The 72,089-nt window shown below is 42.0% G+C and overlaps 2 protein-coding genes across 2 annotated transcripts; both read right to left on the reverse strand.

Moving 5' to 3' along the window:
- Positions 1-16,005: 16,005 nt before the first annotated feature.
- On the reverse strand, positions 16,006-24,309 carry LOC139434521 (zinc finger and SCAN domain-containing protein 5B-like). Its single transcript, XM_071204469.1, has 2 exons — positions 23,833-24,309; positions 16,006-17,729 (listed from the first exon to the last, which is right to left on the reverse strand). Exons 1-2 carry the CDS (start codon positions 24,080-24,082, stop codon positions 16,684-16,686), a joined length of 1,296 nt encoding a protein of 431 aa, XP_071060570.1. The 5' UTR covers positions 24,083-24,309; the 3' UTR covers positions 16,006-16,683.
- Positions 24,310-61,490: 37,181 nt separating this feature from the next.
- On the reverse strand, positions 61,491-71,066 carry LOC139434519 (zinc finger protein 771-like). Its single transcript, XM_071204467.1, has 3 exons — positions 70,570-71,066; positions 62,580-63,647; positions 61,491-62,507 (listed from the first exon to the last, which is right to left on the reverse strand). Exons 1-3 carry the CDS (start codon positions 70,817-70,819, stop codon positions 62,491-62,493), a joined length of 1,335 nt encoding a protein of 444 aa, XP_071060568.1. The 5' UTR covers positions 70,820-71,066; the 3' UTR covers positions 61,491-62,490.
- Positions 71,067-72,089: the final 1,023 nt, after the last annotated feature.

Here is a 72,089-nt window from a genome sequence, read left to right on the forward strand (position 1 = left end):
TGTATTCCAAGCCACACGGGCGATTATGTAAAGTGATGATGGTTGGCAATTCCTTTATGAGAAGATATCCAAACGGTGAATGCTCAGAAATGTCGGTTTCAGTCAAAAAAGTGTACAGTTGGTCGCCACTGTTGACAACATCATCAAGCAGTTGTGTGTTCCAAGTCATTACACTCTGCCTCTTGTGCCAAACCATAGCTGCCAAGGACATGGCAACACATTGAGTTCCCGCATTTGCACCAAATTTGCTATGGGCTTGATGAAAAGTCCCTTGAACATATCTAAAATGTTTATGTCTTTCCTTAGAAACGAGTACTTCAGGCACTGCGGATTCCTGTTTCAATCGTTTAAGGGGGACAGAGCACTTTTTCAACGCAACACCTTCTGGTACAGACAATCTGCGTTTCAAATTGGGAGCCGAACCACTGCTTTTGACTTCAGAAGATGAAGCCTGCTCCATTTTCTCAGCAATATCACTGTTGTGTGCATCACCTGCCACACAATGTAGCACCTTCTTCACCCTCACAGTCCTGACACTGAACTTCTTTGCATTTAAAGCCTGTGACAAAGCAGTGATATACAGCATGAGTTCAGGGAAGCTGCTGTGGAAAAGCACTACCGACCTGCCATAGTCAAGGGGCATTCCTGTGGAATTACAAGGATTAAGATGCACAACAAAAAAGTTGTGATTGTGCTGTACAATCGCACAGTAAAATCCATCCATGTCCAGCAAACAAGATGCATCGTCCATCAAGGGTAGCTGCAATGCTTCATACAGTTGAGCACACACACCGTCACTCTTAGTCCCAGAACAAACACCATAACTCTCAGTACCTGTGGACATACTCCAGCGTGAGTCAAACATCTCAAACTGACTTTCAACGCCTTTGCCCAGTTGTTCAATATTCAGCTTCCTTCCTTCCTCCTGAATGGAGTCCAGCACAGAAGCCTTCCATGTGCACACACAGGAACGCTTGTGCCTTATCAAAGCTGCAACCGTACACAACTTGGCACTCTGATCTCCCTTTCTAGCCAACCTCAAATGCTTGCTACCAACTATCTTTGGCTGGACAGTAGTGGAAGTAGCGTGAATGCGTTGATCATGCAGCCTACCTTTGGCGTCAGGGAGAACTGCCTTCGGAGGGAACCGCCTCATTTTGAAGGACCTCTTCCGTGGCATCCTAACCTTTATATAAAACCAAAAGAAAAATACAGTTAAACATAATGCACAGTGGTCATAGAAAATATTTATAATCCATTATGATATAAACAATTTAGCTTTACCTTGTATATAAAACACTGGTTATTAACTAAGATGGCATTAAATGTGTTTAAAATAATTCAGTAAATGATGAAGGTTACGTCAAATAATACTAAATAGTAATAAACAATACTGAAGCTTTACAATATTAAAGAGCAATTTATGTTTGACACGTACTGTTTAACTTCCCCACGGCCTGAACCCAGACAGCCCTGGCTCACACAGCATAGTACCCACAGAACACACGTGTTGCAATACATAAACTAAACTTGAATAAACGTGTGTATATTGTGTTTTGAACGGTGCAAACAACCATATTCAAACATATAGACCGAATTCTGTCGACATTAGTTAATGTAACACTGTATAACGCCGTGTCTATATTGATGATAGTGTTAGCTACGAGTGAGCTCCGTTAGCATTAGTGACTCAAAGTAATAAATATCATAAAGAAGATCAATAAATATGTTGAGGTGCACTTCCACAACCTATTAAACAGATATAAATATGCTCAAAGCCACATATTGTTTAACTTCTTCACGGCTTGCGCCCAGACAACCCCTGCTCACACACACACACGCACATAGCATAGTTAGCATGTATGCACAGAACACACGTGTTGCAATACATAAACTAAACTTGAATAAACGTGTGTATATTGTGTTTTGAACGGTGCAAACAACCATATTCAAACATATAGACCGAATTCTGTCGACATTAGTTAATGTAACACTGTATAACGCCGTGTCTATATTGACGATAGTGTTAGCTACGAGTGTGCTCCGTTAGCATGCTAGGGACTGTGTTAGCAGAGCGAAGCTAGCAAATCCACAAACTACAATACAATGCCTATGGAGTGACTCACGTTTTTTCACAGCAAATTCAGTCCAGAGCACGAATCCGGTGGTCTCTGGTGGTCGTCGTTGTTGTTTTTTGTGGATATAATATGTAAGCTTTTAAATCGGTTCTCAGTGCACCAAAAGTATGCAAGAGAATGAGCAAGTGATGTGTCGGTCGCTCTTTTAAGTGAACGACGGGAGCCGGCTCGCGAACGAGCCATTCTTGCGGAGGGATCTAGATCGGCATGAAGGCACATTATGCAATGTGCACATTATCCCGCTTATTACACATGGCCACATTGTCAACAAAGTAACGACATGACTCCTAATATTAATGGAAATGCTTTTATGGATTTAGAAAATGATTTTATTGATTTAAAAAATAGTTGTATGTATTGATTTAAATTGACATGCATCCGCTAAGAAAAGTAGTCCGTTGTTACTTTTTGAACCATAGGCTGCAGTCGGATAGTTTAAAAATCAGCTCCTAAATGCTAACCCTATCGTCTATTCCTTGACCTCTGAGTGAAACGGCACGGGGTTAAGGGATAGTGGATAGGAGAATTCAAAAGGACTTAGGAGAAGAGACTGCGGTGCTTTAGAGAATCCGAATGCACTTTCACTATCCGACGTGTTTATGATGCGCCAGCAGACGCCATTAATGTGCGTCTGCTGAACTACAACTTACTATAAGCGCATCATTAATAAACGCTGTTATTGTGTTGTTTTATGGGTTATGAACGTGTGCAACAGCGAACAATATGTTGTACATTAAGGTTGAAATTAAAACAAATAACTAAAGTGAAAGAAAATCGTTGTGACATTGATAATTGTTGCTCACACTCACCTCACCCTCCTGGCAACATACACAACAATTGATGGAAACCGTGTTAGACCTACACATGTATTGCTGTACATATTACCATTCTTAAGTTTATAACATGTTGAATTAAAATATGGCCAAAAGTGTCAATTACAATTATGTCCGCAATTCCATGACGAATAACTGTGCCAAAATTCGTGAAGTTCTGAGAAACTATATGTGACTACCACACAACAGGGGGCGCTAGTGAGCAGTTTTTTTGAAAAACAACGTTTTTTTTTTTACATTCTCGAAAATGGCGTGTGTCCCAAGTTTTGCTATCATTTTATGCTATCGCAATTAAAAAAAATGTATAGGCCACACCCATATTCTGAATTTGTTGCGACACTTTAAATCTGAGTTCATAGTCAGCCCGAGAGTATGTGTAAAAAAAAAAAAAAAAGATTAGTCGATCCGCTCTTGAGTTATAAAGTGTTGTTTTTGGCGCCCCCTATAGTCCAAAATGAAAATGCTTTGGTGTTCCTATTTCCCAAGACAGACTGAACCTATCTACCAAAATCTGTGATGTTTGGATTAGGGCTGTCAGTCGATTAAAATATTTAATCGCGATTAATCGCATGATTGTCCATAGTTAATCGCGATTAATCGCAAATTAATCGCACATTTTTTATCTGTTCTAAATGTACCTTAGAGGAATATTTTTCAAGTTTTTAATACTCTTATCAACATATGAGTGGACAAATATGCTTTATGCAAATGTTTATTATGATTTGAACAATGACAAATATGCTCATGAATATTAAACACAACAACCTCTGAACATTACAAATATTCGCCTCAATTCAACCTGGAACCTCTCTCATACAATAATACAATACAAAGTGTGTGTGTGTGTGTGTGTGTGTGTGTGTGTGTGTGTGTGTGTGTGTGTGTGTGTGTGTGTGTGTGTGTGTGTGTGTGTTGTGTGTGTGTGTGTGTGTGTGTGTGTGTGTGTGTGTGTGTGTGTGTGTGTGTGTGTGTGTGTGTGTGTGGGATTGTTGGAGCTATGTGCAACTCAAGGCATATGCTCGAACGGGAGCTGCCTGGACGCTGTGATCATGTTGCGCGCACTATCCGTGCTGAGTGTGCTGACTGTGCGTACAATGTCCCACTGTCTGGCTGCCTGCATAAAGTCAAGTGCTCGGCGCAGTTGTCGGCGAAATGTCGCAGCTCCTTATATCCGTTAGCGCAGCTAGCTAGCACCAGATGCTAACAATAATAATAATAATTCCTTGCATTTATTATAGCGCTTTTCCAGTGCTCAAAGCGCTTTACAGATATACACATTACATATATTTTGTATACATGCAATGGTCACTGTGGACAATACCCACAGGAGCAAGTTCAGGTGAAGTGTCTTGCCCAAGGACAACAACAATACACGTAAGGTCTCTCTCTCACTCGCTCGCGCCACACATACACACCCTCCCGGTCCTCCCGATGGCCAGTCGGTGCCTGCCGGTGAGCGGGGAAGTGTGGTCTGCAGCAAGCGGACGGCAGGAGCGTGCTGTCAGCATCAGCTTGTAGATGGTATTTTAAACTCGATGCGCTCTGAAACTACGGGGCGGCCGAGGACAAAAGATACACATGAGTTAATCGCGTTAAAATAATTAGTGGCGTTAATTTTCCTTTGTGTTAACGCGTTATTAACTTGACAGCATTTCTTTCTAAGCCCCGTACATTTTGATTGACGGCGGCAATATTTATCGTCATAACATGCTCATTTCCGTTGGTAATGCGTGTAACCCTCCACCGATGCTGTATATAAAGTTTGGTGTTGAATAACTGAAAATTGAAATGTAAGTGAATATTTCACTGTTTTGAACATTATGCTAATTTAAAAGGTAGGCGGAGCTTAACGATCAAAGAGGATAATTTGTAGAGCAGTTCAAGATGGATAAGTGTGCAAAATGTCAGGTTATTCTGAGTTACGGTGCGACTTTGTACATTTTTCCGAAATGGGATTTTCATAGGTGGCGCTAGCAAGCAGGTTGAATAGTTTGAACCCTTTGACTCCAGAATATTGAATTTTTCACCGGTCCTGGCGTCCGTGCAAAATTATACAACTTTTGAAGCATCCTAAAGACCTCAAGAAGAGGAAACGCCAGTACTATAATATGAAGAAGAATTCCTCCAATAACAATAGGTTTCCTCGCAATTCGTGCTAGGACGCCGTAGGGTCCTAGCACATCCGTGCTCGGGCCCTAACAATAACTTGGATTTATATAGCGCCTTTCATGAGACCCAAGGTCGCTTTACAAGGAAAAACAGGATTAGAAACAAACATAACAAAAACAAAACAGGCAGTCAGACAAACAGTTAGACAGACAAAACAACACATATATTTGGGGCCAAAGGCCTTTCAGACAGATGGGACTTGAAGGCCCATTTGAAGGCGTCAAGCGTGGGGATGTTGTCAATCTCCCAGTGGGGGCTGCCATACTGAAGGCTCTATCCCCGAAGGTTCACAGGTTGGTGTGGGGGGCCAGAGTCTGAAGACCGCAGGTTCCGGGGTGGGGCATGTGGGAAAAACAGCGAGCCAGCTAGCAGCTAGCACCATTAGCCTGGTAGAAAGTAGAAACCGGACCTCGAACCTCAGCAGCGGTGATGGAAAACAGTCCAGTTGAGATGGCAGGACTGAGGAAGGGTTCGTGGATAGTCCTGGAAGCGTGGCAGAGAGGAGCCCAGTCAGGGTATTCCTTATGTTGAGCTTGTGTTGCTAATGGCAGGACGGCAGAGGCTAGGAGCTAAACAGCAGCCAAACATAATTGGCTGAGCAACGGAGTATGGCAGAAACACAAACCAGAGCAAAACAATCTTTTCGCTGTGTATGCAAAAAATAATTGAAGGCAGGGGGTGATAGACACGAGGAATAAGCGTCGGCAAGAAGAGCGGCGAAAAAAACGCCAGCGTCCCCTCTTGCCAACTTCCGGTTATCTATACAGGGAGGAGATCATCATCACTAGACTCAGACTGGATCATACAGGATTAAAACACAATGTTTATAATGGGAAAAAGCAAAGTTGAAGAATGCATGGGGTGTGGAGTGAAAGAGAATGTGGAAGACATCATATTACACTGCAACAACGTAAACACAGTGGTATAATTCCACAGGTGGTGATAGGATGTTATGGTTATACACACTCTTGTACAGTAGGTGGCGGTATGCCCCTTATAGTTGTTTGAAATCCGCCAAAAACTGAGAGAAGAAGAAGAATAACCTGGATTGAGGAGGTGTCTCATCGCTACGGTTCTCTCTCTCTGTGTTCCCGATGAAGTGTGTGTGAGCTCCAGCAGTACTGATCCATCATCTGTGTGTCTGGATAAATCTCCAAATGGACTGTGTGCTCATTTTTCGAGAGGGGTCTGCCTGCAGACCTCCACTCTCAGGACAGTTCTGGTGCAGACCTCCACTCTCAGGACAGTTCTGGTGCAGACCTCCACTCTCAGGACACCTCCACTGTCAGTACAGCAAGTGACGATTCTGACGTGTGCTAGCTAATAGTGATGCTAATGATAGCTAATTCCTAATAGTAGTATGTGTGTCGTGTGTACAGTGTTACTTATATGTTATGTAAAGCCTGCATAACATTTACAAAGTAAAAGAAGAACAGTAAAGTCAAGAAAGAAAACCTTGCATCTTTATTGGAGGACTTTTAAATGTTAGCTAACTGTCTAGCTACGCATAGGGATACGCGCTGTAAGGGCAGAACAGTTCAATCAATCTAAGTGATGAAAAGTGATACTGTACTGATATTAACTACAATACAAGGTGTCCCTATATAAATATTAGGGCTGTGCATCTTCACTGGTCTCACGATTCGATTCGATTACGATTATCCTGTCAACGATTCGATTCGGTTCGATATCCCGGTGCATCACGGTGCATCACGATTCATACCAATGCGTTGCATCCTCAATTTTCTATATTACTGCACATGGCTTATTTTTCATCAATGCATACATGCAGTAAATACATATGAACTCTCTTTTTATTATTTAGAAAGTGCTTCAGAAATCAATAACATAAATGTCTTGACATTAATTTATAAACCAAAATAAATGAATTGTATAGGTCTAGCCTCCGTGTGTGAAGTTGTTCCATCCTCAAAAACAAAAAGCTAATGCTTCTGCAGTCTAGCTGCAGCTTCTAGCCACGGTCTTCTGTTAAGAAAGGACACTGAATGTCCTGAATGAGGCATCACATACAGGACTTGAGTCTGAACACAGCAGACAACAGGAGTATTTACAACAGCATATACAAACAAAAATAGTGCATGTGGGTGCACACTTACATTCTCTGTCTTACTGTTACATAAATCCCATGAATGTATGAGATTAAATTAGCTTCATTATATCTCAGTGATTAAGTGAATAATAAAGTTTCTATCGGGTCACTATCAGCATGTCACTCATTATTTTCAGGGAGGGGGCGGGGCTTGGAGGAACGGAGAGGAGACGGTGATCGCGGAAGCTTTTTTCCTCCTGCCTTCACAAACTTTACACACGTATATATCGTCTGAAAATTGCTAGAGGACATTCATACTTTGCAATCCAAGACTTAATTAAATCCACCAAAAACCTGACATGATTGTAACGCGATTATTTTTGAAAAACATACATCCCTGTCACACTCCGTGTCGCTGCGGCTCAGAGACACAGGGACCCTGTGTCTCTGACACGGAGTGATTGAGAGCGGGTCCTTCTGCTGTCGGTTCTGGACTGGTGTTCTTGTGTTGGTGGATAAAGCAGACTGCTCCGTGTTGCTGTGCCGCTGTCACGTCTGTTCCCTGATCTCTGCGTCACCGACCGATTTGATATTAAAGTGACAGAAAAAATGTTATAGTAAAGCCGCGGCCGGAAAATCAGGAAGCAACGTTACTACTCTATAACCGATTATCTTCCGTCACTGCATCGAGACCGAATCGTCCACGTCCGCATCGCAATGCATAGTAGAAACGATTATTTTCAACACCCCTAATAAATATATACGCGGCATAGGTGGGGAGGTTCCAGCTGGGAACCTCCACCCTGCTGCGGGACCCGTGGGACCCCTGGACGGTGCGTCTTGGTCACGCTTCATATCGGCCGGCCCAGGAAGGAAGAGACACGCAGAGTGGGGGAAGTCCCCCACCCCAACGCAGCACACCCTCACCATCAGAGTCGAACCCGCAGTTCGGAGGAACCGACCGCCAGAGCACCGGCACCAGGCCGGGCCGGCGCGGAGGCCCTCCGACAGTGGGTTGCGTTTGCCATTCGATCAGTGAGAGGAGAAAAATGCAACAAAAATGGTCAAAATCCGTAAATATATGGATGGGGGGGGACGGCTGGACACAGGCCGTGGGGGGACACTCGAGACCGGGCAATGTCCCCGGTAGAAACCGGGAAAATAGGGGGGAAAGTGAAAAAAAGTGTCCGAAAATAGGCACTTGTGAGGCGGGCAGAGTCCCCTGTTAACTCCCGTTACATTCCTCCATGGTGTCATTTGAGCTAAAAACTTTTACGAGAACCAGACTGGGGGGATCAAAAGGGCTTGACCAAGGCCGACCCAAAGTGCACGGTGGGCGGACTCAACGTGTTCGTCAGAATCGTCACTTCCTGTACTGACAGCGGAAGTGTCCTGAGAGTGCAGCCTGCACCGGAATTGTCCTGAGAGTGGAGGTCTGCAGGCAGGCTACCATGCTTTTTTCTGGAGCGTTTACCTCGGACTATAGCAGCTAGCTTAGCATGCTAGCTGGAAACACGTTAGCAACACTCGTCAGATTGAGAGTTTGATGGAGAGAGAAACGGTGTGTTTAACGGAGTTTGCAGGAAAAGGTGATCTAGTAAACATGAGTAAAGTCCAAATGATGTTGTGGTTGAAGAAGCAGCGATTCACTGCTGCTGCTGAAGAGATATTTGCTCTGTTTGAAAAAAAGATAGCAGAGTACGAGGAGGAGCTTGTTACAGATATGGGCATCTGTTAATGCCTGTTATATCAACACGTTCTCACTCCCAACCCGTCACATGTTGACGGTCGGTCAGGGCCCCTCCCCGTCACCCTATTACACGCAGGGTACCCCTTGAGAGTTAGTTTTCAACGAGCAGGGCGTCCCATTGACTTGCATAGAGCTCCCTGAACGTTGGTAATAGACGAGTTGGGATCGCGGCGAAATGCTCTCTCCGCAGACCCATTCTCAGCGTTTATCAACCTTTTTCCTACTCAATATCAATTAAGTATTAAGTAAGTATTTCCCATAATGAGAAGTTGCCAGTATTAAACTGTATACATCACTGGAGGTTTAGGGGATAGGAACACTCAAATTTAAAACATATAATTAATAAATGGGTGAAAATTGCTTGTGTCCATAATGGGCAGCATTAAGAAGAGGGCACCGTGTTGATTTAAGATGGCATAACGGGTGCCATAAAACAAACAGATCTTCTTTGAATAGTGGCATTAATAATCTTTTTGAACTTACTGGAATGTATTCAACAGCAGTAAGAAAGCTTTCTGCAGCATCAGTGTTACATCTCAGGAGCTGCAGCGCTCTCTAGTGGACAGTTGTGACACCAGAGAGAGAAATGGCAGTACAGAGCTGCAGGGATATGACCTTAAAATAGAGATAGAATATATCTATAAATGCTGAGACACCAGTCCTAAACATATCATTTCTGGAGGCAATGCTTTAATTACAGATACAGTGGAACAGCCTAAAAAACACCCAACTGCTCTGAAGTCACAGCAAGAACAAAAAGACAGACAAAGACTTTGCTGCTATCTCCATCTCTCCTATATGGCAATCATTTAAATATTCCTCTAACCAAAAATACTGAAGAACACCGTTTAATTATTTTACCATGTTTATGTGCAAATGAAGAACTCTCACTGGTTCAGAACCTTTTTCCTTAAGTGAGTCTCTTTTCTTTCTGACTATTTCACTTTATATTAAATACATAATAACAGTGCAGCACATCTAATAGACTTCACTATGAATCCAGAACAAAACAACTGCAGGAGTATGGATACATCGAGATGTTTGCATTCATTTAGAGCAGATTTAAGCAGAACCAGAGTGGATCGTGCTGTTCATTCTATGTAGTATGTTCAGAACAAAGTCTTTTTTTCAATTGGAATAAAATGATACACGTTGAGATTGGAAGTTCTAATATCTTAAGAGAAGGACTTGAGTATTAGTAAATAAAAAATACAAACTCTTTTGGCTCCTTCCTGTCTGGGTCTTTCTTGGCTTTGTACTGGCTATCTTTTAGCTCTATCACTGATAATTTTCAGAACCCGAAGGCTCTATACCAGGGGTCTCCAACCTTTCTCCACCTGAGAGCTACTTTGAAAAAATGAAAGTGGCCAAGAGCTACTTGCATCACATCGCTTACATTTATTCACATAGCACTCATCAGTTGAATTAAGCTACTTTTGTACACGTGTGAAATTGCAATACCTAAAGCTTATCTAAAATCTTAACTTCACATCAAGGTCCAAGAAAACGACAATTTCTCAGATATTAATATGGCCGTCATAGTAAGTACATCGCCTTAATCACCACCTTGCAAGTATGCTTATGGCACATGTGTGTAAAATAAGTGCATTCACTCTTTTTTACAGTCAGTGAGATGAATGGCGCTGCATGGAGTCCACCATAGAGGGGTCTGCTGGAGTGTACCCACTTAGGTTCACTCTAATAGAGTAATTTACATGTTCATCAGTCTTGTTCTGTATTTAGATTTCATTCATGTCAGAAAAAGCTGCTTCACAAAGGTCTGTAGAACAGAACCAAATAAAGCAGACATTTTCAGTGCTGCTTGGTGAATGTTCTTATAGTTGTCTGGGTCTACAAGGCTCCAGAAATGTTGTGAGTTTTCTGAGACTTCAGCTGAACATGATTTTGGAGATTTATAACCTCCATCTCCACAGACACTGAACAGTTCAGGCATCTTTTCTTCTTCTTCGTCTTGACATTACATTATAAACCATAATAAATAAATTGTATAGGTCTAGCCTCCCTATATCTGTGTGTGACATTTTTCTATCCTCAAAAACAAAAAACTAATGCTTCTGCAGTCGAGCAGCAGCTTCTTGCAACGGTCTTCTGTTAAAAAAAGGATAGCATTATAAAAACAAAAATAGGGCATGTGGGTGCATTCTCTGTCTTACTGTTGCATAAATCCCATGAATGTATGAGATTAAGTTAGCTTCATCATATCTCAATCAGTGATTAAGTAAATAATAAAGTTTCTATCGGGTCACTGTCAGCCGTTAGGGGAGGGGGCGGGGTTTGGAGGAACGGAGAGGAGACGGTGATTTCCTCCTGCCTTCACAAACTTTACACACGTATTTTGCAACTGAAAATAGCAGGACATTCATACTCTGCAATCCAAGACTTGATTGAATCCACCAAAAACCTGACATGACGATAACGAGTGTTTTTCAAAAACACAAATCCCTCCCTGTGTGTCTCTGAGCCGCAGCGACTCGGCCTGATTCAGAGCGGGTCATTCTGCCGTTGGTTTGACTGGTGCTGCTGGAGAAAGCAGACTGCTCCATGTGTGGTGTCGCTGTGCGGCTGTCACGTCTGTTCCTTGATCTCTGCGTCACGGACCAATTTTATATTTGTGTGCCAGAAACAATTCTAAAATAAAAACACTTTATTGTCCGGCCGCGGCCGAAAAATCAAGAAGCAACGTTACTACGCTATAATCGATAATCGAGCGGCGAGCTACTGAAAAGCTGCCCGCGTTGGAGACCCCTGCTCTATACGGACTATCTTCTGGTTCTCCTCTGGATCCATCCACTATCACTTGTCTCTGTCCAGTGAATTACACTTGTGTTAATGGAGCAGGTAAAACATACAACAGATACTTTCAGCATTATCGGAGCACAAAGTGGAAGCTTGGATGAAACACAGCAGACTTCTAAACAATGAACAACTTAGAAGAAATAAAGTTGGGTTTTATGCGTTCTAATATTGCAATGCAACCCCATGATGTAATGACAGTAATTAAGAATAATTTAGTCATTGAATGCATTAGGTCATCAGGATAAAAAATAGACAAATGTATTCCCTTACAGTTCCATCCATCCATCCATCCATCTTCTCCCGCTTATCCGTGGTCGGGTCGCTGGGGTAGCAGTTCCAGCAGAGAGCCCCAAACTTTCTTTTCCCTGGCGACATCAACCAGCTCTGACTGGGGGGTCCCAAGGCGCTCCCAGGCCAGCGAAGAGATATAATCCCTCCACCTGGTCCTAGGTCTACCCCATGGTCTATTCCCAGCTTGACGTGCCTGGAACACCTCCCTAGGGAGGCGCCCAGGTGGCATCCTAACTAGGTGCCCGAACCACCTCAACTGGCTCCTTTCGACGCGAAGGAGGAGCGGCTCAACTCCGAGTCCCTCCCTGATGACCGAACTTCTCACCTTATCCCTAAGGGAGACACCAGCCACCCTGCGGAGAAAACCCATCTCGGCCGCTTGTATCCGCGATCTCGTTCTTTCGGTCATGACCCATCCTTCATGACCACAGGTGAGGGTAGGAACGAAAATGGCCCGGTAGACAGAGAGCTTTGCCTTCTGGCTCAGCTCCCTTTTCATCACAACGGTGCGGTAAAACGACTGCAGTACCGCTCCCGCTGCTCCGATTCTCCGGCCCATCTCACGCTCCATTGTTCCCTCACTGGAGAACAAGACCCGGAGATACTTGAACTCCTTCACTTGGGGTAAGGACTCATTCCCTACTTGGAGTGGACAGTCCATCGGTTTCCTGCTGAGAACCATGGCCTCAGATTTGGAGGTGCTGATACTCATCCCAGCCGCTTCACACTCGGTTGCGAACCGATCCAGTGAGTGCTGAAGGTCGCAGACCGATGAAGTCATTAGAACCACATCATCTGCAAAAAGCAGTGGTGCAATCCTTAGTCCACCGAACTGCAGACCCCCTCCCCCATGACTACGCCTCGAAATCCAATCCATGTATATTACAAACAGGATTGGTGACAAAGCGCAGCCCTGGCGGAGGCCAACCCTCACCGGAAATGGGTCCGACTTACTGCAGAGGACCCGGACACAGCTCTCGCTTTGGGAGTACAGAGATTGGATGGCCCTGAGTAGAGACCCCCTCACCCCATACTCCCGCAGCACCTCCCACAGTAACTCCCTGGGAACTCGGTCATACGCCTTCTCCAAGTCTACAAAACACATGTAGACCGGATAAGCGTACTCCCAGGCCCCCTCCAGGATCCTTGCGAGAGTAAAAAGCTGATCCGTCGTTCCACGACCAGGACGGAATCCGCATTGTTCCTCCTCAATCTGAGGTTCGACAATCGGCCTGACCCTCCTTTCGAGTACCTTGGAGTAAACTTTCCCGGGGAGGCTGAGTAGTGTGATGCCTCTGTAATTGGCACACACCCTCTGATCCCCCTTTTTAAAAAGGGGAACCACCACCTCGGTCTGCCACTCCTTCGGTACTGTTTCCGACTTCCACGCAACGTTGATGAGACGTGTCAACCATGACAGTCCCTCAACACCCAGAGCCTTCAGCATTTCCGGGCGGATCTCATCCACCCCCGGGGCTTTGCCACCGTGGAGTTATTTGACGACCTCAGTGACCTCCCCCCGGGAGATTGGTGCTGATCCCCCTCATCCTCCAGCTCTGCCTCTAACATAGAGGGCGGAGTTGTCGGGTTCAGGAGTTCCTCAAAGTGTTCCTTCCAACGCCCTAACACTCCATCAGTTGAGGTCAACACCGTCCCATCTTTACTGTACACAGCTTGGATGGTTCCCTGCTTCCCCCTCCTGAGGTGTCGGACAGTTTTCCAGAACAACTTTGGTTCTCCATGTCTTCTCCGAACTTCACCCACACCCGCTGCTTTGCCTCGGCCACGGATGAGGCTGCTGCCCTTCGGGCCTGTCGGTACCTTGCAACTGCCTCGGGTGTTGTAGTGGACATTTTTATTATATCCTTATATGCTTAAACCAAATGCTTCTCATTTCCTGAGATGTGCTTTTTTCTTCTATCTACTCTACTTTGGGTTTATTCCCAAGCGCTTCAAGACCACAGAGCTGATTTGGCTACTGGGTTGAGACTCACACAAAGTCATACAAGAACTTCCCTACTCTGGGAACCGTTATGCTATCTACCGCTCAAGGACAGGTGTCTAATAACAATATGTGACTGTGTGAAGACAGATTTCTGAACTTCCCACTCTTTATTGTATATAAGCTTTGCTACCATATTGTATGGCGCACACTCACGCAGACTATTCTATTCTCTGTGAGACCTGTATCTATTTTTATTGTATCTTATGTATTTGAAGCTTTAAATAAATAACCAGAAAGACAACTCTGTCTGATTCACCATTTATTTGTTTTGATCACTTTGACTTGTACTCTCCACAGTGTTGGGTCTCAGATCTCCATAACAGAGTCCCCCGGGATAACACATTTCTGAAGGCCTCCTTCTTCAGTCGGACGGCTTCCCTGACCACCGGTGTCCACCAGGAGGTTCGAGGGTTACCGCCCCTTGAGGCACCTAGGACCTTGAGACCACAGCTCCCCGCCGCGGCTTCGGCAATAGAGGCTTTGAACACCGACCACTCTGGTTCAATGTCCCCAACCTCCACAGGAATGCCCGAAAAGCTCCGCCGGAGGTGTGAGTTGAAGGCCTCCTGAACTTGGGCTTCCTCCAGACGTTCCCAGTTCACCCGAACTACACGTTTGGGCTTACCAGGTCTATCCAGAGGCTTCCCCCACCACTCGACCCCAACTCACCACCAGATGGTGATCAGTTGACAACTCCGCCCCTCTCTTTACCCAAGTGTCCAAGACATACGGCCTCAGGTCCGATGATACGATAACGAAATCGATCATGGACCTTCTGCCTAGGGTGCTCTGGTACCACGTACACCTATGAGCATCCTTATGTTCGAACATGGTGTTTGTTATGGCCAATCCATGACTAGCACAGAAGTCTAGTAACAAACCACCACTCCGGTTCAGATCAGGGGGGCCGTTCCTCCCAATCACGCCCCTCCAAGTGTCTCCATCATTGCCCACATGTGCGTTGAAGTCTCCCAGCAAGATTAAAGAGTCCCCTTCAGGAGCCCCATACAGGACTCTTTCCAGGGTCTCCAAGAAGGTCGTATACTCTGAACTGCTGTTGGGTTCATAATCACACACAACAGTCAGAGTATTCCCCCCCATAACCTGCAGGCGTAGGGAGGCGACCCTCTCGTCCACTGGGGTAAACTCCAACAACGAAACACCTAACCGGGGACTTGTGAGTATCCCCACACCCGCCCAGCGCCTCACACCTTGAGCAACCCCGGAGAAGAATAGAGTCCAACCCCTATCCAGAAGTCCCTTATCCCTTACAGTTACAGAAGCAAAAAAAATCAGATAACATGTAACCCAGGTTCAATCCTAGCAGGCTTCCGTAGCTCAGTATAAATGGCAGCCAGGTCACTTCAGTATCCTTTACTGGTCTGTTGTGATGCTGGTTGCTACATTGATGCTACATACTACACACAGGGATTCCTCCACGATTCCTAAACAGATTAACGTTTTGGTGACAATTGCTGCAATCAGCGGTGAGTCTTGTATTGGTAGAATGTATTTAAAATGTGTAATGTTATTGAAAAATGCCCGGAATGTGCCCGCTAGCTTAGCGGTTAGCATTTTCAATAGGAAATCTACATTGAGATAGCTCTCGTTAGCTGCTAAGCTAGCGGTTAGCATGCTAATAGTATTGCTAGTAGAAATACCTTATGCATGGGTCTTGATGATCCCAATTACTTTAAGTGTAACCTTGTGGGCTTTTGGCTATCAGCCCTGAGGTATTGCTTTGTTGTTTACTGGCTGAATGTAAACAGATTAATGTTTTGTATAGAAATGGATATAGAAATGTTGTACAACCAGAAATTAATTTATTTTATTTAAGAGATTTATTAAACCAGGAATGTATTTATGAGATGTATTATACAAGAGATGTATTTATTTTATTTAAGAGATTTATTTGTATTTAAATGCGCAAAGGGAAGATACTAATTATTCCTTGTGACCTTTTACAGGTCAGGTTTTTTGTTTGGATATATTTGCTTTTGCCAGGTGCTTGCCGCACCTGATGACCTTTCATGGACCTTGATGGCGAGCTAAGATTATAAACCTATCCTCCCTGCCACATGGTGAAGTAGGATTAAACGGAAATTAATGAACTTTACCCCGGAAGCTTTTCTTTTGTTGTCTTTTGCCTTTACTGGGCCCCTGAAAAATAATCATGTGAATTTGAATGAACTTGTTATCTTGAATACAACTATTTTGTAACGCATACCTGGTTTCAGTTGTATTTTTCACACACATTCAGCTCCATAGTCGTTCCTAGTTCTTCTGAATATCACTCATTTAATTACAGCTGATACACTTGCTACAAACAGGTACATTTATGTAAAACAGGAATCATTAACAGGATAGCAATGATACAACACATTTAGAAATAAAGAACAAAACATCAAATCATCCTTTATCTCTATATAGAAACTTGGAGCACTCAATCCAAAATAAAATGGTCAGTCAGTGGTTAACATATAAATCAGAAAATCAGTATGACAAAAACATTAAACATATTGTCCACTGATGTTGATAAAGATGGAGATCATTTAAGTCTTATATGAATGTTGTGCAACAATGTTAATCCAGTCAGACAGATTGTTCTCATGTGTGAACTGTCATAAGACTTATTCATTGTCCTCTCCATCTGCTTCTGTTTCCATGTGTTCAGCTGAGCTGCTGATTGGAGGCTCTGCCTCTCCGTTATCCTCTGTTTGAATATCATTAAGATGTGAGGACTGACGACCAACACACTTGTGTCTTTTGAAAAGACTACACCATTTAAATCTTTTGTCACAGACATTGCAGCTGTATAGTTCCTCTCCTGTGTGGATTCTCATGTGTGTCTTTACATTTCCATTAAATGCAAAAGATTTGGTACAAACTGAGCAGCTAAAGGGTTTATCTCCTGTGTGGACTCTCATATGTCGATTTACATCTCTATATTCTGCAAAAGCTTTCTTACAGACTGAGCAGCTAAAGGGTTTCTCTCCTGTGTGGATTTTCATGTGTGCCTTTAAATTTCCACTCCGTAAAAAAGCTTTCACACAAACTGAGCAGCTAAAGGGTTTCTCTCCTGTGTGTATTCTCATGTGTTCCTTTAAATGTCCACTCTGTGAAAAAGCTTTCTTACAGACTGAGCAGCTGAATGGTTTATTTTCAGCACTATGTCGTGGATCACTGACAGATTCATGTCTATTTTTCAATGAGTTTGAGCTTGATGCAGGTTCTCTGGTCTCTTTCCAATCAGCACTGTGTTCAGTGTCAGGTTCAGAAGAGTCTCCAGTGTCAGGTTCAGAAGAGTCTCCAGTGTTGTCCTCAGTCTTTGGTTGTAAACTGCTCTCTGGATCTGAGTTTCTGGCTGGTTCTGGTCCTCGACAGTCATCTCCATCAGCTTCTGTTTCCATGTGTTCAGTTTGTCTTTGATGAGGCTGTGAGGACTGAGGTTTCTCTTTATCATCTTCACTCTTCACAGGGTCAGGAGTGAAAGTGGACTTGGTGATATCAGCCTCCTCCAGCTCCTGAAGCTGCTCTCCCTCCTGACTGATCCTGAGTTCATCCTGTTCCTGCTTAATGTGTTGGGGGGGCTCTGGCTCCTCCTGGTTCAGACTGGTGCTCCACTCCTGCTGGTCAGGGAGAACCTGTTTTTTAACCACCACCGACAGCTGGACATCTGCAGGAAATGGGAAACACACAGTTGGAAAAACTGTTAAGTGTTAGCATTTAAAAATCTAATCACCATTCCAACGGGAGACATTTTGCAGCCCTAATTAATGCCTTTGTTTTTATACTTTCATATTATCTTTCTTAGTCCCATCTATTGTGTGTTTGTGTTGGCTCAATCCACCTTCTGTAGCCCAGCCCCTTTTCACTTCCAGTTAGAAATTAAAAAGGTATTTTTTTTTCTTCTGGCGTAGCACTAGCTGCAATGTAAACAATAAATTGTATTTGGCATTGTTCACTGATACACTACGCCTACAATATAGAATGAAAATACTCTGTTACAAATAAAAATCCTGCATTCTAACCTTATTTAAGTAAAAGTATGCAAGTATCATCAGAACATTTTACAGCACCTTCTTATGTAATAGTAATGATGGTGCAGTAAAATGTTCCCCATCAGTGTTTCATTTATGATGTTTCTTGATTATTTAGTATGTTGCATTTTACTGCTGTACATTCAAAGTTGCACTTGTATAAATGATTATAGATGAGGGAACCTGCTACATAGTAACATTTGTGTTTTTTTATATACAGTACCAGTCAAAAGTTTGGACACACCTTCTCATTCAATGGTTTTTGTTTATTTTAATTTGTTTCTACTTTGTAGATTAATACTGAAGACATCACAACTATGTAAGAACATATATGGAATTATCTAGTTAACAAAAAAGTAAAAAAAAAAAATCAAGAATGTGATTTTTATTTTAGATTCTTCAAAGTAGCCACCTTTTGCCTTGATGGCAGCTTTGCACCCTCTTGGTTTCTCTCAGTCAGCTTCATGAGGTAGACACCTGGAAAGGTTTTCAATTAACACGTGTGCCTTGCTAAGAGTCAATTTGTGGAATGAATTGCCTTCTTAAGGTGTTTGAGACCATCAGTTGTGTTGTGCAGAGGTAGGGTTAGTGCACGGTGGAAAGCCCTATTTGACTGCTGTTGTAATCCATATTATGGCAAGAACCACTCAACCCAGTAAAGAGAAACGACCATCCATCATCACTTTAAGAAATTAAGGCTAGTCGATCCGGAAAATGTCAAGAACTTTGAATGTATCCTAAGTATGAACCGTTGGGGGGGTTCCCCGAAACTTCTTTTTGAATTTTTTATTTTTTTTATCCTCTGGATCAGAGAGAGGAGCTGTGGATTATTGTTATTGATATCATACATTAACAAAGTATTTGTACATTTGTATTACTTTTATTCAAACTGTATTCCCTTCTTATCATGTAGCCTACACTTCTTCCTTTCATTGATACATTTAAATCACCTGACTACAGCATATAACATACCTGCTGCAACCCTGTGCTGCTGCTGCTGCTGCTTCTCTCTGCCTCATCCTCTATTGCTGGAGGCAGCTCCACCTCATCTGATCTCTGATATAAAAGCAATCGTGTTATGATCATATTGAGCTATTGGTGTGAGTCTAACATTAAACAAGCAGTCTGCTTGTCATACATTGCTGACGATACATTTTAAGAGGCAATTTGTTGAGTCATTGCCGCTAAATGCCGGTAGCATCAAGCTAGCAAATCCTGCATTAGCCTCACATCAACAGGTGTAGACAGAACATCCAATTATCCTGAGCTAATTTACTGAATAAACCAACTCACATCTCCTGTCTTTTTTTTCACCCAACTCATTAGACTATTCTTCTGCTGGCGTTTCTTTGTTGTTTTCTGTCAAATTCAATACTGTAGTTCAAAACCGCGGTACCTGCTCACCATCTGTGAGCTATTTTTTAGAATGCGCACGCTACGTTCGATGTCGCGTTCGAGGTCATCTTTTTTGGAGCCCAACCAACAGTCTCCCCGGTTGATATTCTGGGCTCCCTCAATACAAATATTCTCCCCTCTGTCATGAACCTTGGTGTGACCTTCAACAGCGCCTTTACATTTAATAAGCAGGTTAGCACTGTAGTCAAGACCTGCTTTTTCAAAATACGACTATTGGCTAAGACCAAGTCGTTTTTATCTTTTAAAGACCTAGAAAGGGTTATTAACGCCTTTGTTACCGCGAGATTGGATTACTGCAATGCGCTGTATGTGGGTATTAGTGCTGTAGCGACGCGTCGACTTCAAAATATCGTCGACGACATATTTCCACGTCGACGCGTCGCTACACACACGTGGGTGTGTAAACAAAGCAACAAGCAGTTCGCAATCGCACTTCAAACACAATGGAGACTGAAATGGCTACCACCTCCTCCTCACAGGATTGCGCACGAAGCCCTCAAACGAAAACATCTCGCCCTAGGTCTTCAAAAGCATGGGAATATTTTAAAGTTAGTCCAAAACGCAAAGATATTGTCATTTGCAGTCTTTGCCAAATGGAGTTGGCATATCACACAAGCACAACGGCTATGTTGGAACATTTAAAGCGGCAGCTAGCTGTGGTGGCTACCATTAGCAGCTAGCATTTGCTCTCCGATTTTTACATAAAAATGGAATTATGGATTATAAATTCAATCATTTTTTTATACATAGACGTTAAAAACCTATGGATTAACCGATTCAGCCGCGTTTTTTCTCATTTTAATGCCATTGAACACGTCTTTTGATCAGATTGACAGGTACGGTGGTGAGACGATCTCCCTAGAAGCTCTGTAAAGGTACGTGTTGTGATGACTGTATTTGCTTCCCCTGTCTCGACTCCGGATCACTCAGTGATGATACTATATACCTACATAATCTGTGGAGTCTCAGCTTTAATCGGATATCTTGTATGTGCAGCTACGATAAGTAATAAGGGTACTTTTATCTTGAGTTCTGTGCCAATGTCCGTTAGCATTTTTCGCTCATGGGTCATTTAGATGCTTCTTATGAGACTTGTGTTTTGTTTTGGTAAACATGGTTTGTATCGTCAGTTAGCTGAGATTATTTCCGTTAATCTGGTATAAAACATTAATAGTTTGTTAAATATTAAGATCCCCTGAGACACAGTATCGTGAAATAAATGTTTTTTACATTTTTTTTTACATTACGTTTTTTATGAATTGAACAACAGAAAAAATCATCGTTAGATTAGTCGACTAATCGATCAAATAATCGCCCGATTAATCGTTTTCGAAATAATCGTTTCCCCCCAGCACTAGTGGGTATGGACCAGGCCTCAATTAGACGCCTCCAGCTAGTTCAGAATGCAGCTGCACGTCTTCTCACTGGCCATAAAAAGCGTGACCCCAATTCTGTCCTCATTGCACTGGCTTCCAGTTCGGTTCAGAATAGATTTTAAACTCCTTTTATTTGTTTTTAAAGCCCTAAATGGGCTGGCTCCTGCCTATATAGCCAAACTCCTCCATCGCTACACCCCAGGCAGAGCCTTAAGGTCGGCTGATCAGCTGTTGTTGATAGTGCCTAAGACCAGGCTCAAAACCCGAGGGCATCGAGCTTTCGCAGCGGCTGGCCCTAGGCTCTAGAATACTTTGCCCCTCCATGTGAGGTCGGCCCAGACCCTGGGGTTTTTTGAATCAACACTTAAAACTCACTTTTTCTCTCTGGCTTTTGTTTAATTATCTATTATCACCTCCGTGATGAGTCTCCATTGTGATTTGAAAACTCCCATCAAACGAGCCCTTCGGTGGGCGGGAAAAAAAACTTGTTCGTCAGAATCGTCACTTCCTGTACTGACAGTGGAGGTGTCCTGAGAGTGCAGCCTGCACCGGAACTGTCCTGAGAGTGGAGGTCTGCAGGCAGGCTCCCATGGAATTAGGAGGGAATTCCGTCTCGTAGCGTGTGTGCACTGTTTTGAAATGCCGCTCCTAAATTACCCTTCTTCGATAAAGCCACGCTCGCATTGCAGATGAGACAGATGGACTTTGAATTCGAATAGATACAAAAATAATCATCCTCCCACTCGGAGTGAAAATTATATATTTTGGGCTTTTTTGCTTCTGCCATAATTGCGGTCTTGTGTGTGTGCGGACCGTCACTCCTGTTGACACGTAAAACGTCAATGAAATAGTGCCCACTGCCCACCAACCACGCCCGACACATGGAGTCACGCCGGCCAATCACAAAGTGTTGATGCGTTCAAGTGCATTATTCTGGCACAGGAAGATTATGTTATAGGACATTAACATTAAAACAGAATATTGTTGTTCTATTTTTAGACACATCTTGCGATCGACTGGTTGGGCAGCCCTGATCTAAACACTCAGAGAGTCCTTTAGCTCACCTGAGTCTCTCAGTATGAGAGGAGAGGACCCTCCTCCAGCTTGTTGTGGAACAAACAGCTCCTTATGTCCGTTAGTGCAGCTAGCTAACCAGATGCTAACAACACGGTCCCTGCTGGCACCGGTCCCTCTCTCTCCTCTCTCTCTCAATCACACTAAATGCGCTATTGCCACACACACACAGAGCCGAGCTTGAATGACACAAGCAAACGTTTATTTCCATGCAACTCTCTGATTGGTCTGGTGTCATGCCTCTGTTGCATTCACCGAACATGGGAAATTACAGTTCTGCCATCCTCTCTTGTGTCATTATGAAGTTCACGTAAAGCACGGTTAATGTATTATATTATTGAGGGAGAATTGTCCGGGGCTACAGAAAAAACATTGCCCACGCCAGGCGACGCCACTGGTGTTTCCATAGATCTAGTCTCTTTATTTCACCCTCAAAGTGCATCCGATTGATGCATTTAACTCCAACATTAAAAAATAATAATCTTACCGGGGGAGCACGCCCCCGGACCCCCCTAGAGGATTTGAGGTCCAAATAGTAACCCATGTCCATATGTTTATTTGTGGGTAGTGGATTTAAACTATACGGCTATCACTATGGGCAGCAACGCTGTAAATATTCACCAGTAAATCAGGGTTGCCAACTCTCACGCATCTGGCGTGTGACACACGCTTTCACTCTCAATCTCACGCTGCCCAAACTATTCTCACGCCAAAAACAAAGAAAAACAAGATGAACCTGCGATCGTTTTTGGTTGGTTATTTACAATGTTGAGTTGACAGCTGCTCAAGCTGTCGATCCGCTCCCTCCCCGCCCCCACCACTCTTAACAACGTTAACAGACAGCAGAGCAGTGGGAGCCGGTTGGTCAATCCCCGACCGGTATTGCACAGATATAAGATCCAGTAGAAATGATAAAAAGTAAAAGTCTGCTGCTTATTGTTCTACTAGGCCAAAATAGAGTCAAAGAGTATATGAGAGTGAGAGTGCGTTAATTAATATATTTGACAGTTTGGAGTAAGTCTGTAGATTTGTTTGTGTCTGTGTGTTTCACATAGGCCTCTCACGATAATTAATTTTGTTGGATACATTTTCCCGGAAATTATTGCGATAAATGATGATATTGTCGGCACCGTTGTATGACCATTTTAGACCACTGACATAATGATAATATATAATAATAATTCAAGTACATCCTTTCAAACTGCTAGTCACATCCTCATGTAAATGGCAATTTATCGAGGTCAGAAAAGTTATGGAGTTCATTTTTATTTATCGTACGATAAGTCAATTAATTACTTATCGCGACAGGCCTATGCACACAATAAAACAGTGGAAACAAACACGTGTTTGACTTTCATTAGTGAATGAAACGTTGTGTCCTTTATAGTCTGTGTCCAATATTGTGTATTTGTATTGTATATCATATGCTAAGGTCCCGCTACTGACACAATAGCAGTCATTTAGTGCGCTGGCATGTGTAATTAAACCCATGATATCAAAATCTCACTCCAGCCAGGTACCCAAAGTTGGCAACCCTGCAGTAAAAAAAGCAAAATGGCACAAAAGAAGTGTATAATTCCCGGCCTGACTTATTGTCCCGGTCTTGTGTGTGTGTGTGTGTGTGTGTGTGTGTGTGTGTGTGTGTGTGTGTGTGTGTGTGTGTGTGTGTGTGTGTGTGTGTGTGTGTGTGTGTGTGTGTGTGTGTGTGTGTGTGTGTGTGTGTGTGTGTGTGTGTGTGTGTGTTCGTTTTAGACCCCCATATAGCTCAGTTTATAACTCAAACCCTGGTCTGAAGTGCTATGAAAGAGTCTAAAGTGTTATTGATGTGATAATAAAATGTTTAAAGTGTTAATTAAGAGTAAAGGGTACAGACCTGCTCTGTGTATCCGAAGCTGAGGCTGTAAAACAGCGTCCAGTAGTTTATGGAGTCTCTCGTTCTCCTCTTTGGAAAGAGACAGCTCCTCCTCGAGCTCTGCTATCGTTTTTTCAAATAGAGCAAATATCTCTTCAGCAGCAGCAGTGAGTCGCTGCTTCTTCAACGACAGCAGCATTTGGACTTTACTCATGTTTACTAGATCACCTTTTCCTGCAAACTCCGTTAAACACACCGTTTCTCTCTCCATCAAACTCTCAATCTGACTAGTGTTGCTAACATGCTAGCATGCTAAGCTAGCTCCTATAGTCCGAGGTAAACGCTCCAGAAAAAAGAGCACAGAGTCCATCCAGAGGTCTATCCAGACACACGGATGATGGATCAGTACTGCTGGAGCTCACACACACTTTATCTGGAACACAGAGAGAGAGAACCGTAGCGACGAGACGCCACATGGATCCAGGGTCTCCTTCTTCTTCTCTTGGTTTTTGGCGGACTGCAAACAACTTGAATGTGCATACCGCCACCTACTGTACAAGAGTGTGTATCACCATATCATCCTATCATCACTTGTTGTGGAATTATACCACTGTATTTACGTTGTTTCACTCAAATAGCATTTCAATCGCCGGAGCTGTATTAAATTCATGCCTATTGTAGCTGTAAGTTAGGGTGACCAGACGTCCACGTTTTCCGGGAACAGTCCCCGTTTGTATTGGCCTGTCACCGGTTGAATCTGTCCACGGAAATATCCCCGTTTTTTAATATACATTAAAAACACATAGCAAGGTGAAATAAACCGTTTCATGTCAGGAAACACTGGGTAAACAGACTGTGGTCAAGCCAGCCCCCACTTCGGAAAACACAGTCAAGCCAGCCCGCACGTTGTATTGCGGTGCGCGAATATCCTATGCATTACGGTAGAGGCCTGTAAAAACTGCCTTCAAAATAAAAGCGTTTACTCGGTCAATAACAAATATACCTAAAAAACACACCAAACATATTCATATACTGGAGCTTAAATTAAGAAATATGTGAATGTAAAATGTAAGTATACAGTCATGAAGACATATCTGACATTTCCACTGAGTGACTATTTAAAATGTATGCTGTTTAAAATCTCAAATTAGATCTATTGTCCATCTATATATCTATATACGTCCCCAGCTGACCCAGAAAGCCACGCAAGTTCTGGTCCAGGCTCTCGTCAGCTCACGCCTAGACTACTGCAACTGCCTCCTGGCTGGTCTACCTGCATGTGCCATCCGACCTCTGCAGCTCATCCAGAATGCAGCTGCTCGTCTGGTCTTCAACCTTCCTAAATTCTCCCACACCACGCCGCTCCTCTGCTCCCTCCACTGGCTTCCAGTAACTGCTAGAATTCACTTCAAGACACTGGTACTTGTGTACCATGCTGCGAATGGATCTGGCCCTTCCTACATCCAGGACATGGTTAAACCGTACACCCCAGCACGTGCACTCCGCTCTGCATCAACCAAACGGCTCGCTACACCCTCACTGCGAAGGGGACCCAAGTTCCCATCAGCAGAAACACGTGGGTTTGCTATCCTGGCTCCAAGATGGTAGAATGAGCTCCCCATTGACATCAGGACAGCAGACAGCTTACACACCTTCCGGCGCAGACTGAAAACTCATCTATTTCGACTCCACTTCGAGCGATAGAACTATTAACAAAGCACTTATATACTAATAAAGGACTGGCTTACCTAAAGCCAGTTGAGTAGCACTTGAAATGTTTTTGCTCTATGAAACCTGATGTACTTATATGATTCTGTTTTCTTCAAGTTTGTATTTTGTTGGTCGAACGCACTTATTGTACGTCGCTTTGGATAAAAGCGTCAGCTAAATGCAAAGTAATGTAATATATTTTGATTATTATTTAATGGAAACCGTCCATAATCAAAGAGTCATTCGAAGTCAATCAAATACTTATTTTACTTCAGGGTGATAGCAGGAGACCCCATCTTGTCAATCAAAGACAATAAGGACAATCTGATGTAGAATTTCAAAATAAAATACTTTTGAAATCTCATATATGGGCTATGGTCCTTCTGTTTTTATACAAGAATAAATAAAAAACTGTCAAATCATCAAAGACTTATTTCACTCCAGGGTGATAGCAGGACACCCCATCTAGTCACTCAGAGCAACCCTGTCTCCTAAAAATTACGTTCCCACAGAACTAAACTGCATTCTCAATTACGTTTAGCTAGAAACGTATTTTCTCCCACGTTACGTTAGTTATGAACGTATCTCAAATACGTTTATTTTCTACATATCTTCTAGAAACGTATTTTCTCCCACGTTACGTTTGTTATGAACGTATCTCAAATACGTTTATTTTCTACATATCTTTGCCATTTATTGTCTTGCTTATAATAATGATAATTCGTTATTTATAAATATCATTTTAGAGCACACCTTTGAAATCGACAATCGGGCTCGATATATAGTTACATTAAAATCAGTAGGCGAGGCTGTAATTTCGCCAGCTGTTACTCTCATGAGCGAGGCAGAACATAATAGTTTTAACATGCCAAAAAGCTGCTGTGTCGTTTATTGCACCTCAAACATTAAAACAAATCCAGAGTTACGTGTTTCTGTACTTCCTCTAAGAAGAAAGGACAGTAACAGAAGAGCTCTGTGACTTCAGGCTTGATCGCCGTTCAAATGACAGCGCTGGTTTCCCCAAAAGTGGGCGGGGCTGTAAAGTGAAGTAGATTTACTCTCATCTATTATTCAAAACCATTCTATTTATTCTAACGTAAATTACATGCCAGTGTTTTATCTTTTATTTATTTGTTTTTATTTTAAATCGTATAATGTCTGATTTTTTTTCCGTCTGTGAGGAAAAGAAATGGGGCTCAGAGCCTCAAAATACTGAAATCTGTATTTTTTAAAATCTTTTCCTTCTCATTTATTATTCTTTTCTAAATAACACACTGTTATTTACTCAACAATAACACACAATTATCCTTGTTTTTATTTATTCATTTAATTCTATAATCTTGGGCTTTTTAGCCGTAAATAAAGTCACCGGAAACAGACGGGACATTTTGAGCGATACACACCACAAACCCACTAAACTGATTACCCAAGATCCTCAGCTTGAAGCTTGTTGATTGGATGTTTTAGCCGCAATGCACGCTGGGATATGGTGTTGATATTATATGGAGATATGATATCCGACAACGAAAAATAAAATAATACCTAATTCAGAGTGTGCTTGCTTTTCTCTTTGGAAGTCATCACATAACGGCATTGTAATACACGGTTCGGCTGCATTAAATATTACACATCTGCCGTAATTCTTTATTTATAGAGAGAGACAAACAGGAGAACTGCTGCCAAAACTGAATACTTGACGTGGATCATAAATATATCAACAATTAAACAACATCTTCAATTTCTTTTCACAAAATACGTCTCCTTGCAGTATCAATAGTAATTCGGCTGACTTTTATATTTGATCCAATTGGTATATTGGTTATATTTACACCATAACGGTGCACAGCTGATAAAAAAGGACTTGTAGTTTTTAAAGATATTACTGATTTTCTTTGAATATAAGAATCTAAATACTGAGTTGAGAGAATAGTCAGGGGATTTGGGTGATGGGAGACACATCTATGGAATCACAATTTCAATAGCTTACTATTAAATGAAGGATAGCCTATGCCTTTCTGTCTGTGATGTTTTACAAATCAGATATTAATGTGAAGAAGTAAAACAAGAGAAATAGTATAGCAATATCCTGTAACATTATGTAAAATCATGAATAAAATTACACATCTTCAGATGTTATACATAAGTGTCTACACTAATAATACAAAGTTATTATTAGTATGCTGTGTGTACCTTGTGTGCACCGCCTAGTGGTTAAAGCATGTTATTGAATTATTTTTGTTGAATAATCTTATTTGATCAAAACAATATTAAGAGTACATACTTTCATAGGGGGAAAGTAGAAGGTCAATAATAGAAATATAGAATATAAAAAGTCAAGAAGATACTAAGTGATCTCTACAATAAAACAGTTTAGTGCTGGATGTTCAAAGATATTAATAGGAGGATGTGCAAAACAGAAAAACGAATTAACCTTTATTAACACATTAAAAAATACTTTAGGTTAAGGTCTTCTTTTAAACAAGAAAAAAGCTCTGGGGGTATCTATCTACAGATGAATATTAAGCCTGACAAAGTACTTAACGTCTAAAATATTGCTTTCCTGCAATGTTAACTATGTTGAAACACTTATTTTAAATGATATTATACACATTAATTATACTCTTATGTATGTAGATAGAATAAGAAATGTGCAGAATATGACAGTTTAATGGTGGAGGTATACAGTACACACATATTGATAGATGTCTGTTGAGGAACCTGCGACCCAAGTTGTGTATAAGATCAATACACCTTAGAAAACCTTGAAATCTTGAAAGGGATATGCAAAATAGCCATTATACAGTTTTTAATTAACTATTAGTAGAGAATAACGAGTAATGAATATACTTTATAAAGATCTGCAGATAAATGTTTAGTCTTCTCAAGCACCAACTATCAAATATCTCTCCTGATTGTTGGCACTTGACAATCACCTTCCCTGAATTGTATTCAGGTGTAACTAAAGTCTGCTTTAAGGGTTGTTTATATTCCACATCATTAATCAGAATCTGCAAAGTAACTAAACTAAATGTAGTGGAGTAAAAATACCAGGTTAACCTCTGAATTGTAGTGGAGTAGAATAACAAAGTAACAATGAGCTGTCGTGTGGGTATATATTAATGCTGCCCATTATGGATACAAGCGATTTTCACCCATTTAGTAATTACATGTTTTAAATGTGTACACACCAATGTGTTTCCTATCGCCTAAACCTCCAGGGCTGTACACAGTTTAATACTGTCAACTTCTACATTTGGGAAAAAACGTCTTTTAAAACTACAATTCCCAGTAGAGACGTGCCATAGAGAACATGTTGCGAAACACAATAGCCAGCATGTGTAGTTCTGGGGGGGGGGGCGTTCGAGTCCAGTTTTGAATAGTCTGCCGTGGTTTCGTTCCATTTCAAAGAGCTTGACGCTCGGCGTAACCTTGGCGCAACATCACGGGGTTTGTCAACGGGACTGTAGTCCCAAACGATAGCTGGGGATTATGGGTAGTGTAGTGTCTTGGGCCATCCTAAATCTCGAAATGTCCCGTCTGTTTCTGGTGACTTTATTTACGGCTAAAAAGCATGCTAAAATGCCCAAGATTATAGAATTAAACGAATAAATAAAAACAAGGATAATTGTGTGCTATTGTTGAGTAAATAACAGTGTGTTATTTAGAAAAGAATAACACATTTTAAAGAGATTTTAAAAAATACAGATTTCAGTATTTTGAATCTCTAAACCCCATTTCTTTTCCTCAAAGATGACAAAAAAAGTCCGACATTATACGATTTAAAATAAAAACAAATAAATAAAAAGATAAAACACTGGCATGTAATACGTTAGAATAAATATAATGGTTTTGAATAATAGATGACAGTAAAATCTACTTCACTTTACAGCCCCGCCCACTTTTGGGGAAACCAACGCTGTCATTTGAACGGCGATCAAGCCTGAAGCCACAGAGATCTTCTGTTACTGTCCTTTCTTCTTAGAGGAAGTACAGAAACACGTAACTCTGGATTTGTTTTAATGTTTGAGGTGCAATGAACGACACAGCAGCTTTTTGGCATGTTAAAACTATTATGTTCTGCCTCGCACATGAGAGTAACAGCTGGCGAAATTACAGCCTCGCCTACTGATTTTAATTTAACCATATATCGAGCCTGATTGTCGATTTCAAAGGTGTGCTCTAAAATGATATTTATAAATGACTATTATCATTATTATAAGCAAGACAATAAATGGCAAAGATATGTAGAAAATAAACGTATTTCAGATACGTTCATAAGGAACGTAACCTGGGAGAAAACATGTTTCTAGAAGATATGTAGAAAATAAACGTATTTGAGATACGTTCATAACAAACGTAACGTGGGAGTAAATACGTTTCTAGCTAAACGTAATTGAGAATGCAGTTTAGTTCTGTGGGAACGTAATTTTTAGGAGACAGGGTTGCTCAGAGAGAATCAGGACAATCTGGTGTACAGTTTCTCACAGTCAGATCAGGGTTTCCGCTAGGATTTTTTCTCGCCGGTCAAATGTCCGGACAGAATTTATTTTACCGGACAAATTTGAAACTTACCGGTCATGTTTCAATAATAATAATAAGAATTGTGTAGCAGAGTTTCCGTTAGCAGGTCATTACCGTATTAGGACCGGATATGCTGATGTTTAAAACTCAGTTAATTGGAGTCATTTTTATATTGCTTCAGTTTATAATTGTAACAGATCGGAAAAATTCAGATTCATTTTTCAATAAATGATTCCGCAAACAACAAATAACATAATTATTACATTCAAATAACTACTTGTAGTAGATGAAGTACATTATTCAAAAGTTTAAATTAACTTTGAATAATAACACGGGAGAAACAGATCCTCTCTTTTCCTCCCTCTCTCTCTCCTGACAGCCCGTCAGTTTCTCATGCAGCGCACTAAACAGTGGGCGGGGCTTCAGGTGATTATGCAGCAGCTGATCTGATCTCTCTCTCGCGTCCGGTTACACTTCACTCGCGTTTATGTCCATATCGATCAGATCCAGCTCTCCTGATCGGCCTTTATAGAGAGCACAGATCAAACTATTAAGAGTGAATATCGGCCGATAATGATCGGCGGCCGATCAATCGGAGCATCGGACATTTTGACAGGCAGGTTTTGAATTTACCGGTTTTTATTAAATTTTACCAGCTAAAAATCGGTAATTACCGGCTAACGGAAACCCTGAGTCAGATATATGTATCCAACAGTTCAAATGTTAGAATTACATTGAACCAGAATTGTCCCCCTTTTTTCTTTAACAGTGAAGAAAATTGGTTATGTTAATGATATATTGACCGCAAAACTCAACATGTCCCCGGTTTGAATTTTGAAAATCTGGTCACCTTACTGTAAGTGCACTGCCTTCGTGGATGGAGCATATGTGTGGGCTGGACTTGTATTTTACAGGAAAGGAGTGAGCAGAGGGTTGAGTTGTCGATTCTTGTTCAGTTTTCTGTGACTATCTGCCTCATGCTGCGTTCACACTGGACTCGTTGCGATGTTTGGGGGCGGCGCGATTACATGTAAAGTAAAGTCAATGCAGAGACGTGGACAGACGCGAATTCGCTCCGACGGCGAGCATGAAGCGGTGGACCTCACATTGTCGTGGGGTTTTTCAAACTCACATCACTCAGTGCAAGAAACGCTGTCGGAGCAAGAACAAGAAAGTGATCATGTTGACTGGTATCTTCCAAAAATTGCATATTTCAATGAGTTTCAAGATGTGATGAAGAAATGGTTAGTAGAGCTGCTTCCTTTGAGAATGTGCCTCCTTCTGACCATGACTCATATACTGCATATATGTCAAGTACACAAAGCAATATCAGTGGGCATGATAAGCAAAAAAGGTAAAAGTTCTAGTGGCAGCAATAAATCTTCAACATCTTCATCAGTAAGAAGAAAGGCAGAGGCAGAGAGAGCTGCGCTCATATCACGCACTGCTGCCTTATCACAGAAACACTCACTTGAAAAACAAGAAGCTGACCTGGAAGCAATGAAAGCCAATATCAGAGCTAAAATGGAAAAGCTTGAGCTTCAAACTGATATTGATGCTGCAACAGCCAAAATTAAAACATTGGAAGCTTCTAAGGATGATGACTCTGATCCTGACGCTTGTGTGGGAGAGGAGCAGTGTAACAATGATGATTTCCAGGATGAAGAGAACCAAGGAAAAGCTGTGGAGAAGGATAATAAAAAGAGTTTCATATACTCAAATTCAATGAACTCAAATCATGCAGCCCCTAGTGGTCATGACTCATGTCCAAGTATTACAACCAGGGCCCACAACAAGGACAGCAGCATCAGCACAGCAGCATCACTCCATCCAAGTCAGACAAAGCTCTCTGACAGAAAGCAATGACTTTATTCAAGTAATGCAGCGACAAAACGAAAAAGGGAAAAGTGGAGAACAACTGCATATGCATGTTATGAACACAATAAGACAAGAGCAAAGTTTCCAACATTGGTCAACTTCATTGAAAAGCATGCACGCATTGCATCAGACCCCATGTTTGGAGACATACAGGATGTCATGCCAAAAAGGGATATTAAAGAGTACAAATCACCCAGCAATAAGCCTGCTCATGGTTATAAGGGAAGTAGTTTCGTTACTGTGACAAGCCCAGGAGTCAGTGAGGAGCAAAATCCGTTCCAAAACATCAAATCAGACCATAAAGGCATTACTGTTCAGAAGCGCTGTGTATTTTGTGCAGGAGAACACACCTCTGAAACATGTAAGATGAATAAAAAATCTTACAATGAAAAGATTGACTGCTTAAAAGCACAAGGAATTTGCTTTGGCTGTCTAACGAAAGGACATCTAAGCAAAGACTGTCAGAAAAGAATGAAATGTGAAGTTTGTTCAATGAAACATCCAACAATATTGCACATCTGCAAGAAAAGGGTTGAACAAAAAGACAACTCCGATAAATACACCCAAGCAGCTTCTGTAAGCAGTGCATTAGTCTCTTTAAATGCCAGAAACCACACTGGGGCCGGTGGTCAACAAACCCTACCAATTATCCCAGTTCAAATAAAGTTGTCAAACTCGAACCAGACTGTGCAGACTTACACATTTATGGATCAGGGAAGCACTGCAAGTTTCTGTACTGAAGCCCTTCAACGAGATTTGCATGCCAAGGCCAAGAGAACAGAAATCCTCTTAAAAACAATGGGTCAGGAGAAAATGATTGACACTTCCTTTGTCAAAGGTCTTGAAGTGAGTTGCATCGAAGGCAATGATTTTTATCAGCTACCTAAAGTATACACATAAGAGAAAATTGCTGCTGGAAAAGAGCACATTCCCACTCAAGAGACCATAAATAAATGGAAATATCTAAGAGAGATTAAGTTGCCTGAATTGGATTGTGAAATCGGGTTGCTTATAGGAACAAATGCACCAAAGCTAATGGAGCCGTGGAAAATAATAAACAGTCAAAATGGAGGACCCTTTGCTGTCAAGACAGTCCTAGGTTGGGTTGTGAATAGACTGAATCAGGAAACCACTGAATCTGAGAATACTTCATGTGCTGTAATCGGATATCAGTGACATATTTAGGTGAGCTGCTGGTGCAGCAATACAATCATGACTTTCCAGAGAACGGTTGTGATGAGAAGAAAGAGATGTAATTTGAAGACAAGCAATTTTTAAAGATCATGTCAGATTCAGCTCAAATCAAAGATGGACATTATCAGCTTGAACTTCCATTCAAACAGAAGAATATCATGATGCCAACAATCGCAAACTTGCAGAGCAGAGAGCAGAATCATTAAAAAGGAAATTCAAAAGGAACAAAGTTTTCCATGATGAATATAAAACATTCTTGGAGGCTGTGATAGCAAAAGGTCACGCTCAGCTACTGCCCCAAGAGCAGCTCAAAACTGAGAGTGGAAAGGTGTGGTACATACCACATCATGGGGTTCATCACCCAAAGAAGGGCAAGATTTGTGTAGTGTTCACCAACACGCTGTTTGGTGTGCTCATTCGATTCAGACAAGAACAAATAGCTTTCGTGGCTGATGTCGAGGGGATGTACCATCAGGTCAAGGTGGCTCCTGCCGATCAAGATTATCTTCGCTTTCTTTGGTGGCCAGGAGGAGATGTCAGTTTACCTCTCGCTGAATACAGGATGACATCTATTTGGTGCCACTTCATCAGCAAGTTGTGCAACCTATGCTCTCATTAAAACCGCTGAAGACAACAAAGATGATTTCTCTGCAGAAGCTGTTGACACTGTCAGAAGACATTTCTATGTTGATGACTGCTTAAAATGTGTCGCTTCTGCTGATAACTGTTAAGTTATGTGAACAACTCAAGCATATTTGTGCAAAGGGAGATTTCAATCCGACAAAGTGGACAAGCAACAGTAAAACTGTGCTGGCATCCATCCTAAAGAGTGAAAGACCCAAAGAGGTAAAAAACCTGGACTTGGAGACCCAAGACAATCTTCCAATAGAAAGAGCCCTATGGATACAGTGGCATGTGGAGGAAGATGTTTTCAAGTTTCAAGTCTGCTTAAAATCTCAACCAGCCACAAGGAGAGGCATCCTTTCAACAGTCTGCTCTGTGTATGACCCACTTTCACCATTTATCTTCACTGCAAAGCATGTCCTACAAGAGTTGTGCAAACTCAATTGTGGGTGGGATGAAGAAATCCCAGAGGCTCTCAAGAAACAGTGGCAAAGATGGCTCATTGGATTAAAGCAGATAGAAAGCTTCAAGATTGATCGATGTATCAAACGAAAGAATTATGGACAAATTCAATCTGCAGAATTGCACCATTTCAGTGATGCAAGCGAGATTGGATACGGTGTTGTCACCTACCTTAAGATGACAAATGAAGATGAAGACGTTCACATATCCTTCATGTCAGGAAAGTCACGTGTCGTGCCTCTGAAAAAAGTCACTGTCCCAAGATTGGAGCTCACAGCAGCAGTACTGGCAGTACGCATGGACAAGATGATCAGAACCGAGCTGCAAATCCCATTATGCAACTCTGTCTTCTGGACTGACAGTACATCTGTTCTGAGATACATCATGAATGAAACGCTAAGGTTTCAGACATTTGTAGCCAACAGAATAACTCTGATCAGAGAAGCAACAGCAACATCACAGTGGAAATACATCAACACTAAACTGAATCCAGCAGATGATGCATTTCGGGGATTGGCAGCAGAATCGTTCTTGAAATGTGAGACTTGGATAAATGGTCCATTGTTTCTGAAAAAACCTGAGGACAAATGGCCTGAGTTTCCGGACGCACTTAAAATGGTCAATGACAGCTATCCTGATGATCCAGATGTGAAGGAGGACAAATTCAACGTGAACCCAACCATTGCAACTGACCTAAATGCCACGAGCAAGCTAGTGCATCACTACTCTGATTGGAGGAAACTGAAAAGAGCAGTTTCATGGTTCCTTCAAGTAAAACATCTCTTGCTGCTTTTAAGTAAGAAGAGGAAGGAAGTTACTTCTACTCAAGCAAAATAACCAAATCGAATAAAGCTGATTGAGAAGGAGATGAAAGTGTTTAAATACTCTATGAGAGGTCTCACACTCTCTAAGGATAACTTGGATAAGGCTGAAGCAGCATTGTTGTGTTTCTGCCAAAAACAGTCTTTTCCAGAGGAAGTGGACACTTTGAAAAGGGGAAAACCTATCAAAAGAAGTAGCACACTACTGTATAAATTGGATCCAGTGTACGAAAATGAACTGGTAGAGGAAGGCTAAATAAAATGGCAATGCCTGAGAAAGCAAAGCACCCAACCATTCTTGGAAAACACCACCATGTCTCTAAAACCATACTTCGAGATATTCATCAACAAGTTGGTCACAGTGGAAGGAATCATATGTCATCCAGGTTAAGACAACAATACTGGATACCATGTGCCAATGCATTAGCCAGAAAAATAATATCTGAATGTACCGTGTGCAGACGCATGCATGGAAATGCAGGAGAACAAAACATGTCAGATCTGCCAAAAGACAGAATTACACCAGACCTACCACCATTCACATATGTTGGAGTGGATTACTTTGGCCCACTGGCAGTGAAAAGAGGACGAAGCATTGTGAAACAATATGGAGTTATCTTTACCCGTCTAACAACCAGAGCGGTGCACTTGGAAGTAGCTCATTCGTTTATACAGATTCGTGCATTAATGCCTGCAGACGTTTCATCAGCAGAAGAGGACAAGTATTGGAGATGAGGTCGGACAATGGGACTAATTGCATTGCCACTGAAAGAGAGCTGAAGGAATCTATAAAAGAGTGGAATCTGAGCAAAATAGAACAAGCCCTCCAGCAAATGGACCTTCAATCCTCCTTACGGAGCACATCATGGCGGAGTATGGGAAAGACTAATCCGGCTTGTAAAGAAAATTCTGCTATCCATCACAAAACAGCAAACACTTGATGACGAAAGCCTTTCAACAGTTCTGTGTGAAGATGAAGGAATTCTCAACAGCCGACCAATAACTACAGTGTCAAATGATCCAAATGACTTGGAACCTCTCACACCAAACCATTTGCTGCAGCTCAAGGTCAAACCTTCGTTGCCCCCAGGCTTATTCCATCAGCAAGATACATACTCAAGACGCCGCTGGCGACAAGTGCAGTACATAGCTAATTAGTTTTGGACTAGATGGATCAAAGAATATCTACCACTTTTGCAAGAAAGACAGCAATGGAATTGCATTACCTGGAGACATCGTATTAATCATGGATTCAAATGCACCTCGTGGATCCTGGTTAATGGCAAGAGTTATGGGGACGCGTCCTGGATCTGGAGGACTGATTCGGTGTTCTTCTTAAGACAAAAACCAACACGCTGGAAAGACCAATAAGCAAAATATGCCTACTGGTGCCTGACTTAGAATAAGGAAATAACCGAAGATGGACAATTAAGACACCCTGTCTATCTCAAATAGAATATGAAGACTGACCTTTGAATTTTTGTTTATTGTTATTAACGATGCCCATAACAATAGGGGCCGGTATGTTGGAGCCAGTATTTTGATTTGATAAGAAAGGCCACCTAATTGTGACGTCTGTAGTCAACGCACTATAAAGGACTACAGTTCCCACGGCGCCTGTGCTAACGCCACAGTGATGGGCAACCTGTTGAGAGACGCGGTCGAGGAACAGTTTTTAACCGTACTCAACCGTACTCGTACTCGTAACCGTACATACAAACCGTACAAGTACTCTTTAAGTTGTGAAGATAAGCATTATCAAGAAAGAAAGAATACCTAAGTTGTGTTGTTTTATTTGAGTTTTGCCTATTTCTTTTGAATATTGTAAAGGCCTATTTTTCTTTGTTGCATGTGCAAAAGTTTGTTATTTTATTTTGAGCAAATACATCGCAACATCTTCTAAACCATCGGAGGCCAAGCAACACTTCAAACTGTGAGTGATTTAAGGAAAGAAACGAGTTAGAACTGTCTGTTTAAAGAGCCTGTGACACCATGCCAACAACTGTTGTGCAATGAAATATTGGGCTACTAGTAATCTCGAACCGTCAGTTTAAAAAAGAAAAAGCGATACCGTTCCGTTAAATATCAATAATTTCGAACATCGCGGGGAAATTCCTTCACTCATTTTGAAGTTTTGGGGGAAGCCGGAAGTGACGTCAATGCGGGAACGCTTCGAGAGCCAAACACGGACAAAGTGTGTTGTCATGCGTAGAAATGGTGAATTACTGATATTAGGCACGTTAATAACGTTTTAATGAAGTTGACTACAGTATATTCATATTTGTCAGTGCTTTCATGTCAATTCGGCGAACATAAACATAATGATCGTGGTGAAGATGATGATTACATTAGGATTAAAAATCGGGAGTGAGAGCTGCTGAATTTCCTCCCGTCAGATGTGATATAAAAACAAATCGATTATTTTTGTGGTTATAAACTCAAGTGGATGAAACTACATTTATTAGTGCTTTCATGTCAATTCGGCGAACATATGATACATTAAATGATGAGTGAGGATGATGATTAAAAATCGTTTGTTTGAGCCGGTCTGCATTTCCTGATGAGAAAACAAACCGATGCTTGTTGTAGTTGTAGTACACCAACAACATGGATTAAACGTGTGTTTTTTTTACCACAATGTTGGGGAAATTAATGGATAAAATGCACGGATTATTATTATTATTCCCACTCCGATCGGGACACTAGGTCCACCGTTTCCCCGCAGCGAGGCTCCCCCCGTTGACAATTTACGTGGGCTGGGTGCAGTGGCGGACTGGCCATCGGGACGAATCCCGATGGGCCGGTACCGAAGTGGGCCGGTCGGATAAGTAACTAGCACATCCCCCATAGGCGGCGCGTGAGGCTCAGGTTTGAGAAGGCTAAATAACTTCTTTTACCTGACGCTGCCCGCCTCCGGCGTCTATAGAAAATAGATCAACTCAGTGTGCGGAGTTTAAATCTCTCAAGTCATATTACAGGATAAAGAAAATACAGTTTAAACTGCCATGCAGAGAAGACGCCGACGTGTCGCACTTATCATTCATATTACATCATCAATCAGATCATCGATCATATAATATCATAATATATCATATATCTCCTTATCTGAGTCAGCTTCTCCAGCCTCATCTGGCCGTGCAACACTTACAGTGTCACAGACTGGATGCAGAAGTATTATTGTAAGCAACACATTATGTTGACGAAACACTCGAGACAAATGTAATTAAAGTCAGATCCACTCGTGTCTTAGACGTGAACGCGCTCTCAGCTGGAGAGAGAAACCCTGGCTTGATTTACCGAGTTGATAACCAGCGTCGTAGGACCGCTTAGCGATATCTCATTTGTTAGTTTGTTGTTGTTAGTTTGTTTGTTACTCAAACTCATATCCAGGGTATGTTGAACTGGCTTCGTAGTACAGGGCACAGGTGGCTAGCAGCGCTAATGTCAAAGACACAGACATTATACATTATATTTGTATTTTACCAGGATGCAGTGACACAAATATTTACATATTTACATTTACTATCTACAGCACCGGCCGCCCATGACATCCCCTACTCCCCCCGTTGACAATTTACTAGCGGTACCGAAGTGGGCCGGTCGAGAGTCCCGGGATGATTTTTAGTCCCATTCCACCACTGGCTACATGACCATATGATCGCCCATATTGACGCACCTCATTCCTAAACTTCTAACAGATACAACATAAACCGATCCTTCAGCCTCATATGAGCTCTCAGACACGTTCAACATTAACCTGTCATCGCTGTCTGAGCTTGCTGCTGTGTGCGCCGTCGTGCGTTTACATCTGACTGTATATATATAAAGGTTTACATGCAGATGCTGGGATCCTGGACGGTGCAGCTGGAGCGCTGTGCCCGCAATGACGTCACCCATCATTGGCGGGACTTGAAGAATCCGCGAGAAGATCCAGAAAATTGTCAACATTGAAGGCAGATTAATGGTTATCAAAGTACAAATATCCAAAATCAGTTCAGTAACGGTTTTCAAGGGGACAATATGTACTCAAATTGATGGGTTTGGATGATGGGGGAAAACCGTGTCACAGGCTCTTTAAGGCGTCTAGTGGCTTGGTGGAAAAACAAGGATGGAAGCCACGACACTATGTGTCGGTCGCGAACGACCCGGCTCCAAGAGCCGGCTCTTTAAAGTGAATGACCGAAGCCGGTGTCAGTACCATATGTGCTACCATGGCCCTTTCTCACTTCTCTTATTTTTCATTTCTTCGCTCCTCAGTCTCACCGGAAGTTGATTTGTCTGCGCCATCTTGAGTAGCGTCCCAATGGCCTTATTTTTGCCGGAGGACCGAGGAGCGAGGAGCTATAACCGAGGAACCACCAGACCATCCTTCGATGAAATCCTCAGACACTCGCCCCGCCCCCTTACTGTGTATCGCTCACTGATTGGACGATGCAGTGCATGCACTGATCTGATGCTTCTTGACATGAGAGCAGTTTCCCAGCGGAGTGAAGAAAATACATGAACCTCACGGGACTCACTCCTCAGTTTATACCGTGTTTTGTTTCATTTAATGTATCATTTAGTTACAAATATGTGATATATCTGAACAACAAAGTGGTCAAAAATCATTTTATTCATTTTTTGGAAACATTTTCATGATCGCTTTTTTTGTTTAGCCTATACATTTTAAGAATGGCATTTATCTTTTTTGAAAATGAGTTCTTATTTTATTTATTGGGGTCTACAACAGATGATGCAAATGTTTGTGTCAGTAAATGTGTACTAACAGAGGCGGGGGTGTGTGTGGAAATAACGGGAAAGAAAGAGCTGGCTGCTGTCAGACGATCAGCTGTGCAGCGTCATCATTACATTACATTACATTACATTGCATTTAGCTGACGCTTTTATCCAAAGCGACTTACAATAAGTACATTTGACCAGGAAGACACAACCTTGAAGAAAACAGAATCATATAAGTACATCAGGTTTCATAGAGCCAAGTATTTCAAGTGCTACTCAACTATAAATAAGCCAGTCCTTTATTAGTATATAAGTGCTCTGTTAGCAGTTCTTTGTTAGTAATTCTATCGCTCGAAGTGGAGTCGAAAGAGATGAGTTTTCAGTCTGCGCCGGAAGGTGTGTAAGCTTTCTTTTCATCACAAGCCTACCACACATAGACACTGTAGGCCTACCACACACACTTACAGCTCCTAAAGCATAATCAGGCTACAGCCGTTGTGTATTTTATTATGTGAAGCACTAAATGGTCGTAGAAAAATATCGACTCTTTGTTTGTAGATATCTACTAAACTACAAATAAAGTAGCAAATAAAGAGAGTAGTGTAGGCCTGTTATTCTGAGTGATATATATTGTACACTGCTCTGCTTTCTGCACGGACCTCACAGCTGTTCTCACTGTAAACATCGCGACGCGATTAAAGCAGTTTCTAAAATAATATCCAGAGGATGCATGCAGAGCTGTCATTGGCTGAGATAAGTCCGGCCGTGCGTCACGCCTCCACCGTTCCCGGAAATGCATCCGCGGAGGAGCCGTGGAGGAACCATGGCTGCAGTCAAATAGTCCAAAGAGCAGGGCTGCAGTCGGATAGTTTAAAAATCAGCTCCTAAGTTCTAACCCTATCGTCTATTCCTTGACCTCTGAGTGAAACGTCACGGGGTTAAGGGATAGTGGATAGGAGAATTAAAAAGGACTTAGGAGAAGAGACTGCAGTACTTTAGAGAATCCGAATGCACTTTCATATATCCTACGTGTTTATGATGCGCCAGCGGACGTCATTGTGTGCGTCTGCTGCTGTGGGGAAACTATGGAAACCACAGTTTTCTATACAGCGGTCTACAACATGGATGTTTAATAAGAACGAGGGACTACTGTGAGCTCATCTAGAGACTCTGCACCGTGCTCTGATGCTGCTGCTTTGCTTTATGAACGTGGACAACAGAGAAACATATTCTTCAGGACCAAAGTTGGAATTGAAATAAAAAAGGAAAGTGAAACTTATGCTCGTCACCCTCTCCCTCCGGTCCACATTAATACCAATGATCCCAATACGTATGATTGTATGAACTAAAGATCTTAAAATCAATACAAATGTATTTATTATAAACGTTAGTCCTTAACATCTATCACTGTGTATATCACCATTCAAACATCTTTTAAAAGTTGAACAAACCCCACACAGCTCAGTAAAGACTGCAATGTTGACTTTATTTGATAATTTCAGTGAAAACTAACGTTCATATTTCTCTCTTTGATTATAATACTGATGAACGTTCAAAACAAAACACTTTGGCAACTTACCACATACGTTTTAAAATGCTTAATAAGCACCGTAACTTTCATGATATCATTTCTCCGTCATAATCGCTTGTTTCCGTGAACGGCCGACTGTTGAGTGACGGCTGCGGCTGCAAGGCATTGTGGGGCAGCATTTTCGCTTCACCTGTCGGTTAGGGAGGTCCAGTGGTTCCTAAGCTAAAGGAGGTTATAAAGGAAGTTTGAAACCTCCTTTCCTATCATTCTCATCATTCTAGAGAATTCAAACGGCACTTATCATGGCTGCCACTGAGGGACTTCCGGGTCATTTCACTCCTTTAGGAAGGTTCCTAAGCTAAATGGACTATTCGACTTCAGCCCATCAGTGTATCCTCGGTTATAGCTCCTCCAGAGAGCCTCCTCGACGCTCGATCCTCGGTCCTCGATGTGCATTTAGAGAAATTAGATGTCCTTCAAAATGGCGTGCTGAAATTCATTTCCGGGTCACTACCGGAGGACCGAGAAGTCGAGGAGTCGAGGAGGGGAAATTTGAGAAGTCTCTAGGGTCTCATTATACCGCACTGTGAATGAATTAAAATGTAATATATAAGTCATCATGAACACATCTGTCCATCAGACAGAGGGCTGCTGTGCCTCCTGTCATCATTTCTCTAACCGCCTGCTGCTTCCACTCCTCTCTCCTCGGTTCCCCTCCTCAGTCCTCCGCTCGCATCTCCTGTGGGCGGCACCAAGTCTCGAGGAGGGGAGTCGAGGAGGGGAAATTTGAGTATTGAGAAACCTCTAAGGAATCCATTTAACCGAAGTGAGAAGGACCCCATATATGTGTTCGGGTCCGTTACGCTTACCAATGATGTCACGCATTGGCTGTACGGCAACCCAAGAGGTAATAATACAAATTCTAAATAAAACAGGAAGTTAACCTAAATTATATTTAAGACACTGCAACGAAAGTAAGTAACAATGTAATATCCTTTTCTGTTTCACAGAACACAAATTGGGTTATTTACATAATTATGTTTACACTGGTGACATTTACGGGACACATTTTCACTGGGTTATATAGTGTGTGTTGCACCACGGACGAGTTAGTGAGTGCACCTGTGTTGTGTTGTCATTCTAGCTTGTGTAAATGTAAGGTTTATTATAAACATTATTAGCCTGGCTATGATACAGGACGCTTGGACATGTTGAAATTGCAGCTTTATTTGTGTATGTGGTTGTATTTATTAGCTGGCTAATAACAAGAGGCTGTGAGTGAGACCTAGTATTACAAAGTTCACCCAGCAACTTTACACCAGTGGGAGAGGCAGAACTGCTCTTTCTTTTCAACACAACTTAAGTTACACATGATTTCTTCCAAGTGGTTTGGCTTGTTAAAAACATCTTACATTTAGATATGTAATTTTTGCATTATGATACAGGAAATTGCTGGCTTTGTGTTTACAGAAGTACCTGACTATGCCTGACTTTTGTGCAGCCTACGGATGCTCTAATCGCCGCAGTCTGCAAACAAGAACCCGTGGAATCACCTTTCACGTGTAAGATATGACAATATTATGACTATAATTAGGATAATCGTTAATTACTTAGTGGATGTATGTACATTACAAGTCCTGCTACACAGGATCAGTGGGGCTATGTGAGATAATAGTATTGCCAGATTGTTGTTGACCCAGCCTCTTTAGAATATGTTGGAGTGAGGACTTTGACAGGACGGGGCAGACTGTCCGGCTTAAAGATGGTGTTGTGCCAACAATATTCAACTTCCCAGCTCATCTTCAAAGGGTATGTGTATCATTGGCCAACAAGAATTCAAGGTGTATAAGCTTGACATATAAATATGTGATTAAATGTCACACTTTAGTTTTTCTTTCTGCAAGTTTAGGAATAAATAATGTGTTGTGTATTACAGCACATTTTAAACACTCAAAATGTCTTTAATTATGTTTATTTTAGCCAGAAGCAACAAGAAGCACAACCACTTCTAGAAGAGCGGAAGATGACCTGCCAATGGACTTGTCTCAGGATGAAACTCAGCCTAATGTTGTGAGTATTCTGAATGTGGCCAAGACCAGAGAGATGGTCATTGATTTCAGGAGGAATAGGACGTCTCCTCAGCCCCTGTGCATTCTGGGAGAGGATGTGGCTGCTGTGGAGGACTACAAATACCTGGGAGTGCACTTAGACAATGGGCTGAACTGGAGGATCAACACTGACACTGTGTACAAGAAGGGGATGAGCAGACTCTATTTTCTGAGGAAGCTGAGATCCATCCACGTGTGCAGCAAGATGCTGGAGATCTTCTAGTCTGTTGTGGCCAGTGCACTCTTCTTTGCTGCGGTCTGCTGGGGGGGCAGCATCAGAGCCGGGGACACCAGCAGGATCAATAAACTGACCAGGAAAGCTGGGTCTGTCATCGGCATCAAGCTGGACCCCTTTGAAGCTGTGGTGGAGAGGAGGACACTGAACAGGCTGCTGTCCATGATGGATAACCCACCCATCCTCTCCACCTGCAGCTGGACAGTCAACGGAGCTCCTTCTCCAACAGACTGCTGCAGCTCCGCAGTGCCATAACTCTGTACAATAAATCACCTCTGGCTGGGAGATAACTCTCTGCTCCATAGTTTCTCTTGAATATAACCACGTTGTACATTTTACACATATATAATCTGTTCAATATTTAACATTAATATTCCATATGCCTTATATTTATGTATATATATATATATATATATATATATATAATATCCTACCAAACTCACCATGTATATTTTCCTCTTTCTTTATTTTCTTTATTTTTCTTGCTTTTTTCTAATTTATTGTAAAATGCCTTGTCCCTTATGCTGCTGTAACTAAGAATGTTTTCCCAAATTGGGATCAATAAAGTACCATCTTATCTTATCTTATTTGCATGTGGAATGTCACTAACAAATGAGAGCATCATATGGCTTGTCATATTAAATCCTTTATCTCGGTGGTATGCAGGAAGGTCTATGATGGTGTTACTAGGAGAGCCCAATATAATTTGAGGTGGTACTCTGTGTAAAAGTTTTGAGAACCACTGGCCATCTCACTTGCTCTATGTCACTCATACACTTGAATAAACATGTGCAAAGATTGAAACTACACCCAGGGGTTGGCAACCTTTACAATCAAAATAGCCATTTTTGTCCAGAGCCTCAAAACATATGTTTGCCTTATAAGGGGACAAGCCTATTAAGATCAATTTCTTAAAAGTACGCTGAGTTGTATTTTCTGTTGGAGAACGTAAAAAAAATAATTAATATTAATTATATATTCGTATATGTTGCCAAAGCAACAGGGAGCCACTGGAGAGAGGGGAAAGAGCAGCAAGCGGCAGGGCACTGACCCCCCATATGCATTGCCTGCTTGCCCCGAGGCTATAAAGGCCAAACTCAACGGAGCCTCAGCGAGTTTGAGGAAACTGCAGAAGAACCTTGAAGCCCCATCTCTCCCCAACTGCCCCTGCTTCCTACATCCCCTCCACACCACACCAAGTTGTTCTTCTTAATAATAATAATTAGTGCTGTCAAAATTATCGCGTTAACGGTGGTAATTAATTTTTTGAATTAATTGCGTTAAAATATTTAACGCATTTAACGCATGTGCAGAATGGCCCGCCCCATACGTGCCACCAGTGGCAGCGCCAGGGTATGGCTGGGGTAGGCTACACCCATACCAAGAAATGGCTTAGCCCCACCATGAACAATGATGTTAAAGTAAGCAAAATAAAGTCTGCCAACTCGCGCGGAGTAAATTGCACAGACAGCAGAGTAAGATTGATTTCAGTCGCCACGGTTTTGAAAACTTTTGTCACGTAGTGATCATCTTCTCAATAGAACATCTTTGATAACGGTGTGGTGTTGTTGCAGGAAGTCCCGACGCAGAATACTTTTGCTGTAGTAGCTACAGGGCAGAGCCATATAATAGTAATAATATGGCTCTGGTACAGGGGTGCACATAACTGGTACGCAGGTTATGTGCGTAATCTGAAATGCGTACCGTCACTTGTGTCACAAAGCGCATTTGCGTACCGACGTACTTGTCAAGTTTTTCCAGAAGGCGGTTAGATCACCGGACGACAGAGTCGGTCTCCGTGTGCACAGACAGGGCTGCTGTTAACGTCGGTCTGTACAACGGAACTGTGCCAAAACTACGCCAACCGGCTGCGGAGGGAGACTCCCCCTGAGTCATAGTGTTTATATATATATATATATATATATATCTATGAGCATGAGCACATAATGTTACTGACACCGGCTCGCGCCCGAGAAAAAGCCGTTTTGTTTTTTTAAGTAATACAAGACAGAATGATATGATGATCTCCGTGCTACAGCTGCTACGTGCATGCATGCAGTGACATGGATTAGAGACAGTTGGATGCTGCTGTACTGAGCATTGCAATATATTTATTTTCACTATGTTATTTATTTATGATTATCCTTAGGCTCGGCAAAGATTTGATGTCAGCTGTTGCTGTCTTTTTTTCTATAGTTAATACTTACTGAAATAGAGCCCTGCTGTTTTGTCAGGGCTCTATTGTGTACACATATAAACCATTAGTCAAAACAGGGCTACATTTGATTTAATTATACGAGGTATAATATGTGATAAACTGAAGAGCCGTTTGGGAGCCGAAAGAGCCGGCTCTTCTTGGTGAGCAGAGCCAAATGATCCGGCTTACCGAAAAGAGCCGGAATTCCCATCACGAGTGCGAACGGCTGATGTGTTGGGACCAAGCGGCAAACTCTGGGGAAGAGCCGGGATGCTAATACGGAAGTGCCACCCACTGCAGTTCATCTAGTGGCCAGTAGGAGCAGGCTGCAGAAGGGAGCAATTTCCATAGACCCCCATGTTAAAATGCCCAACTTTAGAGCAGAAATAAACATGTTTACATCGTGGTTAAAAAAACCATATTCTCTGTATAGTTAGATTCCCCCTTCATGACTACTGTGTGGGGGTGAATTTTTTCTCAACTCATCTGTTTAATGAATATTAAGCCTTAAAGTTATGCATATTTTAGGGCGTGGTCACATTGAGTGACAGCTCTGTCAAGTGACTGCTGCTGCTAGCTTCTTGTCTCTCTGCTACCTGCTCCGTGAAGCTAGCTACAGGGACTCTGCCTGCTCAGTTCATCCAGGGAACACAACTTGAAGCCGGCCGTGGTTGTTTATTTTTCATGCTTAAATATCGGACTATTGTGACTCGCTCTGCGGTTGAAACAGACGGTGAATGAATGCGGTTTTTGCGGTAAGTGAAATTCGAGTACTTATTGATGTGTTTATGATTTGAATCAGCTACGTAATGAATGGTAAGGCTTGGGTTAGCATTTAAGCGAGTGGTAGCTACATCGGTGCTAACAATGCTAATCGTAGTCTCCAAGTTAAAACCATAGACTGTATATATAAAGGTTAAAACAAAATAGACAAGTGTTAAGCGTTAAGTGGGATAATACTGTAGAACAAACGGCTTCTGTTTGAGGTTATAAAATAAGGTCAGAAGTTTAAGAAGTTAAGACATTAAATGACATTAATTAAATAATGGAGTGACAGTGGAAAAGGGGAAAAGTAAGAGTCTATACATTCATTATCTCTTTTAGAAATGTATTGCCATAATGAAGCAAATGTTGTGTTACAAAAAAGTGAGTAAATTGCTTACAAATATACAGCTTTTTCTGAGGACAAAACCCAATAAAATGGATATTTAAAATGGTAAATTATTTCCAAAAGGATTACGTGAAGCAGTCACAGATAATAGCACAAACGTACGCTGGTTTTTATTTTTATTTTTAAGAATAGCATTTAGATACTTAACTTCACATTTCTGCTACACTGACTGCTGTGTGATTGTTCATATTGCTGTTTTGTCCTTTACAAATAAACACAGCATTTGTAGAGCCAGGGTTACATTTACACGTAAGGTACTTCATTTGGCTTTCACTGACGAAGATAAATGATATATATTCTGATTGGATGGAAACAAAAGGATGAATCTGCGCAGACATGATGGACAACCTGATGTGATTGGATGATTATGGTGACATATAAGAGCCTTTATCTTCATCCAACCAGAGTGGGACCCACGTACACTGAATACAGATATTTGTTTCCAAAATAACCCAGAAAGATGTGACCATTGGTTGATGAACTTAGCAATATTACTTTGTACCAGTTGTTGGCCTTTTTGGAAGTTTGAAGCACAAGCCAAACCTGCTTTCCCTTTCTTTATCAATATCAACAAAAAGTCATACGGACATCATACAGACATTTTTACCCGGGGCGCTTCCCCTTGAGAAAACAAAACAAAATGAACTCAACATTAGAGAATCTTTTATCTTTTATATGTGAACCACCAAATGAAGCCAACATTTACCACTGGTATAAATATCAAATCCCCTGAGAGGAGAGGGGAGATAATTAGGGAGGGAAATTACTAAGATTAGAACCATCAAATCTCACCATCGATCCCAAATAAATTGATGGGTGGTAGAAGAATAAATACATGTATTTATTTATTTGTATTATATAAACTATTTTGTATGTTCTTTCCCAGTATGACTATGTATGTCATTAAGTATGGTATTCCTGTCATGCTATGTTCTGTCTTTGTTATCTCTTGTTGGCTGTTCTGTTTGTCTTCTATGTTGAACAGAAGTATGTACCATTGCTAACACTTGTATGCTTCTTCTCAATGAAAATATTTGAAACAAAACATATGAACATGTTCAATTTGAGGACTCCTTTTCTGAGGGTTCAAGCTGGAACCACATGCTTTATCTGCATTGAGTTCATTTATAAAAAGTGTTGGAGCTTGACTACATAGCATTTTTACAGTCTGATCTACATAGTAAACCCAATATGAAGTTACATTTAAAATCTATTTGTTAAGTATTCATGAAGTCTCAAAGGCACCCTACAGCGATATTGACCAATACTGAAAAGTCTCAAACTAAATAAGTTTTCATACTTTAGTTTCATGTTTGTATATGTATTCAGTGTCAGAGGAAGACATAAAACAACTCAAGAAGAGACAGAGATAACTCTTTAATAGTTATTAGCAAGCTAGCTAATTTAATGATTCAACCAACAGTTTGTTTTCTTCAAGAAATAAAATGCTTTGTCTAACAGTCGGAAATAAAATAAATAACCACTAACTTTGATGATGAATTCCTTCACTGTCACTGTACATTACAAACCATAGCTGTGTTTACCTGATGAAGCTGGCAATATAGACGTTAACAAATGTGGCCATGAGGTACTGGCAGTCGAACCGGTCCATAATGCCACCGTGGTCTGCGGAGAAAAAGAACATGTGTCAGACTGAAACAGAGACCAGCGGTTGCAACCCAGTCTCACATCTAAACGTGTAATAACTACGTTGGTCCACAACTTGGGACTTAGTATTTCTACAAAAACGCCTCTGAAATTGTCGGATCCCTACGTTTTCTTTCACCATTCATTTCCAATGACTGGCATGGACAAGTTTTTCCAAATCCTGCTGTGACAGTCTTTTAATCCTAGATATGTTCTTTAGGTGATAGCAGGGGCGGACTGGGGGGAAAAAGTGGCCCGGGGATTAATTGACAGACAGGCCCACTTAATGCGCGGCATGTATCGGCCGGCCGGCGACGAAAGTATGTTACTTAACAAAAAACCCTATGCATTTGATGTCATTTTGGACAATTATTCATATAGTAATCACATTACCTGAGCCCTTGAGTTGCCAGAGCAAAATAGTTACGGCATATATTTAGTGATTTTAATGTTAACAGATCATTGATGCAATAACATGTTGACCCAATTTGCCTGACTTGACACATGGAATAAAACATGGGCGTAGGAAGCATCCTCAATGTGGGTGAGACAATTTAACAGGTGGTGTGGGCAGGTGGTGGACCTCACCTCCTCTAGGGGGGTCCGGGGGCATGCTCCCCCGGGAAGATTTTTTTTTTTAAATGTTGAAGTTAAATGCATCAATCTGGTCCATTTTGAGAGCAAAATTAGGGACTAAATCTATGGCAATCAGTAGGGGCTTGGACTGTGAGCCGTAGGGTCGCCGGTTCAAGTCTCCGACCAGACATCCCCCTTCCCCCCTCACTCCCATTGCTCCGCGGGCGCTGTACAAGAGCTGCCCACTGCTCCTAGTACTAGATTCCTGGTACTAGGATGGGTTAAAAGCAGAGAACACATTTCACTGTGTGTGCTGTGTGCTCTGCATGTGTGACCATTAAAGAGGGTTTCATCCCTCCCAATTCTTCTTCTTCTTCTTCTTCTTCTTCTTCTTCTTCTTCTTCTTCTTCTTCTTCTTCTTCTTCTTCTTCTTCTTCTTCTTCTTCTTCTTCTTCTTCTTCTTCTTCTTCTTCTTCTTCTTCTTCTTCTTCTTCTTCTTCTTCTTCTTCGTCTTCTTCTTCTTCTTCTTCAACACCCATATAAAACAGAACTGTAAACAGATTAACTTTTTCTTTCAACATTTATTTGAACAGCAAGTGGAGGCAAAAGTGACTGCACCCAACACATTAAACCTGCTAGCTAACTAGCTCAGTAACAGAATGTGGGCAACACGTTCTTCTCCACAGCCGCAGCCACAGACGTCACTTCCCCCTTTTCTATCCTACGGGTACAACCGTACAGCCACTCCCCCTGAACCCTGTTGTAACAGCATAATAAACTTTTTGGGGATGCAGCTTGGGATGTGAGGACATGGTTTAGAAAGGGCGTGTCGCCTTCTGTCCTGCCAGTGTTGGCAGGACATTAATTAAAATGTCGAACTCGGACTTCATTTTAAGGACATTTCGGCCAGGGGTGTAGAGCTATATTTGTTTAAGCACCGGATTGGCAAAACAGGAGAGTGTGTGCACCAGTCTGCCTTGATCTATGTATTCATGCAGGGTGGGAATTTCACGACGGCCACGACGGCCATGGCCGTCGTGGCCCCGCACTTTGGCCGTGATGCCCTGTTAAAAAAAATGCAATTCACGGCCAAAGTGGCCTTTGTGCCCCTGTCAAAAGTAAAAAAAAACGTCCTGTGGTATTGGTATTTTGACTAGCAATTTAGTTAAATTGTTTCGTTTATCAACGCTACAACATAGCGTTTCGTGAGTCGGTTGTCGTTGTTGGGGGGAAAAGCAAACAGCTGTTTGCTGCTTGCTGTTTGCTGCGGAGCACAGCGCAAGCAGGCTCCCGTGAGCGGGAGGGCGCTCCTTCTTCACTACAGACTATTGCGCCACCTAACCATTCGCCAAAAATGTTTCTACAGACCTTATTTCCAGCTATTTTCCAAAACCCTGTGGAGAAATTCCATTGCTTTTTGTGGAGGGAACCAGCAGCTTACTTCCTGGTTTTAGGACGCGTCACTGCACCTCTCAATATGATGCCAGTATAAACAAGGTCTTCTGTCGGCTCTGTACCTCAATGCCGACCTATGCTGACAAGTAAGTGAAGAGTAGACAATATAAAGGTATTGGGGAAATGTCCCACCAGTTTAGGATAATGAAGGTTCTAATCAAATCAATTACATATAGCCATTACATGTCTAACTCCTAATGACAGGAAGGCAGAAAGGGCATTATACAAATAATAATTCTCATAATAATGATAATGGCAGACACTTTTTAACAATGACCACAATATCATTATTTTAATAAACCAAATATGAACAATTGAGGAAAATGAGGAAGAACTGATGATTAAAATGTTGTAGTACAAGTAGTAATGTAGTTAGTGCATAAATTATTGCAACAAATGTGTTAATTTACTTCATTATTAGTCGATTTTTTTTTTGGTGGACGAATGCTCCGGGCCAGTGGTTACAATGGTGGGGCCAGTGACAATACAATTGTACCCTTACTGTCTACCCCTGACTGACTTATGTGGTTTATGGCTGAACTTAACGTATACGTTTAAGAAACACTATTGCTATTCAGCCGTTTGTAAAACGACTGGTGTTGTAGTGCTACACTTTTCAGTCATGTTGATTGACCAGCGTAATTTAACCAAACAGCCTTTTTGCCCTGTCATGTGGCCTTTGTGCCCTTAAAAAAAATGTGAACGGGAAGGCCAAATGGCCTTGCCCCTAAAATGACGAAATTCCAAGCCTGTATTCATGTCTGTGACTCTCACAGTATCTGCTTCCCACAGCTGTTTTATAGAAGGAACACCTCCTTCACTTCATGAAATCTCTGCAGCACCAGGAGGCAGCGGGAGGGTTAACTCAGCCTCTGAGAAGACGAGCGCGCAGTGCCTTTCACGCACCGCCTTTCACGCACCGCCTTTCACGCACCGCCTTTCACTGTGTTTACCTTCAGAATCATTAGAAAGGCTAAAGAGCGGTGTGGCTGATGTGTTTTAACCACACACACCTCTACACACACACACACACACACACACACACACACACACACACACACACACACAATTTAAACGCAGACTTTTGTTCCTCCATGTTACGTTGTTATTGTTTCACTGAGCGGACCCGCACATTTTTTTCAAACGCTCCCCTTTTTGGTCCATCTGCGCGGTTTTGTGCGCTGTGATAATTCGGCTGTACCTTTAGTAATGAATATTAAATGTTGTGAGGAAATCTTTCCACCAATAATTCCAATAAGTAATCCAAAATGTATTCACTTCAGGTTTACGAAAGTAACTGTAATCAGATTACTCGTTTTTCAAATGTAATGCGAGCTGAATACAGTTACTTGATTTTTGTATTCTGATTACGTAACACCGTTACATGTATTCCGTTACAACCCAACCCTGGCCACACCCCACTGGGCTGGGCTGGGCTGGGCTGGGCCGGAACACTTACAAATGTGGGCCGGTAGGATTTAGGCAAAAAAAAAGAATCTTTTTTTTTTTTCCTAAACTTTTTTTTTTTTTTTTGGCCCTCCGGCCCACACACAGCACCGGCCCACCGGGGAAACTCCCGGTATTCCCAATGGCCAGTCCGCCCCTGGGTGATAGTCTAGGGTGCGTTCACACCTGCCTTGTATAGTCCGGTTGAATCGAACCCTGGTGCGTTTAGCCGCTTGGTGCGGTTCATTTGGGTCGGTGTGAACGCAGTCCGAGACCTCTTAAGTGAACTAAACAACCGGACTCTGGTCCGCTAAAATAGGTGGTCTCGGAGCGCTTGCTTGCGAACTCTGGAGCGGTTCATTGCTGGTGTGAACGCAGTCCGCACCAACACATAGGAAGCGCAGTATTTACGTGTCACAAGAACACGGATATCTTCAAAAATCTTTAGCAAAAGAGTCTTTCAAGACATCCGCGGTAGTTTAGTTAAAGAGTAAAGCAGAATTAAGTGTTGAACAGCAGAGATGGGGTCGTTACTAAAAAAAAGTAATATATTACATATTACATATTACTTTAAAAAAAAGTAATATATTACACTACTTCGTTACTATCTACATAAAGTAATTCGTTATTTTACTCGTTACTTTACTCGCAGGGCCGGCCCGGCCCTCCCTACAGGCAGATCACGCAGACTGCTAAAGTTTCAAATGTTCTCTTTAGTTCAGTTTCCATTGTCGCATAAGACTGATCCAGATAGCTCCTGAATGTTTTCCTATCTGACCATGGCTGTCCTCTGTCTCCTGCTATCTGACCGTGGCTGTCCTCTGTCTCCTGCTATCTGACCGTGGCTGTCCTCTGTCTCCTGCTATCTGTATATTTTGCGCAGTCGATCTCTGCTCACGCTGTTGCGTCAGCGTGTTCTCCTGCGTGTTGGCCATGTGTTGCACTGGAGCCAGACTTCAGCCGAGCACGTACGAACTGCGCATGCGTGAGTGGCAATAACTCTCCTTACCAGCAGGCAGCGGTAGTGTGTATTCGTCATTCAAAACAAGCTGACAAATTCTGACCATGGCTGTCCTCTGTCTCCTGCTATCTGACCGTGGCTGTCCTCTGTCTCCTGCTATCTGACCGTGGCTGTCCTCTGTCTCCTGCTATCTGTATATTTTGCGCAGTCGATCTCTGCTCACGCTGTTGCGTCAGCGTGTTCTCCTGCGTGTTGGCCATGTGTTGCACTGGAGCCAGACTTCAGCCGAGCACGTACGAACTGCGCATGCGTGAGTGGCAATAACTCTCCTTACCAGCAGGCAGCGGTAGTGTGTATTCGTCATTCAAAACAAGCAACAACCGGAAAACAGAGAAGAAGAACTACGTGTGTGTGTGTGTGTGTGTGTGTGTGTGTGTGTGTGTGTGTGGTGTGTGTGTGTGATATAAATAAACAACAGCTATGTGCGTTAGCTTCACCTAGCATGTGTTCTTTGCAGGTGTTTGTTGAGGTTTGATTATGACTGATTTTAGAAAGTAACGAAGTAACGCGTGTCGGGGCAATGTTAGTAACTGTAGTGTGATTACTGGATTATAAAAGTAGCGCGTTACACTACTCCGTTACCGACAAAGTAATATTATTACAGTAACGCGTTACAAAGTAACGCGTTACACCCAACTCTGTTGAACAGTGTCGTGTGAAGTAAAAATTCTCCGTCAGCTACATAAAAGTAAGAACACCTGTCGTTGGTGAAACGCCCCTCCTCTGCAGAACGTCTCTCATGGATAAACAGGAAAAGAACACCGACAGGCTGATCAGGAGCCCGACGCGAAGCGGAGGGATCTAGATCGGCATGAAGGTGTTCTTTTCCCCGTAATGACCGCGCTGCTGCACATTATCCCGCTTATTACATGGCCACATTCTCAACAAAGTAACGACATGACTCCCAATATTAATTGAAATGCTTTTGTGGATTTAGAAAATTATTTTATTGATTTAAAAAATAGTTGTATGTATTTAAATGTACATGCATCCGCTAAGAAAAATAGTCCGTTGTTACTGGTTGAACTAACGGCAGGAACTGCTTCGATAGCGTTTTTGAGGAGCTTCATGATTACAGATTTGAAAAAAATCGTTGCTTGCTTTAAAAGTAGCACAATTCATTATGGCAATCCTTTGGAAGTATCTAGATATCCCTGCCCTAATGCCAAAGTAACTGGCAACTGAATATGTGTCGCCATCTGGTCTGACCTATGTCTGGACCGCTGCGTAAAAAGGAGGGTTTCTGCCCGTTATTTCTCCGCTGTTTTCTTGTCGCTTGTCTTGTCAGTTAGTTTCAGCCAAACTGTATACAGTTAAATCGAACGGACTTCTTTGTACAGATGTGAGCGTCCTTAACAACGGTCAATAAATCCTTGACAGCGGTCTGTCTGTTCTGGATTAAAAACGTGTCACGTGTTTTGAATTGACTAATCAGAATCGAGTATTCAACAAAGCCATGTAATAATGTTTTTTAACGGACGTTGTCTGATTATAAAATCATATGTCTGTTGATCTCCAGATTAACAGCAGCATGAGAATAACCTGCCGAAAGTGCCGATGCTCCATGGCGGAGGCTCCGCTAGAAATTGCCGGGATTTGCGTTTGTACCCCCTTAATGTCTGACCAATGGTTGAACAGCATTTCCGAGCACATGACTTGTGTTTAAAGTTTATAGTCCGTTTGAGATTTGCCCGTGTGAACACAAACCGAACCTTCTGAAAAATGAAACAATACAAACTGTCATCTGGTGCGCACCAGAGAGCGGACTATTAGGTGTGAATCAGAGGCGGATTTAGGATTGTAGGAGATCCGGGGCTTAGCCCAGGAGTCGTTGGGTGGGGGGGGGGGGGGGGGGGGGGGGGGGGGGTGCAGGGGTACAGTGCTATTTTTTATACGTGGGGGGTGGACCGAACATCCTTTAGGGGGGTCGCCGCCTCCTCTCGGGGGGTCCGGAGGCATGCTCCCCCGGGAAGATTTTTTTTTTAAATATTGAAGTTGAAAGCTTCAATCTGGTGCACTTTGAGAGCAACCTTAACCCTACCTTAATAACACCTTAAAGCGGAAAAAAGGCACTGGAGAACACTCATTAACACCCTTTAATGAAGCAAACTAATACCTTAACTCACTCAAATAGTCGTTTACTTATTAAGGTGAAACGAATGTGCGTAGAGTTTTAAAAGATGCAGATAGTCTCACCTTGATTCTGGTGCATTGCTTATCGTTTTATAGATCTATTCTCATCCACCATCTTGTTTGTGACGTAAAGAGTGTAAGAGTCACGTTTCTGAATCGGACACTCTGAGTGGATGCAGTCACAGCCAATCGGAGTCTGATTCAGAGGGTTGCCTGTCAGTTCTGTTGTTATGTGTACTGAAACGAGAGCCGGTATAATTCCACGCGCGAAAACAAAATAAAAATTGGAATACGTTATTTTAGTGTCTTAAAAGTAGACTGAGGTCTGAAGGGTTAACGTTACACCTTAGAATAATTTGTAGTCATGTTCTGTATACATACTAACATATAAAGGTATACTTAGTGTGGTTACTCCATGTTTACTAGCTATAACATTAACACTATAACACTCTTTTTCACTTCTTACTCAGTCAGCCAGAGTGCAGATATCACCATTAGATTAACAAACCTGAAACATCATCCATTTCTTGACTGCTGGTGATGACATTTTTGTCAGCTGCTGATACTGCTGCTGCTGCAGCTTGTGGCGCCGGCTGCTTCGATGACAATAACTTTCTAATATCCATAACTGTATAGGCTATTAGCTTAAAACTCGTCAGGCACTAGGAAGGATCACTTCTTCTTCAGGGCAGGCTACGCAGTACGCAGGCTAATGTCCCACAGTGGCTGCCTCTCTGGTGGACTTTTTTGTAAGTGAAACATCCAGGGCTTTTCAGAAAACATCCGGGGCTTGAGCCCAAGTAGCCACCCCCTAGCGCCGCCACTGGTGTGAATGCACCCAACAGTCAGAAATCAAATAAATAACCACTAACTTTGATGATGAATTTCTTCACTGAAATAAACAGTAAACAAACGTGTCAGAAATCCCTACTTTGGTCTTGAAGGCTGTTACGTGCCAGGCAGGCTGTACTGGTGTGGTTTTCCTTCCCTCCTGTGTTTCTCTCTTCTCCCTGTCTTCTGCACAGCTAATCAGCAGCTGATCGGTATCTGCCTGTGCACCTGAGTCTGATGGCTGATTGGATCCTCTCACACTCAGCTGGCCTATCAGCAGCCAGGGCCGACCATAAGGAGGCACCCAGGAAGTCGTCTCACTCTCTCACTCTGGGCCGGTTGCTGATTGAGGAGCCTGCAATTGCCTGCAGTGTTTAGCAACTCATTATCTTTGTGTTGTCTGAACTTTTGAAAGTGTGTGTGTTGAGAGGTGGAGGAGTTAGTGAATTCTGGGGTACCCTGTACATTTCTCACCACGTAGCTAACTAATGTTTAGACACACTAGGTTTGCGGATTGTTGCCACCCCTGTATATTGTTTTGTCAACTTCTTCGTAGTTTGCTTAGTGGGGGTTTTTGTTTGAGATTTGGTTTCAAAGGATAGATGTAGAGATAGGCCTGGGGCCTATACACTACGAACCTGGTTCAACCTAACCTGGATATGTTTGAGTTAGCTGGTTGGCCTAATCCAAAACATACGCGCTCTCGCTAAACTGTACTACGACGCTGGTTATCAAGTGGATCGCTCAAGCCAGCCGTGTCCTATCTAGTTAGGTGCGCGTTCACATGAAAGGGGTGGTATTTGGAGCATTCGACCAATCACAATCATGGAGAAGCGTACTGACAGCGCAGCGTCATACTTCCTGAATGAAAAGTGAACTTTAATACTAGTCAAAAATGAAGAAGTTAAACTTTAAACATCCATGACTTAAACACTTGATCAGGATCAAAGCCACAGAGCTGCACCTGCAAGGTGAATACAGCTGGGAACAGAACACGTGTTTGAATGCGTACATTAACAGGTTTATGATATCACTGCCCGTCTAAAACACGATCTGACTTCAATTACATTTGTCTCGAGTGTTTCGTCAACTTATGTGTTGCTTAAAATAATACTTCTGCATCCAGTCTGTGACACTGTGAGTGTTGCACGGCCAGATACGGCTCAGCTGACTCAGATAAGGAGATATATGATACATTATGAAGTGATATGCCGCGGACTGTACTTAATGTACTCTGATCCGGTTACTTATGTTGTGGCCGATATTTAAGTAAGCTTTCTTAACGCTAATGTTATAATAGTCAGATTGCTCTGAAGATGGAGGTGATATTCTATTCATGTTCACGTTCACACAGTCGGTGATTTTTTGCCGGCCGTCTTTCCTGCGACGGCAGTTTTTCTGTATTTCCTTTCTCCTGTAATATGACTTGATCGCTTTAAACTCCGCACACTGAGCTCTGATTGGTCAGCAGGCGGTGCTTTCACTGAGTTGAGCTCTTAGCCTGCAACCTAACCTGGTCCCGACCAGGTTAGCTGCTTAGCATATATTACCATAGAGATCTAGCCTGCTAAAAAGAGAACCAGCTTCGGATGACCGGAAAGCCGGAGTTTTCCCTGAATTTAGCCGCTAAGCGAAAATCCTGCTTCGTAGTATACCCCCCTGGTTTTGTTATGCTTGTTTCTTTTGTTTGGCACAATCCTTTGACTCCTCCTCCTCCTCCTCCTCCTCCTCCTCCTCCTCCTCCTCCTCCTCCTCCTCCTCACCAACAGAGTGTTTCAGTTATATGTCTGTTCGGTTCTGGGTTTACAAAATAAACCTTTTGTAAACTGTTACGCTGACTCCCTCATTTTTATTGGTTGTATGTTATTGTCTCCAGGTCCCCTAGACCTTAGTGGGGACGTATAAGGCTCTCTTGAAGCCGCTGGCGAAGAATCCTCCTAAGGGTCCCATGATGGAGGCGAAGGAGGAGAGAGCGATGCTGTGGATCTGGAACGGATACAGACACACCGTGGTCTGCAGCGACAAGGAACATGTGTCAGACTGAAACAGAGACCAGCAGTTCAGTCAAACTAAACTAGTTACTAGTTATTTGGCTGAAATAGGACTTGCATCCCCAGGCTTTTAGTATCAAAATCAAACCTGGCTGTGAAAAATATGATGAGGTTGAAACGTATGATAAAAACCTGGTGTTAAACGGGACTTTGGTTCTGTTAATGTGTACTCTAGAAACAACATTTAGATATAAAGCTCTGACGGCTCGCAGTCCACCTGGAACCGGTTGGAGTCGTTGTTGAACTCCACCGGGCAGACGAAGTAACGCCAGCCGGACATCACGTAGAGCTGGGGAAGAACAAGCTTCAAACACTATCACAGTTTTCTTGTTAATTTACAACTTTATGAGTTATTTCCCAGACTAATACACCCGTACTCTGGCTTTTAACCGACATAGGTCCCAAAACACTGTGATATCGTTCTCTATGTGAACATAGAGCCTGGATTATGACCAAAAGTCAAAGGATGGATGTGTCTTGTACGCTGAGTTGATCTTATCCTCTTCACAAATGTTTTCTTATCATCTAAGTCTTAGATGATTGCTTTCACTTTGATTTAACAGGCACTGATTTTTCTGCATGAATATTTCTAGCTGTGAACAACAAATGCAAGATAATAAACAAGGTGACACAGAGAGATATTTCTGGCTGTGAAAGACTTGAGCCGTGTTTACAAGTGTTTACATCTGCAGTGTAACTTCCAGTCGTCTCATTAATAAATGTCAGACTTGCAGTGTGGTATAAAAGGCTAAATAAATCAATAAAATGTAAAGCGTTAAATGTGTGCAGCGGGCGACGCCATCTGGTCACAGCTTATTATTTTTACCATGTTTATGTGCAAATGAAGAACTCTCACTGGTTCAGAACCTTTTTCCTTAAGTGAGTCTCTTTTCTTTTCTGACTATTTCACTTTATATTAAATACATAATAACAGTGCAGAACATCTAATAGACTTCGAATCCAGAACAAAACAACTGCAGGAGTATGGATACATCGAGATGTTTGCATTCATTTAGAGCAGAATCCAGCAGAGTGGATCGTGCTGTTCATCCTATGTAATCTATATGTAAAGAAAAAACTCTAAATATTTAAGATAAAGCTGTGAAACAATCTCAATAATTGGCGGCAAAAATGTAAGTTTTTTTTTTAATTGGAATAAAATGATACATGTTGAGATAGGAAGTTCTAATATCTTAAGAGAAGAACTTGAATATTAGTAAATAAAAAATACAAACTCTTTTGGCTACTTCCTGTCTTTCTACTGGGTCTCTCTTGGCTCTGTACTGGCTATCTTTTTGCTCTATTCAGGTTTTTGGAGTTTTCCTAGCTCTTTCCCTGATAATTTTCAGAACCCGAAGGCTCTATACGGACTGTTTCCCTCTGGATCCATCCACTATCTCTTGTCTCCGTCCAGTGAATTACACTTGTGTTACTGGAGCAGGTAAAGCATACAACAGATACTTTCAGCATTATCGGAGCACGAAGTGGAAGCTTGGATGAAACACAGCAGACTTCTAAACAATGAACAACTTAGAATAAATAAAGTTGGGTTTTATGCGTTCTAATATTGCAATGCAAACCCATGATGTAATGACAGTAATTAAGAATAATGTAGTCATTGAAAGCTCATTTCAGTAGATTTAATCAAACAAAACATAAACATATTGGACATGGCCTCAACACTGTAACCTCTTCACATTCTTTTGAAATAGTCAATTACTAGCCATATCTTACACATTGCTGTTTTGAATCATTAATATGTGGATGACAGTTGAACTGGATGATGTAACATGTCTGCCATCTGCTGGAAAGAAGACGTATTGCTCTGTTGGCATTGTTTGGACAACAAAAACAGAGTGAAGCTCTCATTTCATCAACAATCTTTGAGTACAGACACCGTCCGGCAGAGAGCACACAACCCAACAGCACGTTTTTGGTCTAGCATCACTTTACAAAACGTTTGTATTAAGACACTAAGAGTAGCTGGTCCATTGTCCATTCAGAATGCAGCTGCACGTCTTCTCACTGGCCATAAAAAGCGCAACCATATTACCCCAATTCTGGCTTCATTGCACTGGCTTCCAGTTCGGTTCAGAATAGATTGTAAACTCCTTTTATTTGTTTTTAAAGCCCTAAATGGGCTGGCTCCTGCCTATATAGCAGAACTCCTCCATCGCTACACCCCAGGCAGAGCCTTAAGGTCGGCTGATCAGCTGTTGTCGATAGTGCCTAAGACCAGGCTTAAAACCCGAGGGCATCGAGCTTTCGCAGCGGCTGGCCCTAGGCTCTGGAATACTTTGCCCCTCCATGTGAGGTCGGCAGACCCTGTGGTTTTTTAAATCAACACTTAAAACTCACTTTTTCTCTTTGGCTTTTGTTTAATTATCTATTTATTTATTCATTTAGTTCTTTATTTTAATATTTATAACATAACATAGGATTTCATAAAGTATTTTTAAAACAGTTTATACATTATTCGAATATAGGAATAGTAGATAGGATTACTTAAAATATAGTACCTTATATTTCTTCTTTTTTCCCTTTAGACCCTTGCGGTTTATTCTTAAAAACCCTTACCCACCCCCCATTTTCCCTCTGCTGGTCTATGGCCTTGTAGAGGGTAACGGGGAACAGAGTCGCTTTGATAAGCGGCGGAGTGCATCTGATGAAGAGATAGGTTGTTGTGCTCCCTATCTCTGTTTCTTATCCTATATCTAATATAACTGCTCGGGTCTTGATAGATTGAGTGGGGAAGTTCATGAGATCTTTCTAGAGGGTTATCAAGAATAACTTTTATCCAGTGACCTTTCCCCTCTCTGTCTGTGTCTGTGTATTCTCTTGTTCCGATTAACCCAGCCAAATCTTTTTTCTTGTTTTGTATCTATATCTACGCCGGGATCCGGAGTCGAGGCTGATCCTCTTGCTGTAGTCCTGTTTTGTATCCTCTATCCTGAGTTTTGGATTAAGTCGTGGACTTCGGGTCGTGGCTGAACCCGTCTCTGCGGTCCTGCCTTGTGTCTTGTCATGCTGCTTCCACTGGATTGTAGCTGACATCCTCGTGGATTCATTTTCTTATTACAGATACATGCATTTCCTAAAATTCGGTCTATATGCTGTAAAATGTATTATCTCTTCGATTTACACACGGCATCTATTGCGCGTCTGTCCGTCCTGGGAGAGGGATCCCTCCTCTGTTGCTCTCCCTGAGGTTTCTCCCATTCTTTTCCCTTAAACTGTGGGTTTTCTCTGGAAGTTTTTCCTTGTACGATGTGAGGCTCTAAGGATAGAGGGTGTCGTTTTTCTCATACTGATATTCTGAATAATCTGTGCTGTTGTTTTTGCTGTGTCTCTACTGTAGGCTATTTTTAATATATGTACAGCACTTTGGCTCGACCAAAAATCGTTTATAAATGTGCTATATAAATAAAACTTGATTTGATTGTAAAGGTCAGTCCACCTTAAATGAGCAGTGGGTGAAAGGCAGGACACGGGAACTTGGTCCTGAGGAAATGTAACGATTATTAAACAAGAAATAGTGGAGTCAAGGGGTCAAAGAAATGAACATTTGTGATTAGCGAATCGGTTGCAGGTGGGTGAAATCAGGCTTAGGGAGTAATGTAATTTACATGCAACGGCATTAGGTCATCAGGATACAAAATAGGCAAATGTATTCCCTTACAGTTACAGAAGCAAAAACTATCAGATTTCAGGTACATTTATGTAAAACAGGAATCATTAACAGGACAGCAATTATACTAAACATTTAGAAATAAAGAACAAAACATCAAATCATCCTTTATCTCTATATGGAAACTTGGAGCACTCAATCCAAAATAAAATGGTCAGTCAGTGGTTAACGTATAAATCAGAATGACAAAAACATTAAACATATTGTCCACTTATGTTGATAAAGATAGAGTTCATTTAAGTCTTATATGAATGTTGTGCAACAATGTTAATCCAGTCAGACAGATTTTTCTCATATGTGAACTGTTATAAGACTTATTCATTGTAGTGGCCAAAATCCCGAAAGGTTTTTCTTGTAACCTTCACTTCAACAGTTAATGTTCTTGGCCACATGTAGAGCTTGGGCCTCGGAAGCAGTGTCAGACTCGCAGTACAAAACCCACTGGACGTTTCTGTTGCTTTTGAAGGTTTATGTCCAGGTAAAACATAAAACAAAATACGAAAACAATATTGAACATAAACTTAAACATCAGATCCTAATAATCTGTTTTCTACTCAGCATAAGGTTGCGTCTGCGTGTCAATGACGGTATTGCTGCTGCCTGCTGCCCTGCCGTCACACACCGCACCTCCAACTTAAAGCCTTAGCCCCGCCCCCTTCACCTGAGCCCTCTCACTGAAACAGAAAAATGCATTAATCAAGGTTCCAAATAAATCAAAACAAAATAAACTTAAATGCGGCTCCTACATTCATTGTCCTCTACATCAGCTTCTGTTTCCATGTGTTCAGCTGAGCTGCTGATTGGAGGGTCTGCCTCTCCGTTATCCTCAGTTTGAATTTCATTAAGCTGTGAGGACTGACGACCAACACACTTGTGTCTTTTGAAATGACTACACCATTTAAATCTTTTGTCACAGACATTGCAGCTGTATATTTCCTCTCCTGTGTGGACTCTCATGTGTGTCTTTACATTTCTATTCCGTGAAAAAGCTTTCTTACAGACGGAACATCTGTATGGTTTCTCTCCTGTGTGGACTCTCATGTGTTCCTTTAAACTGCCACTCTGAGAAAAAATGTTCTTACAGACTGGGCAACTGTATGGTTTCTCTCCTGTGTGGATATTCATGTGTGCCTTTAAATGTCCACTCCATGAAAAAGCTTTCTCACAAACTGAGCAGCTAAAAGGTTTCTCTCCTGTGTGGATTCTCATGTGTTGCTTTAAAGGTCCACTCTGTGAAAAAGCTTTCTTACAGACTGAGCAGCTGAATGGTTTATTTTCAGCACTACACCGTGGATCACTGACAGATTTATGTCTATTTTTCAATGACTTTGAGCCTGATGCAGGTTCTCTGGTCTCCTTCCAATCAGCACGGTGTTCAGTGTCAGGTTCAGAAGAGTCTCGAGTTTCAGGTTCAGAAGAGTCTCCAGTGTCAGGTTCAGAACAGCCTCCAGTGTCGTCCTCAGTCTTTGGTTGTAAACTGCTCTCTGGATCTGAGTTCCTGGCTGGTTCTGGTCCTCGACAGTTATCTCCATCAGCTTCTGTTTCCATGTGTTCTGTTTGTCTTTGATGAGGCTGTGAGGACTGAGGTTTCTCTTTATCATCTTCACTCTTCACAGGGTCAGGAGTGAAAGTGGACTTGATTATATCAGCCTCCTCCAGCTCCTGAAGCTGCTCTCCCTCCTGACTGATCCTGAGTTCCTCCTGTTCCTGCTTAATGTGTGGGGGGGGATCTGGGTCCTCCTGCTCCAGACTGGTGCTCCACTCCTGCTGGTCAGGGAGAACCTCTTCTTTAACCACCACCAGCAGCTGGACGTCTGCAGGAAACAGGAAACACAAAGTCGCAAAAACTGTTAAGTATTAGCATTTACAAATCTAATCACCATTACAATGGGAGACATTTTGCAGCCCTAATTAATGCCTTTGTTTTTATACTTTCATATTATCTTTCTTAGTCCCACCTATTATATTTGTGTTGGCTCAATTCACCTCATGTAGCCCAACCCCTCTCCACTTCCAGTTAGAAATGAAAAAGGTATTTTTTTCTTCTGGCGCAGCACTAGCTGCAATGTAAACAATAAATTGTATTTGGGATCGTTCACAGATACACTACGCCTACAATATAGAATGAAAATACTCTGTTACAAATTAAAATCCTGCATTCAAACTTTATTTAAGTAAAAGTATGCAAGTATCATCAGAACATTGTACGATACCTTCTTATGTAATAGTAATGATGGTGCAGTAAAATGTTCCCTGTCAGTGTTTCATTTATGATGTTTCTTGATTATTTTGTATGTTGCATTTTACTGCTGTAAATGTTCAAAGTTGCTCTTGCATAAATAATTATAGATGAGGGAACCTGCTAAATATTAAAATATGTGTGTTTTTTATATACAGTACCAGTCAAAAGTTTGGACACACCTTCTCATTCAATGGTTTTTTTTTATTTTAATTTGTTTCTACTTTGTAGATTAATACTGAAGACATCAAAACTATGTAAGAAAATATATGGAATTATCTAGTTAACAAAAAAGTGTTTAAAAAGGTCGAGATAAATCATATTATTTGGTGGATGCCGTTTGAACCAGAGTAGCAGCATGGAGGTCGGATCGTCACCAAAATAAATAAATAAGTGGTCCGAAAAAGGTTAATGTCAAAAACAATACACATAGCCTTCCTCAGGCAGTGTGTTTCTACCGGGGACAGGAGACCCCCCCCTTGATGAGAGACTGTAAGAAGTGATCGGGGAATCCCTCTGGAGTGGAGTCATGGCGACTGGATCTGAATTATTATTATAAAAATGTGTGTCCCAGCTGTCGATCAGCTGTGCGCAGCGTCTCCACTGCAGTCTGTGCGTCTCAACCCCCCCCCCCCCAACCCTATATCCACCAGTTAGAGGAAATACAACTAATGTGTTGTGTTATATTAGCTGTACAATTGACCACATGGTGTTCTTAGCTTCCATACCTCCTGTGTTTTACGAGCGACTTATCAAGTCTTAGCAAGCGGCATAAAACACGATTAAACATGGCAGTATATAAACCCATGCTTGTACAACCTATAGAAATGCAAAACCGCATCATTCATGAGAAAACATTTCATAACATTAGCACAACCTAACATAGAATATATTCTAACCCTAACCCTTCGATTATGGCCATGTTCTTATGATTATTAAAATGTATACAGTTCTGTTTCATATAGGTGTTTCCCAGGGGGCGTCGCCTGGACCTGAAAACATTCGGGGCTTAGCCCACAGTGGCGGCGGCCGCGGTGCTACAGTGGAATTTTCTACTGCAATACTCCCCACACGCACACACACAGTACACCCGCGACTGTTACAATGAAGGCTCAACAATCAGCTCACGGCATATAGGCAGTAGCAAAGTGCTATTTTGAGTGGGGGGCGGACCTCACCTCCTCTAGGGGGATCCGGGGGGGATGCTAAATATTGAAGTTAAAAGCATCAATCTGGTGCACTTTGAGTGCAAAATTAAGAGACCAGAACTGTAAACAGATTTTCTTTATGGATATTTTACAAATCAATCAATATGTATTTATATAGCCCAATATCACAAATGTTACATTTGTCTCAGTGCTCTTCACAGTTTGTACAGAATATGAGTATGACAATACGACACCCTCTGTCCTTTGACCCTCACATCGTACAAGGAAAAACTTCCGGAGAAAACCCACAGTTTAAAGGGGAAAATGGGAGAAACCTCAGGGAGAGCAACAGAGGAGGGATCCCTCTCCCTGGATGGACAGACGTGCAATAGATGCTGTGTGTAAAATTAAAAAGATAATACATTTATCTTAAATCACTCCCCTTTTAAACGTGATTCTTGTTTTACTGCCATATAGTATTTCATAACTGTTTTTCATTTATTCTCTTATTTTTTTTATAACTATAATGATCATATGAAGGTGTGCAGCGGAAATAATCTTTTGAATAATGGTGACCAAACCGTTTGAGACCCACAGAGATAACGGCGCATTCACACCAGCCTTTTATAGTCCAGTTGAATCGAACCCTGGTGCGTTTAGCCGATTGGTGCGGTTCATTTGGGTCGGTGTGAACACAGTCCGAGACCTCTTAAATGAACTAAACAACCGGACTCTGGTCCGCTAAAATAGGTGGTCTCGGAACGCTTGCTTGTGAACTCTGGAGCGGTTAATTGCTGGTGTTAACGCAGTCCGCACCAAAACATAGGAAGCGTAGTATTTACGTGTCACAAGAACAATGATGTCTTGAAATATCTTTAGCGAAAGAGTCTTTCAAGACATCCGCGGTTGTTAATTTAAAGAGTGAAGCAGAATTAAGTGTTGAACAGTGTCGTGTAAAGTAAAAATGCTCCGTCAACTACATAAAAGTAAGAACACATGTCGTCGGTGAAACGCCCCTCCTTACTGCAGGACGTCTCTAAGTGTTATAATTAGGGCCGGGACTTTAACGCGTTAATTAAGATTAATTAATTACACAAAAATTAACGCGTTAAAAAAATTAACGCATTTTAATCGCACTTATTTTTGCACAGCGGAACGTTTCTCACTGGATGAGTTTCAGGCGTACCGATTATACTGGAGCACCAACTAACGTTCATGACTTCAGCATGGGACTTCAAACAACAACAAACCACGGTGAACAATAGTCAAACATGAACGAACAAGCTGATGAGACCGCTGTGGTCGGCCCCGTGGATGGGACATTTTGTTTTAAAAAACGGACGGATGGAAGCGTCGACAAGAGCACGGTTGTGTGCAAATTATGCAAAAAGGAATGTGCATATTACCGCAGCACATCAAGCCTAAAGTATCACCTAAATGCAAAGCATGTAGCAGCTAGCGTGGACGTTAGCCCGACTCCGAGTGCAAGGAATCACACCCTGACCCAACCCACACTCAACCAGATGACTGGTTTCAGGGCCAGGATAAGTAAGTCCACGTCTGAGAGAATAACCAACTCCCTGGCACAAACAGGGCTCGACAGGGACTGCCCGATGGCCCGGGGCCATCTAGTATTTAGCTCGGGCAATGAAGCCTCACCTGCTGGTTGCCCGATCGGGCAATCTATTATGCCAGTATCATGCAGCTCGCGGATCCAGTAATGAGTGACCCGACAGTAAAACTAAACATATCTATAACTAGTTTGAGAGGTAATTAAAATAGCTACGTGTGATATTCTAACCTGAAGTGTGTGTTTTGTTCCGCTCACCGCTGCATGTGGTTATGCAGAGCTGCGTGTCGAGTCTCGACTCGTCAGCAGCAGCTGATCTCTCTCCCGCGTTTATGTCCATATCGATCAGATGCAGCGAGTTCTAGCTAATGATAGACTACCTGCTTATTAAAAGACAACTACACAATAAGTGTCCCTATGCAACTGGATGAGGCCACAAAGTATAGCGCAGCATTATGCATTTGTTTACATGCCCACCGGAACCCCGAGGCATTACTAACAGATCAACGCACAATCAACCCACACAGGACATCTCTTTCTCCACTTTAAGTGTTAGACATTAGAGTTGACTATTCTTGTCTGTCACATACTCTTCTTGTCTGTCACATAAGTGGCGCAACTGAAGCGGTATTGCTCTAAGGGAAATCATTTTGACCGAAGATATTTAGATTTGCCGACTAACGGGAACTCTGACGTGTGCTTCGCGTATGCGCTCGGCTCCTCTCGACTGCTGCTCGGGTCATTCGTTCGACCAACTTACAGTAGTTAACATTACAAACATTTTTAACAGGGGCCATAATAGTGTAAATAATGTTTGTTTTGGCAGTTATAACTGAATGTAATGTTTTCTACTTTTTTCCATCTGGGAAGGCATTTGCCTTCATCAGATGGAAAGTGTTTTGACCAACAACTTAAGTATTTCTTATAGCTATGCAGGAAGCGAGCAAACACAAACAAGAACAAACAAACAAGTGAAATGAAGAATAAAATTGAAATTGTACAATATAATATTGTGGTGGTTCATCTTATAATTCAGTCTAGAGAATGCACCAGACAGCATCTAGGACCTGCAAAAATCAAAATGTTCTAGGGGGACGGAGGCCCCCCAAACCCTTCGTGCCATTTCGTCCGCGTGCATTTTTCAGGGCAATCTCTATTGGGCTCAGGGCCATCTGTAAATTAGCTTAGATGGCCCACAGGCCCATCTCCCAAAAACCCTTAATGTCATGCACTTGGACTGTAGACCACTTGGAGTAAAATCCATGTGAAATTTTGCTTCTCACTGTTCTCAGGTCAAATATGTATATTTGATTAAAAATGCGATTAATTTCGATTAATTAATTACAAAGCCTCTAATTAATTAGATTAATTTTTTTAATCGAGTCCCGGCTCTAGTTATAATGTTTTTTATTGGACGTTGTCTGATTATATAATCAAATGCGCGGGCCACTAGTGTCTGTTGATCTCCAGATTAACAGCAGCATGAGAATAACCTGCCGATGCTCCATGGCGGAGGCTCTGGTAGAAATTGCTGGGATTTGCATTTTTATCCCCTTGTCTGACCAATGGTTGAACAGCATTTCCGTGCACATGACTTGTGTTTATAGTCCGTTTGAGTTTTGCTCGTGTGAACGCAAACCGAACCTTCTGAAAAATGAAACCACGTAACAAACTGTCGTCTGGTGCGCACCAGTGTAGCGGACTATTAGGTGTGAATGCAAGACTAAAGTTAACCATCTAAAGCAGGAGTTGCCAGTCTGCCAATATCTACCAGTCCAAATAAAGAGGCGTAGCCATTACTGACAGCCTACTACCAGGTAAATACACACTTCTACTTGTATAAAACTGACCTTTGTACGATTAATACTTCATAAAATACTGCAGACCCTTTATCTTACCTCTTTTTAATCTACACACATACAAGTATTTAACTGAGTGGGTAATGTTTTCAAGAAACAGTGCTTCCACATATGACACAGGGAAAAAAGAAAAGACTCTGAACCCTTTCTTTGCCATTATATAAAAATAGTGTTGCTACAAAAGTATAAATTAGGCTCACTAATAAGACAACTCAGATCTGAAGCTACTCAGGAATCTGCTGCCAAAGTGCAATAAAAAAGACAAAATTAATAGAATCAAACCCTTTTTTGTTGCATTTTAGTAGATTATAAAAAGAAATGCCTTTAAAAAATAGGATGCAAGCAACACTAGATTCTTAACCTGAATTGATAATAGACTATAATCAATTTAAACAGAACAGATCTTAATGTTTCCATTCTTATACCATTTTGTACAATAATTATAATGAATAAGTTCAAACAAACTAAAACTTACAGCTGATTAATAACGGTATCTAACTTGAGTTTGTATCATATATAGCTGTGTAGCTGCACACTTTACGAATATAAATTACGAATATAATAGTTTTTTATGGACAACTTTACCATTCAGTCTCGTCCAACTGATCTTGCAGCTGTCAATCAAAGTCTATGGCTCCGCCCCAAAGTGTCAGAAACTTTTCACGCACGCGTAGACAGACTCCGCGAGCGAGTGAGGCTGACACTCCCGCGAGGGAGCAAGAGGGATGTCTCTCTCGCGAGCGAGCATATATCGCGGGGGTAATCTGCGCGCGGGGGTCATTTTATGCGTGTGTAAAAGCACATTTTCCACTCGTGAGTAGCTTGTTTTACATGCTAGAATATTGACCCAAATCTGACTGCATAGTTGGGCAGAATTAGGAGCTAATTCCGTCTCGTAGCGTTTGTGCACTGTTTTGAAATGCCACTCCTAAATTACCCTTCTTCGATAAAGCCAAGCTTGCATTGCAGATGGACTTTGAATTGGAATAGATACAAAAATAATCATCCTCCCACTCGTAGTGAAAATTATATATTTTGGGCTTTTTTTTTTGCTTCTGCCATAATTTAGCTCACCTGAGTCTCTCAGTATGAGAGGAGAGGACCCGCCTCCAGCTTGTTGTGGAACAAATCTCTCTCTCTCTCTCTCTCTCGCTCTCTCTCTCGCTCTCTCTCTCGCTCTCTCTCTCTCGCTCTCTCGCTCTCTCTCGCTCTCTCTCTCTCGCTCTCTCGCTCTCTCTCTCTGATATTCAGTGATAATTCGGGCAACAATAGCTGGTTTTAAGGATTTATTCGAGCGGATCACAGTTTAACACAGCTGAAGACTTCACGCTGCTTGTGCTTCACTTGGAGGCTGTCTGAAGGTGTACACAGGTCTCAGGTGGACTTGGTATCACATTAACAACGATATTCAGTAATAAGTCTGCCAACAATAGCTGGTTTAAATGATTTATTGGAGCTCGCAATTGTTTTGAACAGACATCCCCATGTCAACTCTTTTTGTAGTCCTCGCTGTTCGGGTCCGGATATCGCCATCGTAACCACAACCTCACACACTGGTACTGAATGTGCATCAAAGTGTTCCTATCCAGCCAAATATACCAAAAGATTCATGTAAACGACAGAAGAAGCGATCGAAATGTGTATTTCAGTCGAAGGCCACGCCTCCACATCTGTCAACCAGTTGATCGGGGAACCAGTTAAACCGGAACACCGGCATGACTTATTGTCCCAGTCTGGCCGTGTGTGTGTGTGTGTGTGTGTGTGTGTGTGTGTGTGTGTGTGTGTGTGCATATTTGTCTGTTGATGTTGGACATGCAGCTAGCTCAGTTTATAACTCAAACCCTGGTCTGAAGTGCTATGAAAGAGTCTAAAGTGTTTTTAATGTGATAATGTTAATTAGTATGAGTAACGGGTACAGACCTGCTCTGTGTATCCGAAGCTGAGGCTGTAAAACAGCGTCCAGTAGTTTATGGAGTCTCTCGTTCTCCTCTTTGGAAAGAGACAGCTCCTCCTCGAGCTCTGCTATCGTTTTTTCAAACAGAGCAAATATCTCTTCAGCAGCAGCAGTGAGTCGCTGCTTCTTCAACGACAGCAGCATTTGGACTTTACTCATGTTTACTAGATCACCTTTTCCTGCAAACTCCGTTAAACACAGCGTTTCTCCCTCCATCAAACTCTCAATCTGACTAGTGTTGCTAACGTGTTTCCAGCTAGCATGCTAAGCTAGCTCCTATAGTCCGAGGTAAACGCTCCATAAAAAAGAGCACAGAGTCCATTCAGAGGTCTATCCAGACACACAGATGATGGATCAGTACTGCTGGAGCTCACACACACTTTATCTGGAACACAGAGAGAGAGAGAGAGAGAGAACCGTAGCGACCAGACGCCACATGGATCCAGCAGCGCCAGATAGAAGAGTTACGACACCGGAAGTCCAAAAACGGTTATCGTCACGTGGTTCATGTAGACGAGGATCGTTCCCCGGAAGTTCATGGCGGGCAATGTGAATGCATTGATAACAGGAGATAGAACTACGATTTTTGGTAATTATTAGTGAATAAAGGTTTTGATTTGCAATATTTATACAACAAATTGATATGTGTATGTATTTACATCAATATGTTTTAAAAAATAAAATCGAATTTGCTAATATTAAGTGATAATATTAGGATTAGTGTGAACAACTAGTTTACATGTTAGGCTAACAGTGCCTTGGTTAAAGAGCCTGTTGCTGTTTATTTATAGCTTTGAATTCTTTCAAACCAATATTATCTTCTTAAACTTGTATGGTAGTCAGGAGCATCACTTTCTAATGTTTATTGATATATTTAGAGGGAGGGGATCTAAAGTAATGCTTTAAAATTCATGTTGGATTAATTTCTAATTTTCTGTAATGTAATGTAATGTAAAGGACTAGCAGCAGCAGCAGGACTAGCAGCATATGATGATAATGATGATGTTAAATGTGTTGTTTTAGGAACATCCATTGCAAATACATGGAATTCAATAAACATTGAATAGCATATCATGCAGTTTGTCGGTGCCTTTTCCTCCGTGTTGTCCTGGTTTGCTGTGCTGCCTCCTAGTCGCCACCATGGTTTGCTGTGCTGCCTGGGGATGCTCAAATCGCTCAGAGAAAGGAGTACGAATGTACGGCTTCCCCACTGACACAGAGCGGAGGAAAAAATGGCTGGCTCAAGTCAGCAGGAGCAATTTCACGACCAACAGCAACAACATATGTGATGTAATTATATACAAACACTGCATTTGCACTTTTTCACAAAACGAAAACCACACCATTGGGAAAGCTTAATGTTTTGTTTAATACAAAAAAACAGGGAAAGGCTTGAAAAACACTGAGAGTTGAGACTCAGGGTGCAGGGTGAGGGTCTCAGTGCAGGTATTCAGGCTCCATTGAATCCCCCTCTGGTTCTTGTGCT

Source organism: Pseudochaenichthys georgianus, chromosome 9, assembly GCF_902827115.2.
Source record: "Pseudochaenichthys georgianus chromosome 9, fPseGeo1.2, whole genome shotgun sequence".
Classification (NCBI taxonomy): Eukaryota; Metazoa; Chordata; class Actinopteri; order Perciformes; family Channichthyidae; genus Pseudochaenichthys; species Pseudochaenichthys georgianus.

What these genes read in the sequence shown, in the direction of transcription:
- LOC139434519 (XM_071204467.1), bottom strand. Translation starts at nt 70,819, where the DNA reads ATGGAGGGAGAAACGCTGTGTTTAACGGAGTTTGCAGGAAAAGGTGAT. An exon ending in GCTTCGGATACACAGAGCAG is followed by an intron (nt 63,648 to 70,569) that starts GTCTGTACCCGT and finishes TGTTTCCTGCAG; the next exon opens with ACGTCCAGCTGCTGGTGGTG.
- LOC139434521 (XM_071204469.1), bottom strand. Translation starts at nt 24,082, where the DNA reads ATGGAGAGAGAAACGGTGTGTTTAACGGAGTTTGCAGGAAAAGGTGAT. An exon ending in GCTTCGGATACACAGAGCAG is followed by an intron (nt 17,730 to 23,832) that starts GTCTGTACCCTT and finishes CATTTCCTGCAG; the next exon opens with ATGTCCAGCTGTCGGTGGTG.